We start from the raw sequence: 72,089 nt of genomic DNA on the forward strand, positions 1-72,089 counted from the left end.
CAGCTGGATGTAGGATTTGCTAGATTTGGGTGAGATATTATGCTTCCCTGTATCCCCAACACCTGATTGCATAACCGGAAAGTTTCGGGAGTTTATAAGTGGGAATTCAAGTAGCTCTTAGGATATCTTTTCGACAGATGTATGATATGAAATTGGGGTTCGACGTCTAGTGGTCCGCCTATCCACGGTTGGTTTTACAGTGGTCTCGTTGTGTCTTAAAGAGTCCTTGGCTATGCCGACTCGGGGACGCTTCGTATGTCATGTGCACTGCCTTGTACATGATGGTGTTGTACGATCGAGCCCGTGTAGGCCCCACCATGAAAACTTCAGACGAAATCTCTAATTCTCTATCATATGTTTGTTCTGGCTTATTCTGCAAGCCAATCCTTTGTTTTGCTTTTGAGTTGTGGTATTCGAGTTGCTTCGGAGTCAAGAGTTGATCCCATACCTTTCCTAAGCGGTGTTCTCATACTCTTATGCGAATACTAATCCTTCTTGATAATCAAGATTGTCATGTCAATCCTTTTTTTCAACCGGCGTGTTTTCTCTTCAAGTGGATCCGATCACGTCAACATTCGCAAGATCAATTAGCAGTTCTTCTCAACGTTGTTTGTTTCATTCGTCCCAAGCTGCCTTTGTTTTTCCCGCCCACCCACCCTTTTTCCTCAAGGACTCAGATGTCTTAATCAAGCATCCATCTTATGGATATGAAGTCTCCCCATTCTGTTCCATCAATATTCTTACCCGGTGGTTCTCATGAAGATGCTCTACATGTTCATCATTTTTTTCATTTTTTTCATCTCCGGTGGTTTCAAGTCAAGCTTTGTTGATCATATCATTTTTCCTTGTTTCAAATACCTCCTCATGCCGGTGCACCTCTTAATCTTCCACTTCTCAATATTCAATCGTTCTGGAGTGCTCAAGATATCTCGAAGATTCATGTTTCTACTCTACATTCGTTCAAGCTTTTTCGCGGATGTTATCTCATTCAAGTCATTTAATTCAACCGATGCAAACTCTCTTTTAAATCATCTCAATGGTGTTTCTTTGAGTGGGCCCTAACCCATAGGTCTTTTCCCAGGATCTTACCTGACTCTTTTCTTTTCCCGGGGCTATCTTCAAATTTTCTCAAAGTTTGACGCAAGTATGTGTTATCATCAGTCATATGTCTTTCTCCAAGATCTTTCAAATTCATTGTTGATTCAACTTTTATATCCTTCTTTATTCCGGAGTGCCTCAACAATTCATGGTGGTGTTTCTCGTCGTCATTCTCATATTGGAAGACCGAAGAAGATTTTTCTCTCAATCTTGGTCCATTCTCTTGGAGATTCGTGATTCTAGCTTGATGTCATCCTCTCATAATTGTTTTGAATGTGAGAATTCTTTTCACCCTTCCGGAGTAATTCAAGAGTCTTCTCAGTTTGATTATCCGGAGTCCAACAATTCAGGTTTATTCATTCTCAGCTTTCAGTTATCATTCTCCAATCTTGCCGGTGCATCGTTCAAGTGATCTCTAATCAGCTCGTGATCTCTTCGTTCTCTTGTTTCTAAACTCTCTCATGTATCGTCATTCATTTTCCAATTCTTTCCGGTAAATTGTGTCCTTGCCACTTTCATTTTTCAATTCTTACGGTGGTTCATTCAAGATTTCTTTTCCTTTGTTATCATATCAATTTATTCGTTGTTTCAATCCTTCCGGTGGATCATTGAAGACCTTCCCAAGTTTGCGCTATATCTCTCTTAATCCTTTCCAACGAGATTAAGTAGTATGCAGATTCTGTTGCTTGTCATCAATTTGAATTGGTGAAGGATAAACATAATGTAATTCTTATTCTTGTTTCATCGAGTTTATTCAATTACTGCTTTCCGGAGTGGTTCATCATATCACATTCTCGGTTCGAGATGCTTTATCTTTCCTTCCGGAGTTCCAAGTTTCCACTTTATCTCGTCACAAAGCTTCATCCAATCTTTGCAAGGATTCACCTTGTGCTTTCAACTTCTCTTTCCTTTCGTTTGATCATTCTTTTGTTTACCGGAGTTCTTCATGAAGGTTCTACATGTTGGTTCATAAAGGATTTAATTCCTTCTCGAATGTTCATCAACATTCTTTTCTAAGGATCTCAAGCATTTCTTCATCTCGCATTCCGGAGTGCAATTCTTTCTACCGTATCTTTGGAGGTGATATTATGTCATTCTTGATAATTTGAGTTCATGTTTCATGATTCACATGTTGTTAAGAATGAGTTATTTTAAATCCATCAATCTCGTCATTGGAGTTATCTTGGGTTATATTTCACCTAAAGCTTTCCCTAAGGATTGTTCTATTAATGGTGATAATATATGATCCAAGTTCTTCATCTATCCTCCCGGTGAGATAGCTTTCTCGTCTCCTTGTTGATATCAGTCCAATTCTTTTCCCGTAAGTGGCTGGTTGTCACCTCATAATTTGAGATGTATTCCATAAGACCATATCAAGGTTATTCTTTTCATTGTTGGTGTTCCAACAACTCCGCTCGACCCGTCTCCTAAGGATGCCTTATCAAGCTCTTTTGTGGCATAAGTTGGCATTTTCTTCACAATTCTCCTATTTCAATTATCTATCTGCTATTCTTTCATTCCGGGGGCTTTGTGATGTTGTTCTTTTCACCCATCATCTCGGTTTGTCAAGATCATGTTCAATTTCTTCCATTTACAGTCGAAGTGTCATCCAAATTATGTCAGTCTTATTCCTTCTCTATCTTATTTATCTGGAGTGTTGTGCCTTTTGCTCAAGTTCTTTTTCATCTTATCAAGTCTTGCATAACTTCTCAACCGGAGTGCTGCCCGAAGTTGTTCTTCCTTGTCCCTATTTTCTAACGGAGTGTTCCAACTTCGTTCATCTCCGTTGCATTCTTTCTTTCAATTTGTTCAAACTCTCAAGGTTCTTTAGCTTCACTCATTGGTCAGAGAAGCAACTTAGTTTTACCTCTTCTCTTTCTCTTCTGTTTTCCCTCCGGTGCCATTCTAGATCTCGGGACGAGATCCTCTCGTAGTGGTGGAGTGTTGTAACGCCCCGAGACCGATGTGCCAGGTGTCCTCCAGTTATTCGTTGTTGTTGCCTTTTCATGTGCTTGCGTGTCATGCATTGCATACCATGTCATCATGTGCATTTCATTTGCATACATGTTCGTCTCATGCATCCGAGCATTTTCCCCGTTGTCCGTTTTGCATTCCGGCGGTCCTATGTCTCCCGGTGTCCCTTTCTACCTCTTTTCGTGTGTGGGTGTTAAACATTTCCGGATTGGACCGAGACTTGCCTTGCGTCCTTGGTTTACTACCGGTAGACCGCCTGGCAAGTTTCGTACCATTTGGACTTCGTTTGATACTCCAACGGTTAACCGAGGGACCAAAAAGGCCTCGTGTGTGTTGCAGCCCAACACCCCTCCAAAATGGCCCAAAACCCACCTAAACCTGTTCCATCATCTAGATCGTTCGATCACGATCGCGTGGCCGCAAACCGCACCTCATTTGGAGCTTCCTAACTCCTTCTGCCTATATATATGTGATCCCCTCAAAAATTTCCGCAGATGAAACTCTAAAAGTTCCCTCCGCGCGCCGCCGGACATTTCTTCTCCGCGCCGGACAATGTCCACCGCCACCGCCACCTCACCCGGACCAATCCGCCGCCGCCGCGTGTCACCCCACGACTCCTCTCTCTCCTCCCCACTGCCAGGCCCGCCGGGGCCCGAGGCCGGCCCCCGCGGCCCGTCTCTGCGCCGCCGCTCGCCCGCGGGAGATCCCGCGCCCCGCGCCGCCCCGAGGCGCACGCGCCGCCACACTTCGCCCGACCGGTCGCCGCCCACCACCGCGTCGGATGCCATGACGCCTCACCGCCGGCGCCATCCTTCCCGTCGGTGCCGCCATTCGCCGCCTGCTGCCCGGTCGTCGCCGCCCCGTCCTCGCTGCCTCGCCGCCCGGCCTCGCCGCGCCGTCTCGAAGTCCGGCCACCGCCGCTTCCCCTTGTCGGCGAAGGCCTCCTCCAACTCTGGCCGGTCCAAGTCCGGCGAGTTACTCTACAGTGTTTCCCAGCGACCTTGGTTTCCGTGCACGATCTGGATCTCAGATCTGAAATTTCCCCCAGTTGACTTTTCCCTCCGAACCCTAATTTTCATGCATTTTTCAACGCGTCATAACTCTGCATCCGTAGCTCCGATTCATGCGTGTAGCATATCAAAATGTTCGTCTCGAAGAGTATATTGTTTCATCTCATTGCATTATTTTCATTTGAGCTCATCTTGATGCCCAAAATGCTGTTGGAAGAGGGCTATGTGATGAATATGTCAGATCTGTTTCAGCAAATGGCCTTTTGTCATTTTTGCCATGTTTAATTTGTGCATGCTATGATCCTGAGCTCTACATGTGTTTTGTTATATGCCATGCCATCTTTACAGGGGTGTATGCCATGTATTTTTGTGGTCTTTGTGGTGACTAGCACAAGCATGCAAAGTAGCGTAATCGTTGATGCTGATTTCAGGGACTTAGAATTTCACAGTCCTTGTCCTGTCTTTATTTTTATGCCTTATGTTCATGTTGTTTCCTAGTGATCCGTGCCTCTTTTGAGGATGATCAGTAAGGATGTTTTGTTAACATTGTGGTGCTCTATCCATCCATGTCTTTGTTTGCATTTATGGAGCACCCTAGCTTGAGTCAATCGAGCTCTACTTTTGCTATAAAATGTTCCTGGCAGATTGTTAGCATGTTTAGCGATTTTGCCGAGGTTGTTGTTATTGATCCGTGCATGCTATGTTGTTGTTCTTGCCATGTATAGCTTCTATGCCATGTCTTCTTGATGGGTGTATGCTTAGTTTGTCATGCCATGCTTTGTGGTGAGTGCATAGAGCTCGTAAACATGCCTACTCGTTAACTGTTTTGCATGCTCCAGTTTTTCACTAAGTCTGAATCTATTTATGTTTTTGCTATGTTCACATGCTTGCAGTTGTATTTTCTGATCCCTTTTGGCTCAAGGTCACTTAGGGACTTTTGTTAAGTGCTTTGAGTAGCTTCATGACATGCCTTGCTTTGCCATGTTAAGTTCCTGTAGCATGTAGTTTTCATGCTCTAAAGTGTGCTTCCTGATGATAAATTCCAGACTTGTGTTAATTTCACTAACTCTAAAACATGTTATCATTTGCACTTTTGCCATGCTTGTTTGAACCTGTTAATGAGTGATTTAGCCGTAGCTCAGTGTTCATCGTTTGTCAAGCATCTTGAGTGGATCCCTGCCATGTATTTTGTTTCCATGTTTGAGTATTGTAGCATATTTATCTTGATGCATTTAGATGGCTACTTGCTGTTAATCGCAGACCGGTGCCATATTTGTTTTGCTTGCCATTTCCAAATCGTGCATCCGATTCCGGTGATCTTTATATCGATTTCTACCGAAATCAACTCCTCTTTCTATTGGAACTCTTGGATTTCCAATTTGAGGTCAGGTTCAATCATTCCTTTCCAAATCATGCATATGCACCGCATACCGTATCCCGCATATCATGCCTTGTTCATGTGTTGGTTGTTTACTATGTTGTGTGCTTCTTTCCGGTGTTGCTTCTTCGGGTTGGTTCCGATAACGTCGCGTTTGTGAGGACCCGTTCGACTACGTCCATTTGTCTTCTTCATGGACTCGTTCTTCTTCCTTGCGTGATTTCAGGCAAGATGACCATACCCTCGAAATCACTTCTATCTTTGCTCGCTAGTTGCTCGCTCTTTTGCTATGCCTATGCTGCGATACCTACCACTTGCTTATCATGCCTCCTATATTGTTGAACCAAGGCTCTATCCCACCTTGTCCTAGCAAACAGTTGTTTGGCTATGTTACCGCTTTGCTTAGCCCGTCTTATAGCGTTGTTAGTTGCAGGGGAAGATTGGAGCTTGTTCCATGTTTGGAACATGGATATCTTGTTGGCATATCACAATATCTCTTATTTAATGAATGCATCTATATACTTGGTAAAGGGTGGAAGGCTCGGCCTTATGCCTGGTGTTTTGTTCCACTCTTGCCGCCCTAGTTTCCATCATATTGGTGTTATGTTCCCGGATTTTGCGTTCCTTACACGGTTGGGTTATAATGGGAACCCCTTGATAGTTCTCCTTGAATAAAACTCCTCCAACAATGCCCAACATTGGTTTTACCATTCGCCGCCTAGCCTTTTCTTTCCCTTGGGTTCTGCAGACTCAAGGGTCATCTTTATTTTAACCACACACACCCCCGGGCCAGTGCTCCTCTGAGTGTTGGTCCGAAATGGGCAGCCTGCAGGGCCACCTCAGGGCAACTCGAGGGTTGGTTTTACTCATAGCTTGACCTATCTGAGTGTGCCTTAAGAACGAGATATGTACAGCTCCTATCGGGATTTGTTGGCACATTCGGGCGGTGTTGCTGGACTTGTTTTACCATTGTCGAGGATGTCTTGTAACCGGGATGCCGAGTCTGATCGGATTGTCTTGGAGAAGGAATATCCTTCGTTGACCGTGAGAGCTTGTGATGGGCTAAGTTGGGACACCCCTGCAGGGATTTGAACTTTCGAAAGTCGTGCCCGCAGTTATGGGCAGATGAGAATTTGTTAATGTCCGGTTGTAGAAAACCTGAAGTTGACCTTAATTAAAATACATTAACCGCATGTGTAACCGTGATGGTCTCTTCTTGGCGGAGTCCGGGAAGTGAACACGGTGTTGGAGTTATGCTTGACGTAGGTTGTTCTAGGATCACTTCTTGATCATAGTTGTTCGACCGTGCTTTTGCCTTCTCTTCTCGCTCTCATTTGCGTATGTTAGCCACAATAAATGCTAGTCGCTTGCTGCAGCTCCACCTCATACCTTTTATCCTACCTATTAGCTTAAATATTCTTGATCGCGAGGGTGCGAGATTGTTGAGTCCCCGTGACTCACAGTTACTTCCAAAACCAGCTTGCAGGTGCCGAGGATACCGTGCATATGACGCAACCAAGCTCAAGGAGGAGCTCGATGAAGATCTTGTCCTTTGTGTTGTTTCGTTCTAGTTGATCAGTAGTGGAGCCCAGTTGGGACGATCGGGGATCTGTGTAGCATTGGGGTAGTCTTCTTTTATTTTGGTTCCGTAGTCGGACCTTGATTGTATCTGGTTGATGTAATGTTTTATTCATGTAATTGTGTGAAGTGGCGATTGTAAGCCAACTATGTATCTCTTTCCCTTATGTAGTACATGGGTTGTGTGAAGGTTACCTCACTTGCGACATTGCTTTCAATGCGGTTATGCCTCTAAGCCATGCTTCGACACGTGGGAGATATAGCCGCATCGAGGGCGTTACAGCATGCTACGGGAATCACAAACTTTAACACAAGTATCTCTCAAATTCACAACTACTCTACTAGCATGACTCTAATATCACCATCTTCATATCTCAAAACAATCATAAAGAATCAAACTTCTCATAGTATTCAATGCACTTTATATGAAAGTTTTTATTATACCCATCTTGGATGCCCATCATATTAGGACTAGTTTTATAGCCAAAGCAAATTACCATGTTGTTCTAAAAGACTCTCAAAATAATATAAGTGAAGCATGAGAGATCAATAATTTTTATAAAATAAAACACCACGAGGGGGAAGGCGCGCCCAGGGGGTAGGCGCGCCCCCCTGCCTCGTGGCCTCCTCGATGATTTCTTGACGTCCACTCCAAGTCCTGTGGATCTCATTTGTTCCAAAAATAACTCTCCCGAAGGTTTCGTTCCGTTTGGATTCCGTTTGATATTCCTTTTCTGTGAAACACTGGCAAAAAAACAGAAATTTGCACTTGGCCTTGGGTTAGTAGGTTATTCCCAAAAATAATATAAAAGTGTAAAATAAAGCCCATTAACATCCAAAAAAGATAATATAATAGCATGGAACAATCTAAACTTATAGATACGTTGGAGACATATCAAGCATCCCCAAGATTAATTCCTGCTCGTCCTCGAGTAGGTAAATGATAAAAACAAAATTTTTGATGTGGAATGCTACCTAGCATAATCTTCAAAGTAATTCTCCTTATTGTGGCATGAATATTCAGATCCGAAAGATTCAAGACAAAAGATTAATGTTGACATAAAAATAATAATACTTCAAGCATACTAACTAAGCAATTATGTCTTCTCAAAATAACATGGCCAAAGAAAGTTATCCCTACAAAATCATATAGTCTGGCTATGCTCTATCTTCACCACACAAAGTATTTAAATCATGCACAACCCCGATGACAAGCCAAGCAATTGTTTCATACTATTGATGTTCTCAAACTTTTTCAATCTTCATACAATACATGAGCGTGAGGCATGGACATAGCACTATATGTGGAATAGAATGGTGGTTGTGGAGAAGACAAAAAAGGAGAAAATGGTCTCACATCAACTGGGCCTATCAATGGGCTATGGAGATCCCATCAATAGATATCAATGTGAGTGAGTAGGGATTGCCATGCAACGGATGCACTAGAGCTATAAGTGTATGAAAGCTCAAAAAGAAACTAAGTGGGTGTGCATCCAACTTGCTCGCTCACGAAGACCTAGGGAATTTGAGGAAGCCCATCATTGGAATATACAAGCCAAGTTCTATAATGTAAAATTCCCACTAGTATATGAGAGTGATAACATATGAGACTCTCTATCATGAAGATCATGGTGCTACTTGGAAGCACAAGTGTGGAAAAAGGATAGTAACATTGTCCCTTCTCTCATTTTCTCTCATTTTTTTATTTGGGCCTTCTTTTCTACCTTTTTATGGCCTCTTTTTTCGTCCAAAGTCTCATCTCGCCTTGTGGGGGAATCATAGTCTCCATCATCCTTTCCTCACATGGGACAATGCTCTAATGATGATCATCACACTTTTCTTTATTTACAAATCAAGAATTACAACTCGATACTTATAACAAAATATGACTCTATGTGAATGCCTCCGGTGGTATATCGGGATTGCGATGAATCAAGGGTGACATGTATGAAAAATTAAGCATGGTGGCTTTGCCACAAATACAATGTCAACTACATGATCATGAAAGGCAATATGACAATGATGATGCGTGTCATAATAAATGGAATGGTGGAAAGTTGCATGGCAATATATCTCGGAATGGCTATGGAAATGCCATAATAGGTAGGTATGGTGGCTGTTTTGAGGAAGGTATATGGTGGGTTAATGGTACCGGCGCAAGTTGTGCGGTACTAGAGAGGCTAGCAATGGTGGAAAGGTGAGAGTGCGTACAATTGGACTCAACATTAGTCATAAAGAACTCATATACTTATTGCAAAAATTTATTAGTTATCGAAAAAAAAGTACTACGTGCATGCTCCTAGGGGGATAGATTGGCAGGAAAAGACCATCGCTCGTCCCCGACCGCCACTCATAAGGAAGACAATCAATCAATAAATCATGCTCCGACTCATCACATAACGGTTCACCATACATGCATGCTACGGGAATCACAAACTTTATAACAAGTATTTCTCAAATTCACAACTACTCAACTAGCATACTCTAATATTACCACCTTCATATCTCAAAACAATCATCAAGTATCAAACTTCTCATAGTATTCAATGCACTTTTTATGATAGTTTTTATTATACCGATCTTGGATGCCTATCATATTAGGACTAAATTCATAACCAAATCAAATTACCATGATGTTTTAAAGGATTCTCAAAATAATATAAGTGAAGCATGAGAGATCAATAATTTCTATAAAATAAAACCACCACCGTGCTCTAAAAGATATAAATGAAGCACTAGAGCAAAATTCATGTGTGTCTCTCCCAAAAGGTGTGTACAGCAAGGATGATTGTGTTAAACTAAAAAACAAAGACTCAAATCAAACAAGACGCTCCAAGAAAAACACATATCATGTGGTGAATAAAAATATAGCTCCAAGTAAAGTTACTGATGGACGAAGACGAAAGAGGGGATGACTTCCGGGGCATCCCCAATCTTAGGCTTTTGGTTGTCCTTGTATTTTACCTTGGGGTGCCTTGGGCATCCCCAATATTAGACTCTTGCCTCTTCTTGTTCCATAATCCATCAAATCTTTACCCAAAACTTGAAAACTTCACAACACAAAACTTAAAAGAAAATATCGTGAGCTCCATTAGTAAAAGAAAACAAACCAGCACTTCAAGGTACTGTAATGAACTCATTCTTCAATTATATTGGTGTTAAACCTACTTTATTACAACTTTTCTATGGTTCATAAACTCTATTACTAACCATAGATTCATCAAAATAAGCAAACAACACACGAAAAACAGAATCTGTCGAAAACATAACAGTCTGTAGTAATCTGTAGGTTTAGAATACTTTTGGAACCCCAAAAATCCTAAAATAAATTGATGGACGTGAGGAATTTACCTATTATTCATCTTCAAAAATAATTAACTAAATAGCACTCTCCAGTAAAAAATGGCAGCAAATCTCGTGAGCGCTAAAGTTTCTGTTTTTTACAGCAAGATCGCAAAGACTTTCCCCAAGTCTTCCCAAAGGTTCTACTTGGAACAAACACTAATTAAAAGCATAAAACCACATATAAACATAGGCTAGATGAATTATTTATTACTAAACAGAATCAAAAAGCTATAAAAAAAATTGGTTTGCCTCCCAACAAGCGCTATCGTTTAACGCCCCTAGCTAGGCATAAAAGCAAGGATAGATCTAGGTATTGTCATCTTTGGTATGCAATCCATAAGTGGACCTCATAATAGATTCATAAAGTAATTTAATTTTATTTCTAGAAAGTGTTACATGCCCCTTCCTTAATGGAAATTGGAATCTAATATTCCCTTCTTTCATATCAATAATTGCACCAATCGTTCTAAGGAAAGGTCTACCAAGAATAATAGGACATGAAGGATTGCAATCAATATCAAGAACAATGAAATCTATGGGCACATAATTCCTATTTGAAACAATAAGAACATCATTAATTCTTCCCATAGGTTTCTTAATGGTGGAATCCGCAAGATACAAGTTTAAAGAACAACCTCAAATTCACGGAAACCTAGCAAATCACACAAAGTTTTAGGAATTGTGGAAACACTAAGACCCAAATCACATAAAGCATAGCATTCATGATCTTTAATCTTAATTTTAATAGTAGGTTCCCACTTATCATGAAGTTTTCTAGGGATAGAAACTTCCAATTCAAGCTTTTCTTCATAAGAATGCATTAAAGCATCAATGATATGTTTAGTAAAAGCTTTGTTTTGACTATAAGCATGCAGACAATTTAGAACAGATTGCAACAAGGAAATACAATATATTAAAGAACAATTATCATAATTAAATTCCTTGAAATCCAAGATAGTGGATTCATTGCGATTTAAAGTTTTGACCTCTCCAATCCCACTTTTATCAATTTCTGCATCAAGATCTAAAAACTCTGAATCATTGGGACGCCTTCTAACTAAAGTTGACTCATCTTCAGTCCCATCATTATCAAGATTCATATTGAAAAACAAAGATTGAATAGGGGACACATCAATAACTTTTAGATCTTCATCATTATTATCATGGGAACTAGAAGAACATGCTTTCACAAAGCAATCTTTTTTAGCACGCATCCTAGCGGTTCTTTCTTTGCACTCAGCAATGGAAATTATCATAGCTTTGAGATACTCATTGATATCATGCTTAGGTGGAATAGATCTAAGTTTCAAAGAATCAACATCAAGAGAAATTATATCCACGTTCCCAGCCAACTCATCAATCTTAGACATTTTTTCTTCAATCAAAGCATTGAAACTCTTTTGCGAACTAATAAATTCTTTAATATTAGATTCAAAATCATAGGGCATCTTATTATAATTTCCATAAGAATTTTTGTAGGAATTACCATAATTATTAGAGGAATTACTAGGAAACAGCCTAGGATTAAAATTACCTCTATACGCGTTATTACCAAAATTGTTCCTACCAACAAAATTCACATCCATAGATTCATTATTATTATCAATCAAAGTAGACAAAGGCATATCATTAGGATCAAAAGAAACACTCTTATTAGAAAACAATTTCATAAGCTCATCCATCTTTCCACTCAAAACATTCATTTCTTCTATAGCATGCACCTTTTTATTAGTAGATCTTTCAGTATGCCATTGAGAATAATTAACCATAATATTATCTAGGAGTTTATTAGCTTCTCCTAAGGTTATTTCCATAAAAGTGCCTCCCGCGGCCGAATCTAAAAGATTTCCAGAAGCAAAGTTCAATCCGGCATACAATTTTTGTATAATCATCCAAAGATTCAAACCATGTGTAGGGAAATTATGTATCATTAACTTTATCCTCTCCCAAGCTTGTGCAACATGTTCATGATCAAGCTTCTTAAAATTCATAATATCGTTTCTAAGAGTGATGATCTTAGCGGGAGGAAAATACTTAGAGATAAAAGCATCTTTGCACTTATTCCATGAATTGATACTATTTTTAGGCAAAGACGAAAACCAAGTTTTAGCACGATCTCTAAGAGAAAACGGGAATAGCTTCAGTTTAACAATATAATTATCCACGTCTTTCTTCTTTTGCATATCACACAAATCAACAAAGTTGTTTAGATGGGTAGCGGCATCTTCACTAGGAAGGCCGGAAAACGGATCTTTCATGACAAGATTCAGCAAAGCAGCATTAATTTCACAAGATTCAGCATCGATAAGAGGAGCAATTGGAGTGCTAATAAATCATTATTGTTGGTATTGGAAAAATCACACAATTTAGTATTATCTTGAGCCATCGTGACAAGCAAGCAATCCAACACACAAGCAAACAAGAAAACAAGCAAAAAGAGACGAACTAGAAAAGAGAAGGGGAACGGAAAAAGAGGGCGAATAAAACAGCAAGGGTGAAGTGGGGGAGAGGCAAACGAGAGGCAAATGGCAAATAATGTAATGCGAGGGATAAGAGTTTGTGATGGGTACTTGGTATGTCTTGACTTGTGCGTAGACTCCCAGGCAACGGCGCTAGAAATCCTTCTTGCTACCACTTGAGCACTGCATTGGTTTTCCCTTGAAGAGGAAAGGGTGATGCAGCAAAGTAGCTTAAGTATTTCCCTCAGTTTTTGAGAACCAAGGTATCAATCCAGTAGGAGGCCACACGCAAATCCCTCGTACCTACATAAACAAATAAGAACCTCACAACCAACGCGATAAAGGGGTTGTCAATCCCTTCACGGTCACTTACGAGAGTGAGATCTGATAGATATGATAAGATAATATTGTTGGTATTTTTATGATAAAGATTAAAAGTAAAGATTGCAAAATAAAATAGATTGGAAACTTATATGATAAAAGATAGACCCGGGGGCCATAGGTTTCACTAGTGGATTCTCTCAAGATAGCATAAGTATTACGGTAGGTGAACAAAATACTTTCGAGCAAATGATAGAAAAGAGAATAATTATGAGAATATCTAGGCATGATCATGTATATAGGCATCACATCCATGACAAGTAGACCGACTCCTGCCTGCATCTACTACTATTACTCCACACATCGACCGCTATCCAGCATGCATCTAGAGTATTAAGTTCATAAGAATGGAGTAATGCATTAGGTAAAACGACATGATGTAGAGGGATAAACTCAAGCAATATGATATAAACCCCATCTTTTTATCCTCGATGGCAACAATACAATACGTGTCGTTTCCCTTTCTGTCACTAGGATCGAGCACTTCAAAATTGAACCCAAAGCTAAGCACTTCTCCCATTGCAAGAAAGATCAATCTAGTAGGCCAAACCAAACTGATAATTCAAAGAAACTTGCAAAGATAACCAATCATACATAAAAGATTCTAGAGAAGAATCAAATATTGTTCATAGATAGACTTGATCATAAACCCACAATTCATCAGATCTCGACAAACACACCGCAAAAAGAGTTACATCGAATAGATCTCCAAGAAGATCGAGGAGAACTTTGTATTGAGATTCAAAGAGAGATAAGAAGTCATCTAGCTAATAACTATGGACCCAAAGGGGACGTGATCTTTGCTTTGACAAGACATGTCAAAAAACTGCCTCGCGTTATGTGCGGGGCTAGTTAAAGGAAACTGTTCGAATAATCACCGGGCCATGGCATAATGTCGTGTTGCCAAAAACAAGTCAACAAATTAGATTTGTGAAAATATTATTCTCTCTATGGTGGTATGTGGAACTTATTTTGCAGGTTCGGACACTATCCATGTATTCAAATTCTTCTATGATGTATCCGGAGAAGGAACCCGCCTTACAATGTCGAAGACAATACTGCGTGCCGGACTCATCGTCATTGAAGCCTGGTTCTGGGGCTACTGAGGGAGTCCTGGATTAGGTGGTCTCCGGACAGCCGGATTATATCCTTTGGCCGGACTGTTGGACTATGAAGATACAAGATTGAAGACTTCGTCCCGTGTCCGGATGGGACTCTACTTGGCGTGGAAGGCAAGCTAGGCAATACGGATATGGATATCTCCTCCTTTGTAACCGACCTTGTGTAACCCTAACCCTCTCCGGTGTCTATATAAACCGGAGAGTTTTAGTCCGTAGGACACAACAACTACAACATACAATCATACCATAGGCTAGCTTCTAGGGTTTAGCCTCTCCGATCTCGTGGTAGATCTACTCTTGTACTACCCATATCATCAATATTAATCAAGTAAGGACGTAGAGATTTACCTCCATCAAGAGGGCCCGAACCTGGGTAAAACATTGTGTCCCCTGCCTCCTGTTACCATTCGCCTTAGACGCACAGTTCGGGACCCCCTACCCGAGATCCGCCGGTTTTGACACCGACATTGGTGCTTTCATTGAGAATTCCTCTGTGTCGTCGCCGTTAGGCTTGATGGCTCCTACTATCATCGATGGCGATGCAATCTAGGGTGAGACTTTTCTCCCCGGACAGATCTTCGTATTCGGCGGCTTTGCACTGCGGGCCAATTCGCTTGGCCATCTGGAGCAGATTGAAAGTTACGCCCCTGGCCACCAGGTCAGGTTTGGAAGCTTAACCTACACGGCCGATATCCGTGGAGACTTGATCTTCGACAGATTTGAGCCTCTGCCTTGTGCGTCACGCGGTCACGATGAGCACGGCTTAGCACTACGATCGGATAGTGTTCAAGAGATCGCACAGGCAGCCGCTCCGACCCTTAATTCGAAGCCAGGTGCGCCTTCCGTGGACGGGTGGATGGACCCCGCCACGGAAGCCTTACCCTTAGCGGCGATCGAGCCGAACATCGACCTTACCTTGCACGAGAGCTGTGTTGTTAAACTGCCGGATCTTTCTCCGGCCACGGACTCCGAACGGCCTGCGCCCGTTCCTATCGAATTCGATTGGGCGCCGATCATGGAGTTTACCTCCGCGGATATTTTTCAGCACTCGCCCTTTGGCGACATACTGAACTCATTAAGGTCTCTCTCCTTGTTAGGAGGATCCTGGCTGAACTATGTCCGGCAGGACTGGGATGTGGACGACGAAGGAATTCGCGACCCACCCACCACCCACTTAGTAGCCACTGTCGATGACTTAACCGACATGCTCGACTTCGACTCCGAAGACATCGACGGTATGGACGACGATGCGGGAGACGCAGAGGAACCACTACCCACAGGGCACTGGACGCCCACTTCACCACATGACGTATACATGGTGAACACACCAAAAGAAAACGACGACGAGGAACGGAAGGATGCAACGAAGGATTGTCCCCTCGAGAAGCAGTCAAAGCGGCGGCGTAAACGCTGCTCAAAATCCCGCCTCGACAGAAACAACAATCATACAGACCCAGCATTAGAGCAGGGGGAACCATTGCCGGACTACGGCAACACGAAGGATCAAGCTGAACAACTTGACTCTGTCAAAGATAATAGTCTGGACGACTTCACACCGGACAGACACCCGGAGCAACAGAATGCTCGTCAAAGGCTTGTTGCCACCGCGAGGATTCTAAAAAAGCAGAAGCAAAGACTCAAGGCTGCACAAGACACACTCAGAATCAGATGGAGCAAAGTACTCAATGCAGCAGCAAAGTACGGCGGTAATCGCCCCGCCAAGAGCTACCCGAAGCGGAAGTTGCTACCCGAATTCGATGAGGAGGCCTTAGATCCCCCACAACCAAAAATTAAAATGGCCACCTGGCCGGATAGACGACCTCACGGCCAACATAGAGCGGCAAGTAATGCCGCACATAAGCCAATACGCGATCCACGCGAGGGCTCACATCAAAAGGACGGCGCAACCAGATCCATCTATGGATCACGCAGGCGTGCTACAGCATACGATGCAACACAACAAACATCCGAACACTACGGTACACCCAGATACAGGGGTGCCGCACACCCCCTATGTTTCATCGACGAGGTACTGGACCATGAATTTCCAGAGGGATTCAAACCCGTAAACATAGAGGCATACGACGGAACAACAGACCCTGGGGTCTGGATTGAGGACTATATCCTCCATATCAATATGGCTCAAGGAGATGATCTCCACGCCATTAAGTATTTACCCCTCAAACTCAAAGGGCCAGCTCGGCACTGGCTTAAAAGCCTCCCCGAAAACTCCATTGGAAGCTGGGAAGAGCTCGAAGACGCTTTTCGGGCAAATTTTCAAGGGACTTATGTCCGACCTTCGGGCGCGAACGATTTGAGTCATATAACTCAACAGCCCGGAGAGTCAGCCCGAAAGCTTTGGAGCAGGTTCCTTACTAAAAAGAACCAAATAGTCGACTGTCCGGACGCCGAAGCCTTGGCAGCTTTTAAGCATAGCGTCCGTGACAAATGGCTTGCCAGACACCTCGGCCAAGAAAAGCCAAGAACAATGGCAGCATTAACACGCCTCATGACCCGCTTTTGCGCGGGTGAGGATAGCTGGCTAGCCAGATGCAGCACCAGCGACACCAGTACATCCGAATTTAGAGATGGAAACGGGAAATCACGGCACAACAACAATAATAAACGCCGGAATAAAGAAGACAGCACGAAGAGCACGGTAGTAAACGCCGGATTCAAAAGCTCTCGGCCAAGTCAGCAAAAGCCGCCCTCTAAAGGCGCCAGAGACGAACTGTCCAGCCTAAACAAAATTCTGGACCAAGTATGTCAGATACATAGTACCCCTGGTAAACCTGCTAATCATACCCACAGAGAATGTTGGGTCTTCAAGTAGTCCGGAAAGCTCAACGCCGTACACAAGGGGGAAGATACACCAAGCGAAGACGAGGATGAGCCTCTCAAGCAAGACGCTGGGAAACAAAGAAAATTCCCACCAGATGTCAAAACAGTAAACGTGTTACACGTGATAAAGGGGAGAAACAAAGCAGCACTCCCAGACAAATATGCCCAAGGGCCTATCACCGCGGAGTCCTGCCATTGGTCGTTTCAACCGATCACTTTTGACCATCGGGATTACTCAGCAAGTATCCGGCATGCAGGATGGGCTGCCCTAGTATTAGACCCAATAATTGACGGATACCACTTCACACGAGTCCTGATGGACGGTGGTAGCAGTTTAAACCTGATATACCAGGATACAATCTGCAAAATGGGGATAGACCCAACAAAAATTTGCCTAAGCAATACTACCCTTAAAGGAGTAACGCCAGGCCCAGGGGCTCATTGCACGGGCTCCCTGCTACTAGAGGTTATATTCGGCTTCCCCGCATAGCGAACATTTAACATTCCACATTGCTCCGTTCCAAAGTGGCTATCAAGCACTACTTGGACGTGAAGCTTTCGCTTGCTTTAATGCAATACCACACTACGCTTCCCTTACGCTTAAGATGCCCGGTCCACGTGGCATCATTACAGTAAATGGAAATATTAAGCGATCCCTGCACGCCGAAGAGAGTGCGACTGCCTTGGCAGCCGCACACTAAAAAGGGCCTCACCAGCTAAAGCATTTGATAGGTCGTCAAGACCACGGACACGGTTAGACGAGTCTGGCGCAGCCATATGTAACTCACACAGGTTTGATAAGCCACACCCCTATTACACATACAAGGGGCATAACACGCGCAGACAAGTGGCAATTTTTACTCATCTTGAATTACACATGGTTTCTTCAAACCTACCTTTTTGCACGACAACTTTTCACCTAAGTTTCTCTCTTTTACAGATGACCATCGTGCTACACCCGTCCAGGATACGGCACAACGGACACACAGGCGCATACGTGCAGCAGGGACCCGCCCCAAGGATTCTTTTTAGATTAAGACCCTGCGTCAACCTTTTTTACTGTCTCTTGTTGATACACATCCCTCGGATTCTCAGTACAATTGAGAAGGATGCTGGCGTCTTGGCATGTGGCCACGTCAGAATAATGCACGTACCTGGACACCAGGGGCTTCTTACAAAGGGCACTATTTAGGCCCGGTTTATACCATAAAGACCGAATACCTTAGGGAGTGTTCGGCGTCGCGAGTTTGGCCTTATATGCATCAGCTCCGAATCATGTCTTTGGTCAAATGTTGGGTTTGCCCGGCTCCTATGTTTTGGTACCTTACGTTCCGCTCTATCGGCTAAGGTAGCACTAGGAGAACTACTGCGATTGTGCCCCGGGTCATCCGGACGAGCACCTCAGTAGAGAAAGCCGAAAACTGACTGTCATGATATAGCGTGAGACTGGTCAACCACTCGATGACCTATCGGAATGTTAGAATTCCTCCGCCTTAACGAAGGGCCGTTTCCCGGCCAGGCATGTACGCACCCCGAATTCGGGCGAGTGCGGAGCCAACAGGGGCTATATAGTAGCCCCACCGTCAAACTCCTATGGCTAAGTGAAAGTGTTAAAGCATTATAGTCCGGTTGCCTCGTTCGCTGCGCTATCACCTCCTTAATAGGACCAAGACGTTGGGTTAAGTGTGAACACGCGTCTTCTGCGAACACCTCCGCATTATATGCGTGGGGGCTAAAGCCGACGACTGCAATCTTTCAGGTTATACACATGTATACATAAATGGCCACACAGGAGGCATCATATTACTTTCGGGCAAAAGTATAAACACAGCCTTAATAAATTTCATAAAAACATTGTGTTTATAATGGGAATACATGTCACTCAAACATAATATTCTTCGAGCACTGGGCTTCTATCAAACGAGCACCCTCGAGAACCTCTTCGAAATAGTGCTCGGCAGCCACTCGGCCTATGGCCGAACCCTGCACCGCAACAGTGGTAGCATCCATCTCCGCCCAGTATGCTTTAACACGGGCAAGGGCCATCCGCGAGCCTTCTATGCACGCCAACCTCTTCATCGCATTGATGCGTGGCACCGCACCAAGGAACTGCTGCACTAAGCTGAAATAGATGTTCAGTTTCGGCTTTTCCGGCCACAGCTGATCCACGATAGACCTCATGGCGAGTCCGAACAACCTATTTAGTTCGGCCATTCGGCTAGCTGATCAGTCAATGGAAGCGGACGCTCTGGAACGTTGAATTGCGACCAGAACAGCTTGTCCACTTCACGATCTGTTTGACCTTGGAAGTATTTGGCTGCATCGGCAGCGCTCGCCGCCAAGTCCATATATGCGTCTACCAAACTCCACAGCCGATCCAGAGGGGCATACCATGGATCGCCGAACTTTCTCTGTAGCATGAACGGCTTCCCAGCCGCAATATCCCCGGCTTCACGCAGCTCCTCCTTCTTCGCTCTCATAGCAGAGCGGGTGTCTTTGTTCGCCATCGTGGCCTTTTCAAGGTCCGCTGCCTTCAATCGGTTCTCTTTTTCAAGGACCTGGCAACGGTCGGCAGTGTCTTTTAATTCTACGTCCATCTTGGCCATCTTCTCTTTGCTCTTGCAATGTGCGGCCTTCTCGGCTTTCAACTCTTCGGCCGCCTTCAAAGTAGCCGCATTACTAATCCTTGCTTGTTCTTTGGCTCGGGCAAGTTCCGCCCGCAAGGTTTCCACAGTGGCAGCTCCATCTGCAGTCACAACATATTAAAGATACTGGCATCATGCTGCTCTTACTATGTGGCATTCACCAGAAAATAACACTTACCCTGTGCCTCGTCAAGCCTCTTGTTAACAAGCTCGATGTCGGCATCCGCCACATCCAGTTGCCGCTTCAGTTCGGCAAATTCTTGAGTCCGGCTAACCACCAGAGCTCCCACTACCTGCACATTAAAGCGGTATGGTTATTGCCTGGGACTATGATCCTCTATCTGCCGCCATTCTCGGCGACAACCAGAGTCTCAGGGGCTACTATCTACACAGGGCACACCTAAAAATGTGCGGTACCATCACAAATGTACATCATTTTACGTACCTCAAAGCCCGTCAGTAGACTCATAAAGGCATCATGCAACCCGCTTCGGCGGATGAGATCCTTTCCATCACCGTACCCATCAATGTACGGTGTTCTTCTGAGATGGCCGCTCACTCCAACAGCTCTCTCAGTACGTCCGACCGCATACCAGACGGTGCCGAACTCTTCTGTTTGCTCTCTTCGAGAGCCGGACGCTGGGGACTTCGGGTGACTATAGGATTATCTTCTGGCCTCACCGGATCCGGAGAGGCCCTCCGTGACGACACTTCAAGGTCGCCTGCTTCTTGAACGGAGGAGTCCGGGGGAGGCGTTTCGCTCTCCATCATCTCCAGAAGAAGATCCCCCGAAGATGAGCTCTGCTGAGAAGGGCTAAGATCCGAACTGCAATAAATACTTCGGTTATTTTCCTCAGAGGCAAGGTAGTATGTCTCCACTATTAAAGTACTTTCTGATTACTTATAGCTCGTTGGAGGGATGATCCCCGCGCGGACTTTGTGCGGCAAGAACATCCTCCAAGGCAGGACCCTCTGGCGGAGATTTCTTCTCCCACTTGGAAACCTTGGTTTCCGGATCTTCAGAGGTAGTTCTCTTCCTTCCCCGGGGTGAGAGAATGTCCGGTTCCTCCCCTCGGTTATCCTCCCTCACGGAGGCGCTCGTTCCCTCGGTCGGAATAGGCAGCGATGGAGGTCCGCTTTCGCCCTCATTATTCCCCCCTTTGTCTTCCTTTGAGGGCTCCGGGCAAGGTGCTAGCTCGAGCATCTTTTCCAGTACCGGATTTTCCAAACCCTCTGGAAGGGGGCCGAACACTGAATCATCTTCGCCTTTGTTATCCAGTCCTGGTCAAAGAGCGATTTCTCAGAATGACGTCGTGGTAAACAAAAGACGGTGTGTTCGGTTGAAGGATTACTTACTTGGTCGGCGGTACGGTTGCTTCTCAGGCCCACGTCCTCGGTGGTATCCGGACACTCTATTTGGGGTCCGAAGAATGATTTGTACATCTCCTCATGCGTCAGGCCGAGGAAATTCTGAATAGTATGTGGCCCTTCTGGGTTGAACTCCCACATGCGGATGGGTCGGCGTTTGCAAGGTTGGACTCGACGAACCAGCATGACTTGCGCCACCATAATCAAACTGAAATCTCCTTCAAAGAGATTTTGGATGCGGCTTTGCGGTACAGGCACGTCCTTGGCAGGACCCCAGCTCAGCCCTCTGCTAATCCATGACATCAGTTGTGGTGGAGGGCCTGAGTGGAAAGCAGGGGCAGCCACCCACTTGGCACTTCTGGGAGCTGTGATATAAAACCACCCCTATTGCCATAATCCAGACACCTCTGGAAAGGAACCTTTGGGCCACGGAGCTCCTGCTATCTTGCTTATTAATGCGCCTCCGCACGCTGCATACTGCCCCTCGACCATCTTCGGCTTCACGTCAAAGGTCTTGAGCCATAGGCCGAAGTGAGGGGTAATGCAGAGGAAGGCCTCACACACGACAATGAATGTCGAGATGTGGAGAAAGGAGTCCGTGGCTAGATCGTGGAAATCTAGCCCGTAATAAAACATCAACCCCCTAACGAAGGGATCCATAGTGAGGCCTAGTCCTCGGAGGAAGTGGGAGATGAACACGGCGTCTTCGTTGGGTTCAGGAGTAGGGACGACCTGCCCTCGGGCAGGCAGCCGATGCGAAACCTCGGCGGTCAGGTATCTGGCCTCCCTCAACTTCTTGATGTCTTCTTCCGTAACGGAGGAGGGCATCCACCGGCCTTGAAGGCTAGATCCGGACATGATTGAAGATCCGGAGCACCTGACCTGGGCTTTGGGTGTTAGAACTCGAGGCGGGGGAAGGATTCGATTGAGCACGGGAGGGAAAAAAGTAAAAGCCTTGTCCCTTTATAAAGAGGGTGAATATCAAGCGTCCTCTCCGTAGCCGTTTGGGACTTGCCTATAATCTAGGAGTCCTAGACACGGTTGGGTTACCCACGCCCGTATTGATGAGAATCCCGTAATAAGGGGACACGATCTTTGCTTTGACAAGACGTGTCAAAAAACTGCCTCGCGTTATGTGCGGGGCTAGTTAAAGGAAACGGTTCGAATAATCACCGGGCCATGGCATAATGTCGTGTTGCCAAAACAAGTCAGCAAATTAGATTTGTGAAAATATTATTCTCTCTACGGTGGTACGTGGAACTTATTTTGCAGGGTCGGACACTATCCTTGTATTCAAATTCTTCTGTGATGTACTGGAGAAGGAACCCGCCTTGCAATGTCGAAGACAATACTGCACGCCGGACTCATCGTCATTGAAGTCTGGTTCAGGGGCTACTGAGGGAGTCCTGGATTAGGGGGTCTCCGGACAGCCGGATTATATCCTTTGGCCGGACTGTTGGACTATGAAGATACAAGATTGAAGACTTCGTCCCGTGTCCGGATGGGACTCTACTTGGCGTGGAAGGCAAGCTAGGCAATACGGATATGGATATCTCCTTCTTTGTAACCAACCTTGTGTAACCCTAACCCTCTCCGGTGTCTATATAAACCGGATAGGTTTAGTCCGTAGGACACAACAACTACAACATACAATCATACCATAGGCTAGCTTCTAGGGTTTAGCCTCTCCGATCTCGTGGTAGATCTACTCTTGTACTACCCATATCATCAATATTAATCAAGCAGGACGTAGGGTTTTACCTCCATCAAGAGGGCCCGAACCTGGGTAAAACATTGTGTCCCCTGCCTCATGTTACCATCCGCCTTAGACGCACAGTTCGGGACCCCATACACGAGATCCGCCGGTTTTGACACCGACACTATGTGTTAGCGATAGTTGTAGAAGGTATAGTTGACGAGACGACCACGACGCTACGATGGATATCAAGGTGTCAATCCGGTGACGATGGAGATCATGACGGTGCTTTGGAGATGGAGATCAAAGGCACAAGATGATGATGGCCATATCATGTCACATATTTTGATTCCATGTGATGTTTATCTTTTATGCATTTTATTTTTCTTAGTACGGCAGTAGAATTATAAGATGATCCCTCACTAAAGTTTCAAGGTATAAGTGTTCTTCCTGAGTATGCACCGTTGCGACAGTTTGTCTTGTCGAGACACCACGTGATGATCGGGTGTGATAAGCTCTACGTTCACATACAACGGGTGCAAGATAGTTTTGCACATGCGGAATACTCGGGTTAAACTTGACGAGCCTAGCATGTATAGACATGGCCTCGGAACACTGGAGACCGAAAGGTTGAACGTGAAACATATAGTAGATATGATCAACCATAGAGATGTTCACCATTGAAAACTACTCCATCTCACGTGATGATCGGACATGGTTTAGTTTATATGGATCACGTGATCATTTAGATGACTTGAGGGATGTCAATCTAAGTGGGAGATCTTAAGTAATATGATTAATTGAACTTAATTTATCATGAACTTAGTCCTGATAGTATTTGCATATCTATGTTATAGATCAATAGCTCACGTATAGCTCCCCTGTTTTATTTTTGATATGTTCCTAGAGAAAAATAAGTTGAAATATGATAGTAGCAATGATGCATACTGGGTCTGTAATCTGAGGATTATCCTCATTGCTGCATAGAAGAATTATGTCCTTGATGCACCGCTAGGTGACAGACCTATTGCAGGAGCGGATGCAGACGTTATGAATGTTTGAAAAGTTCGGTATGATGACTACTTGATAGTTTAGTTCACCATGCTTTACGGCTTAGAACCAGGACTTCAAAATGTTTTGAATGCCATGGAGCATACGAGATGTTCCAAGAGCTGAAAATGATATTTCAGACTCATGCCCGTGTTAAGAGGTATGAGACCTCTGACAAGTACTTTGCCTACAAGATGGAGGAGAATGTCTCAGCTAGTGAGCATGTACTCAGAATGTCTGGGTAGTACAATCGCTTGAATCAAGTGGGAGTTAATATTCCAGATAAAGATAGTGATTGACAGAGTTCTCTAGTCACTATCACCAAGCTACTAGAACTTCGTGATAAACTATAATATGCAAGGGATGATGAAAATGATTCCCGAGCTCTTCGCAATGCTGAAATAAGCGAAGGTACAAATCAAGAAAAAGCATCAAGTGTTGATGGTTGACAAGACCACTAGTTTCAAGAAAAAGGGCAAACAAAAAGAAGGGAACTTCAAGAAGAATGACAACCAAGTTGCCACTCCCGTGAAGAAGCCCAAAGCTAGACCTAAGCCTGAAACTGAGTGCTTCTAATGCAAAGGGAATGGTCATTGGAAGCGGAACTACCCCAAATACTTGGCGGATAAGAAGGATGGCATAGTGAACAAAGGTATATTTGATATGCATGTTATTGATGTGTATTTTACTAGTGTTCATAGTAACCCCAGGGTATTTTATACCGGTTCAGTTTCTAAGATTAGTAACTCGAAACAGGAGTTACAGAATGAACGGAGTCTAGTTAAGGGCGAGGTGATGATGTGTGTTGGAAGTGATTCCAAGGTTGACAAGATCACCATCGCACACTCCCTCTACCTTCGAGATTAGTGTTGGACCTAAATAAATGTTATTTGGTGTTTGCGTTGAGCATGAATATGATTGGATCATGTTTATTGCAATATGGTATTCATTTAAGTCAGAAAATAATTGTTGTTCTATTTACATGAATAAAACCTTCTATGGTCATACACCCAATATAAATGGTTTGTTGAATCTCGGTCGTGGTTATACACATATTCATAATATTGATGCCAAAAGATGCAAAGTTGATAATGATAGTGCAACATATTTGTGGCACTGCCATTTAGGTCATATTGGTGTAGAGCGCATGAAGAAACTCCATGCGGATGGACTTTTGGAATCACTTGATTATTAATCATTTGATGCTTGTGAACCATGCCTCATGGGAAAGATGACTAAGACTCTGTTCTCCAGAACAATGGAGCGAGCCACTGACTTATTAGAAATAATACACACCAATGTATGTGGTCCGATGAGTGTTGAGGCTCGCGGCGGGTATCATTATTTTCTAACCTTCACATTTTATTTGAGCAGATATGGGTATATCTATTTAATGAAACACAAGTCTGAAACATTTTGAAAAGTTCAAACAATTTCAGAGTGAAGTGGAGAATCAATGTAACAAGAAAATAAAGTTTTTGGGATTTGATCGCAAAGGCGAATATTTGACTTATGAGTTTTGGCCTTCATTTAAAACAATGTGGAATAGTTTCACAACTCATGCCACCTGGAACACCACAGCGTAATGGTGTGTCTGAACATTGTAACCATACTTTATTAGATATGGTGTGATCTATGATGTCTCTTACCGATTTACCACTATCGTTTTGGGGTTATACATTAGATACAGTTGCATTCACGTTAAATAGGGCACCCTATAAATCTGTTGAGACGACACCATATGAACTATGGTTTGGCAAGAAACCAAAGCTGTCGTTTCTTAAAGTTTGGGGTTGCGATGATTATGTGAAAAAAATTCAAACTGATAAGCTCGAACCCAGATCGGAGAAGTGCGTCTTCATAGGATACCCAAAAGAAAAAGTTGGGTACACCTTCTATCACATATCCGAAGGCAAGATGTTTGTTGCTAAGAATGGATCCTTTCTAGAGAAGGAGTTTCTCTTGAAAGAAGTGAGTGGGAGGAAAGTAGAACTTGATGAGGTAATTGTACCTTCTCTCAAATTGGAAAGTAATTCATCACAAAAATCAGCTCCAGTGATGCATACACCAACTAGAGAGGATGCTAATGATAATGATCATGAAACTTCAAATCAAGTTACTACCGAACCTCGTAGGTCAACCAGAGCACGTTCTGCACCAGAGTGGTACGGTAATCTTGTTTTGGAAGTCATGTTACTAGACCATGACGAACCTACAAACTATGATGAAACGATGATGAGCCTAGATTCTGATAAATGGCTTGAGGCCATGAAATCTAAGATAGGATCCATGTATGAGAACAAAGTGTGGACTTTGGTTGACTTGCCCGATGATCGGCGAGCCATAGAGAATAAATGGATCTTCAAGAAGAAGACTGACATTGATGGTAATGTTACTGTCTACAAAGCTCGACTTGTTGCGAAAGGTTTTCGACAAGTTCAAGGAGTTGACCACAATGAGACCTTCTCACCCGTAGCGATGCTTAAGTCTGTCTAAATCATGTTAGCAATTGCCGCATTTTATAATCTGGCAAGTGGACGTCAAAACTGCATTCCTTAATGGATTTCTGAAAGAAGAGTTGTATATGATGCAACCAGAAGGTTCTGTCAATCCTAAAGGTGCGAACAAAGTGTGCAAGCTTCAGCAATCCATTTATGGACTGGTGCAAGCATCTTGGAGTTGGAATATACGCTTTGATAATGTGATCAATGCATATGGTTTTATACAGACTTTCAGAGAAGCCTGTATTTACAAGAAAGTGAGCGGGAGCTCTGTAGCATTTCTAATATTATATGTGGATGACATATTGTTGATTGGAAATGATATAGAATTTCTGGAAAGCATAAAAGGATACTTGAACAAAAGTTTTTCAATGAAAGACCTTGGTGAAGCTGCTTATATATTAGGCATCAAGATCCATAAAGATAGATCAAGACGCTTAATTGGACTTTCACAAAACACATAACTTGGTAAAGTTTTGAAGAAGTTCAAAATGGACCAGTCAAAGAAAGGGTTCTTGATGTATTACAAGGTGTGAAGTTGAGTAAGACTCAAAGCCTGACCACGGCAGAAGATAGAGAGAGAATGAAAGTCATTCTCTATGCCTCAGCCATAGATTCTATACGATATGACATGCTGTGTACCAGACCTATTGTGTACCTTGCCATGAGTTTGGTAAGGGGGTACAACAGTGATCCAGGAGTAGATCACTGCACAGCGGTCAAAATTATCCTTAGAGGACTAAGGAAATATTTCTCGGTTATGGAGGTGATAAAGTGTTCATCGTAAAGAGTTACCTCAATGCAAGCATTTACAACGATCCAGATGAATCTGAGTCTCGATCTGGATACATATTGAAAGTGGGAACAATTAGCTAGAGTAGCTCCATGCAGAGCATTGTAGACATAGAAATTTGCAAAATACATACGGGTCTGAATGTGACAGGCCCGTTGACTAAACCTCTCTCACAAGCAAAACATGATCACACCTTAGTACTATTTGGGTGTTAATCACATAGCAATGTGAACTAGATTATTGACTCTATTAAACCCTTTGGGTGTTGGTCACATGGCGATGTGAACTATTGGTGTTAAATCACATGGCGATGTGAACTAGATTATTGACTCTAGTGCAAGTGGGAGACTGGAGGAAATATGCCCTAGAGGCAATAATAAAGTTATTATTTTATATTTCCCTATATCATGATAAATGTTTATTATTCATGCTAGAATTGTGTTAACCGAAAACTTGATACATGTGTGGATACATAGACAAAACACTGTGTCCCTAGTAAGCCTCTACTAGACTAGCTCGTTAATCAAAGATGGTTAAGTTTCCTAACAATAGACAATGTTGTCATTTGATGAACGGGATCACATCATTAGGAGAATGGTGTGATGGACAAGACCCATCCGTTAGCTTAGCATAATGATCGTTAAGTTTTATTGCTATTGCTTTCTTCATTACTTATACATATTCCTTTGACTATGAGATTATGCAACTCCCGGATACTGGAGGAATACCTTGTGTGCTATCAAATGTCACAACGTAACTAGGTGATTATAAAGATGCTCTACAGGTATCTCCGAAGGTGTTTGTTGGGTTGGCATAGATCGAGATTAGGATTTGTCACTCCGAGTATCGGAGAGGTATCTTTGGGCCCTCTCGGTAATGCACATCATAATAAGCCTTGCAAGCAATGTGACTAATGAATTAGTTGCAGGATGATGCATTACGGAACGAGTAAAGAGACTTGCCGGTAACGAGATTGAACTAGGTATGAAGATACCAATGATCAAATCTCGGGCAAGTAACATACCGATGACAAAGGGAATAACGTATGTTTTCATTACGGTTTGACCGATAAAGATCATTGTAGAATATGTAGGAACCAATATGAGCATCCAGGTTCCGCTGTTGGTTTTGACCGGAGAGGTGTCTCGGTCATGTCTACATAGTTCTCGAACCTATAGGGTCTGCACGCTTAACGTTCGATGATGATTTTGTATTATATGAGTTATGTGATTTGGTGACTGAATGTTGTTCGGAGTCCCGGATGAGATCACGGACATGACGAGGAGTCTCGAAATGGTTGAGAGGTAAAAATTCATTTATATAGGATGATAGTATTCGGACACCGGAAGTGTTCTGGGGGTACCGGGTGCATATCGGGTCACGGGAAGGGGTTCCGGGCAACCCCCGGCAAGCTATATGAGCTTAATGGGCCGGAAACACACCAGCCACAAAGGGGCCGGTGCGCCCCCCCCCCCCCCCATATGGGCTGGCCAAATTGGAGAAAGAAAGGGGAAGAAGGAAAGGAAAAGGGCAATATGATTCCCCCTTCCCCTTCTTTCCTTCCTACTCAGAATAGGAATAGGAAAGGGGGGAGGCCGAATTGGGAGGACCCCAAGTAGGAGGCCCCCTTGGCTGCCTTCCCCTCCCCTCCAACCTATATATATGTGGGGAGGGGGCACCACTAGAACACACAACAAACATTGTTAGCCGTGTGTGACGCCCCCCTCCACAGTTTACGCCTCCGGTCATATTCATGTAGTGCTTAGGAGAAGCCCTCCGTGGATCACTTCACCATCACCGTCACCACGCCGTCGTGCTGACGGAACTCTCCCTCGACACTTTGCTGGATCAAGAGTTCGAGGGACGTCACCGAGCTGAACGTGTGCAGAACTGGGAGGTGACGTACGTTCGGTGCTTGATCGGTTGGAACGAGAAGAAGTTCGACTACATCAACCGCGTTGTCAAACGCTTCCGCTTTCGGTCTACGAGGGTACGTGGACACACTCTCCCCCTCTCGTTGCTATGCATCTCCTAGATAGATCTTGCGTGAGCGTAGGAAATTTTTGAAATTGCATGCTACGTTCCCCAACAATGATAAATGTTTATTATTCATGCTAGAACTGTATTAACTAGAAACTTGATACATGTGTGGATACATAGACAAAACACCGTGTCCCTAGTAAGCCTCTACTAGACTAGCTTGTTGATCAAAGATGGTTAAGTTTCCTAACCATAGACATGTGTTGTCATTTGATTAACGGGATCACATCATTTGGAGAATGATGTGATGGACAAGACCCATCCGTTAGTTTAGCATAATGATCGTTAAGTTTTATTGCTATTGCTTTCTTCATGACTTATACATATTCCTTTGACTATGATATTATGCAACTCCCGGATACTGGAGGAATACCTTGTGTGCTATCAAACGTCGCAACGTAACTGGGTGATTATAAAGATGCTCTATAGGTATCTCCGAAGGTGTTTGTTGGGTTGGCATAGATCGAGATTAGGATTTGTCACTCCGAGTATCGGAGAGGTATCTCGGGGCCCTCTCAGTAATGCACATCATGATAAACCTTGCAAGCAATGTGACTAATGAGTTAGTTGTGGGATGATGCATTACGGAATGAGTAAAGAGACTTGCCGGTAACGAGATTGAACTAGGTATGAGGATACCGACGATCGAATCTCGGACAAGTAACCACTATTGACGAAATCGTTAACTCGTAGCTGCTCGGTTGGCTCACGAGTAAGAGATTAATCGGCTAATCAACAAGTTAATCGGCCATTTAATTAATTAATCAGATGATTTTTCAGTTTATCGGCTACTCGGTGACCCTACGAGTAGGGATTAATCAGCAAGTTAACTGGTTAATAGGATGAATTCTTGAACAAGGCAAGTAACATATCGATGACAAAGGGAATGACATATGTTGTCATTGCGGTTTGACCGATAAAGATCTTCATAGAATATGTAGGAACCAATATGAGCATCCAGGTTCCGCTATTGGTTATTGATCGGAGATGTGTCTCGGTCATGTCTACATAGTTCTCAAACCCATAGGGTCCGCACGCTTAACGTTCGACGACGATTTGTATTATGAGTTATGTGTTTTTGTGACCGAAGATTGTTCCAAGTCCCTAATGAGATCACGGACATGACAAGGAGTCTCGGAATGGTCGAGAGGTAAAGATTGATATATTGGAAGGTGATATTCGGACATCGAAAGGGTTCCGGAGTGTATCGGGTACATACCGGAGTACCGGAGGTGTTACAGGAACCCCCCGAGGAAAGATATGGGCCATATGGGCCATAGGAGGGAGGCTAACCATCCCACAAAGGGCTGGTGCACCCCCCACAAGGGAGGAGGCCGAATTGATTTAGGGAAGAGGGCGCCACCCTCCTTTCCTTCTCCTACTCCCTCTCCTTCCCCCTTTCCACCTCCATGAGAAGGAAAAGAGAGGGGGGCCGAATCCTACTAGGACTAGGAGTCCTAGTAGGACTCCCCCCTCATGGTGCGCCCCTAGGTGGCCGGCCTCCTCCTCCCCTCCTTTATATACGGGGGCAGGGGGCACCCCATTAGTACACCAATTGTTCTCTTAGCCGTGTGCAGTGCCCCCTCCACAGTTTACTCCTCTGGTCATAGCGTCATAGTGCTTAGGCGAAGCCCTGCGCGGATCACATCACCATCACCGTCAGCACGCCGTCATGCTGACGGAACTCTCCCTCGACCCTCTGCTGGAAGAGTTCGAGGGACGTCATCGAGCTGAATGCGTGCTGAACACGGAGGTGTCGTACGTTCGGTACTAAGATCAGTTGGATCGCGAAGACGTTCGAATACATCAACCGCGTTAACCTAGCGCTTCCGCTTGCGGTCTATGAGGGTACGTGGACACACTCTTCCCCTCTCGTTGCTATGCATCTCAAGATAGATCTTGCGTGATCGTAGGAAATTTTTTGAAATTGCATGCTACGTTCCCCAACACACATTTGCGTGTATGATTAGTGTATGATTGAATCGGGGGCGTCACACCATGGAACATGTTTTCATTCCAAACAGTTAAGAGTCTACCAGAGGCACCATTAGAGGGCAAGTGTTCAAACTTATTCAACCTTCTTGGGGAAACTTTCTTAATATAAGCAACATCAAAAGTTTCGTTCTTTGTCTTTTGCAGGCAGAGGATTGAGCACCCAACTTGTTCAATCTTATTGGAGATAGCAAGTCACTTATCTAGAGAGTTAATTCTCCTCACATTTCAATTTGTATGTCCATGGTTCATGAATAATATAGCAAAATTCTGAGAGACCAAGCAAGAAACTAAAGAAAGGCAACGGTCTTTAATATAGATAAGGTCTTTGGACACTTCTCATGAGTCATAGCAGTACATTCAAGGGGTAACTTAACAAGTTTCATCCTGATTACAAACATATTCCAAAATATTACAAACTTTTCTTTAGCACTAGCTTTCCGGAGGTTGCAGCACTTGCTTTCCTCAGGCATTGGTGTTGCTGTTGCCCTTGGAGCTCTCCTCATTGTCCTTTGCTCCTTTCTTCCTCTCCATCCCACAAACCAAGTCATCCTCAACTGAGATACCGTCTAAGGGTGAACATGCCTCTACTACAAGTGCTCTCCTGAGCAAAAAGAAGAGGAAGGAAAGAATACCTCTGATGGAAACAAAGGTAAGAAGGAGCATAAGGCTCCAAGATATCAATAAAGGTTTCAAAAAGAAAACCTGTGTAAACAAGAATAGCATGGCTTGTAATTGTGATCCTTCTCCTATTGCTGGCAAAATAGTTAAATCTCTCCACATCCTTTTGCAAGGTGGATGCCAAAATTGGTTACAGACACTGTGAAATGAAAACATGGATTGCTCGCCGCTTTAGTGTACTACTCCTTTCATATTCTCAAAAGTCTTTTAACATGTCTAGCCAGTTCAAGTAAGCCGCGGCCTGAAAACAAATACGGCCTTTTGTGACGCTCCAAATCAAACGGCTGGGCGCATACGGCCTTTCGTCCAGTGAGACGAGACAAGAAAAACGCGGGCCAATCTATCTCCACGGGCAGGGCTCTCTTACACTCAGGGCCATCAAACCGTTCCGTCATCTCCTCCAGTACGCGCCCAGTTTCGATATTGACCAGATATGACGAGCTCCAGTTTTGATCGGCGAGGAGCACCGTGCCACTCTTCTCCCCAAAGCAAATGCAATCTACTACTCCGTCAGCCTTGGGTGGTTCTATCTCGATCAAGTGCGTGCAGAGCCAGGAGGAGGCCGTGCCGCTGTCTTGACGTGTCCATATTTCCATCCACAGACCTTGAACATGCAGGCGAAGAAACAAGAGCGATCCGTCGGCGCCAACGCGGAGTTGACGTGCGTGGTAGGGGGCCAAGAAGAAGCGTGTTGCAACGGGGAAGGGGAGCTTGGCTAGAGAGGCCTCACCGATCTCGGCATCCACCGCAAAGTCGTAGACGTCCGAAAAGTCCCAGCAGAGCCAGTGCGCTGCGCCCCTTTGCACGGCGGCGTCGTTCTGCATCAGCAGGTAAGCCGTGCGCCTCTCCGGCAAACAACGGTCCAGGCAAGCGGTGGGCGCGCTCCAGCTCGGTTCGTCAGACGAGAAGGTGTAGAGATGGTAGTGCCGTCCATCCGGGCTGGCGCCGATGAGCAGCACTCGGAATAAGACGGAAAAGCCCGGCAATGGCGGCCGGGTGGAGCAAAAGTCGGCCCCTGTTAGGACGCCAAAGCCGTCCAGCCTATCGTTGTTGTCGCATGACTTGTACTCCAGTGGGGGAAGCGCCTCACACGTGCCGGCCAGCAGGTTACACATGGCAAGGTGGACGACGGTCGGGCGCGAGGCGTGATGAGTCGGGACGAAGCGCACGAGGAGGAGACCGCCGTGCGAGGCAAGCGGTGTCACACGGTCGAAGAGGGTGCCGGCTTGGGGGAGCAAGGAGCCGAGGGATCGACGGCCACGGCCGAACACCGGTTGCGGTCCTGGAACTGGAACGAAGGTTTGGGCGGCGGCTGGTCCCATGGGGAGCCCCATGATTCCCTGATGGATGTGGCATTTGTTGGCGAGGAACCCGACGAGGGAGGACGGATGGCGTGAGTTGGCCGGCCATCGGCGGCGGAGGAAGGAGGAGTCGGCTATGAGGCACCTCCACAGCTTGCACGTCGCCGCGCAACGGAAGAGTGAAGCCTCCTCAGCCAGGCGTACAAGGATCTCCAGGATGACATCGTCTGGGAGCGTGGCCGCTGGCGCTTCCATATTCTTCACCAGGTTCACGTGATCTACGGCGATTGGAGTCTCCATTCCTAGGGGCACAGCCCCGCCGCCGCCGCCGATCTGGTCGAAGTGCTTCTCTCCGAAGGAAGCTCACGCACGCACACACACGCTATTTATTTTAGATCAGGACGTGGAATACTTGCAACCGATAGCCTCTCTATGCAGATTACTACTAGTAGTAGATTTTACGGTACTGCTAAAAATCAGTCGAGCCGTCCGATCTTAAGCATCTCGTAGATTCGCGCTGGGGGCGTTTTTGTTCCTATTTCGGCCTGTCTAAGGCGTGGACTGGCCCACTTTGTTTTTTCCCGTCGAACCGATGATCCCATATGCGCGAGCACTGCTGATGGGCTGGGGCTGGGCTGTGTTTTCAATGCGGGTTGTTGTTTTTTTTTGTTTTTTTCTCTGTCTTGTTGTTTGGGCCGCATTAAAGTGAAGAAGGGGAAGCGGCCACCCGTGATAATTAAGAAGAGGGTAACGAGCAGTCAGGTTTCATTCCACTTTGTCTCTCTCTATTCCCTCAGTCTCAAATCGGAAGAACTCATTTAAAAAAAATCGGAAGAACTCCGCAGGGGGAGAAGAGAGGCCGAGCTCGAAGATTGGCGTGCTACTGCACGCCCAAAGAGAGAGGGATGGCCGGCGTTGCTGATGGAGCGAGTTTCCCCCCTACCATTCTTGTCCATCTTTTTCTTGTTTGTCTTGTTCTTGTTCGTGGTACACCGTAGATCTGAAGAGATTAGGTTTGTTTTTTGTGTGGGTCAAGCGAAGATAAATAGCTTCAACTCTATAATCGACTCCAGGATTTTTTTAGTTATTTTTTTGTGTCATTATTGTTCAAGCAATCAATAGATTGGAGGTGTTTTTTCTGTGGTTCATGCGGATGTAAGGTTTGGGATAGTTTTTCTAGTGCATCAAGGGTGGCCAGAGTGAGCGGCTGCTTTTGTTTTTTTGTTAGGTGATGTAGATGTAACGCCAAGTAAACTGCACTCTTTACTGTTTAATTTCAGTTGGTTCAGTTAGTTTAGTTCTTTTTGATTCTTTTTCTGAAATTCATGTCTGCTACGCTGTAGGAGTTCGTCACTGTGCCCATGTATCCAGTAGAGTAGATGGCATCTTGTATGTCCATATTCCCCCCTAATGCCTGTTCTTTTTTTGTTTTGTATCAAATATGTGATTAGTAGTTTCAAGCAGAGAATCACCCCATAGTTTAGACCTTATTTTCTTAGGTTTGATTCTTTTGTGCATTGATGCACAATAGTCTCTCGCTCTCGCGTGTCTATCGACAATATCGGTGAGGTGGATTTTTGATGATGAAACCGGATTCTTTGCTTGTAGCTAGATTCACTTACCTCGATAAATAAAGCCCTGTTTTTATGTGTCATCTTTTTTGTCATTCGGATATTTTGCTGCGTCTTTTGAGGTTCTTTCCAGTAAAGATTATTTTACAACCAGTAGCACTAAATTTCTTAGTAGGCCAATAGACTGAGATGAAGTGTGTTTCTCTGCTGGATTGTACTGGAAGTAGTTTTTTATCAACATGTTTTTTCTATGCTTGTAGGTGCATATAGAGAAATTTTTACACCGCTCCGTACATCCTCTGTACAGAGAGTATAGTGCACTTTTTTTACACCCTCTGTTCATGAGTAGGTGACAAGAGAGATGTGTGTTTAGGATTTTTTGCGAAGTTGAACATTCCTTTTTGTTTTTTAGTATATAAACCTCTGCTAGTTATCCTTTTCTTTGGACACTTTTTTTCTTCTTGTTTTTTATCTGGTGAGTGCTATCACTTATACTGTTCTTAACTGGGATATTTTTGGTGTCTCAAGAAGTGCTTCTCTCATATCCCCTCATACACATTACTGAAACCATTAGTAGGAGTGATTCAATCGCTTGTTTTGTTTTATTCTAGTCGAGAGGAGTAGGTCGAAGAATATGACTATTGCTGAAACATTACTTTCGCGAAATCAGTTCCATGTTTTTTGAGGATTATCTCTGAACTCAAATCCCCTCATATGTATTACTGGACCATCACTAGGAGTTGTATAGCCTTTCTCTTTGTTTTACTTAGGTTTTTCGCTGAAATCTTTTCTCTCGAAACAAGAGAGATCTTTTATTACTGCATGTATTAGCAGTAGTGTGGTATGTTTTTTTTTATTTCTCATAATCCCTATCTAATCTGCAGCATGTTTTTTTCTGAAATCTTTTCTTTTTGTAAACAGGAGATATTACTGCTGAAATCTATCACTAGGGAGTGGGTTGTTTATTTTTTATTTATTTTTTTGCTTTGACACTTTTTTTAATTCAGAAGCATGTTCAAATCTATCTTTTTTTGCGTAATCAAAAAGAGAATGATTTAATGAAAGTAAGTTTCTAGCAGCAGCATGTTTTATTTTTTTCGCCCTAAAAACCATATGAAATTAGTGCATTGTTAATTTTTTTCTTTTGTATATGAATTAATATGTTCTTTTGATAGATTCATCGTCTTTTTTATCTCCACATCGCAAATGTATATATGTTTCTTTTTTTCATCAGCGGCGACGCAATGATATATTATCGTTATGTCGAAATCCTTTTTCTTCGGAAGCATACAAGTTTTTTTTGCACTAAAAATAATTTAGCTGAATATGTATGCGTATCAGTAGCACATATTTATGTTTTTGGCCTTATTTTTATGTGCATAGGAGATGGTTTTCAGAGTTTGTCTGAGCCCTTGCTACCGTGAGAGCAACAAGCGGCATCAACATGTATGTCTAGAAGGAGTTCAAAAATACAGGAGTAACTCCACAGCCTTTATATTTTTTTGTTTTTTTCATTGTCTGATCCTTATTTTTATAGGTTATACTTATTATCAAATAATATATTTATTGAAGGTTTATTTTTCATTGTCTGATCCTGGAGTTTTCGAAATAGAGGGGAGCCCATAGTTTAACGAGTTGTTTACACTGAATCATTGTTTTTTTATCAAGCGTGCCAAGCTCTTATGATATGGTTGGTTCATTTTTTAGGAGTTCAGTGTATCTTTTTTGTAGCCATTTTTTTCCTTACCCATGTATAATGTACAATGTGAGGGCATAGACTTTTTGTAGAATTTTTTTGGTATGATGTTTGTGTTCAACTTGTTGATGCCGCCTGTTAATGTACAATGTTTGTTTTTTAAGAGTTCAGTTGTATGTCCCATACTAGGTATGCAACCACACGTCTTCTACAATGGTCGCAACTTGGGGGACCTTTGTTTTGTTGGAGGTGGCGGTGTCGAGAGAGAGGGGCCCAGTTGCATGCCCCCACACTAGACATGCAACTGCATGTCTTCGAGCACGGTCGCAACTGCATGTCTTATAACTTGGTTGCAACTCTGACTTTGCCAGTTTCATGTCCCACAATGGGCACGCGGCTGCATGTCTGCTTACTTGGTCGCAACTAGGGACCTTTGTTTTGTTGGAGGGAGCGGGGTTGAGAGAGATGGCCCCAGTTGCATGTCCCATACTAGGCATGCAACTGCATGTCTTTTAACTTGGTCGCAACTAGGGGGCCTTTGTTTTGTCGTATGGGGCCGCATCGAGAGAGATGGGTCCAGTTGCATGTCCCGCACTAGGCGTATAACTCCATGTCTTCTAACTTGGTCACAACTTGGGGGAACCTTTTCTTTGTCGAAGGGGCCTACGTCGAGAGAGAGGAGCCCAGTTGCATGCCCCACACTAGACACGCAACTGCATGTCTTCGAGCATGGTCGCAACTTCATGTCTTATAACTTGGTTGCAACACGACTTTTGCCAGTTCTCATGTCCCACAATGGGCACGCAATTGCATGTCTTCTAACTTCATCACAACTGGGGGGGGGGGCCTTTTGTTCTGTTGGAGGGGGCGGAGTCGAGAGAGATTCGGCCGAGTTGCATGTCCCACACTAGGCACACAACTGCATGTCTTCTTACATGGTCGCAATTGGGGGGACCTTTGTTTTGTCGGAGGGGGGGCGCGTCGAGAGAGATGGGGCCAGTTGAATGTCCCACACTAGGCACGTAATTGCATGTCTTCTAACTTGGTGGCAGCTTGGGGGACCTTTGTTTTGTCGGAGGTGGCGGCATCGAGAGAGAGGGGCCCAGTTGCATGCCCCCACACTAGACACGCAACTGCATGTCTTATAACTTGGTTACAACTCCGACTTTGCCAGTTTCATGTCCCACAATGGGCACACAACTGCATGTATTCTTACTTGGTCGCAATTGGGGACTTTTCTTTTGTCCGAGGGAGCGGCGTCGAGAGAGATGGGCCCTAGTTGCATGTCCCACACTAGGCACGCAACTGCATGTCTTTTAACTTGGTCGCAACTCGGGGGAGGCAGTTGCATGCCCCACACTAGGCACGTAACTACATGTCTTCGAGCATGGTCGCAACTTCATGTCTTATAACTTGGTTGCGACTTCGACTTTGCCAGTTTCATGTCCCACATTGGGCACGCAACTGCATGTCTTTTTACTACGGTCGCAACTGGGGACCTTTGTTTTGTCAGAGGGGGCGGCGTCTAGAGACATGGTGTCAGGACCCCGGCTCAATGCCACATCGATCTAGCATGTAACACCTCATATCACTTTGCGGCCTCACACACGGTATTCCCACGGGTGTCGCCTTACCTTTGCCCGGGACCGTTTGCGCCTTTTGGCACACGTATATGACAGTGTCGCTAGCATCCATATGATAAGGAGCCCGGGCTGACATGGCTAGTCGTAAACCCAAAGCGGCACAGACTTACAGGGACAGGCATCCATGACCCAGCATCGAACGTGTCGGTCATCAGCGAGTGAATCCAGGCTGTAGCACTGGGCTAGCAGGACTCCGGTGAACCGGGCTGTAGCGGGCTAACAGGACTCCGGTATTCACCGCGTGACATTTCCCCGAAGGGACAGACACAGGAACGAAGAAGGACACATGCCGGCCAGCCTAAGTGTTCCGGAGCAGTAGCAAGCTACCATGGCTCAGTGGAAACACTAGGAGACATTTCCCGGTAAGAGAGGCTACTAAAGATAAACAACTAGATGGTCAGATCCCACACATACCAAGCATTTCAATAACATACACACAATATGCTCGATATGTGCAATACAACATGGCATCACAAAATGACTCTACGACTCAAGTAGTTTATTCAATAGGCTCCGAGGAGCGAGATATTACAAACAGGGGTCTCACGACCCAACACTCAGAGCATACAAGTCAAAGCACAAGCGGAAGCTATCATGTCTGAGTACAGACAACTATAAATGAAAAAGGCTGAGAAGCCTGACTATCTATCAGATCCTGTCGAGGGCACAAGATCGTAGCTGAGGTAACCAAGCTAAACGTCGAAGACCACGCGGAAATACTAGTGAGACTGAAGTCTCTCTGCAAAAACATAAAATGGGCAAACGTGAGTACAAATGTACCCAGCAAGACTTACATCAGAACTATCTACATATGCATCATTATCAACAAAGGGGATGGTGGAGTTTGACTGCAGCAAGCCAGCTTTGACTCGGTGGCTATCCTGAACTACGACTGCAATGTAACTTTTGAGGTGGCGCACACGAGTCCACATATTCACCATATCAATACACCACTATGGATCCGCTCCCGTCTCCCTACGAGAACGCCATCCATAGCACTCACGCTTATCTTGCGTATTTTAGGGTATCCACTTTCACTTGTCTATGAACTGATATAAGCAACCCAGAAGTCCTTTTCCGCGGACACGGCTATTCGAATAGATGATGATAACCCTGCAGGGGTGTACTTCTTCATACATGTTTCCACCACTTAGCGTCTGCACACGACATGTGCTCGGCAGACTTCAAGCGAAAGCCGACGTGGGTGTAGACCACGACCTACCTAAACACTCAAGTCTCTAGTCCAGGTTTATCGCCTATTCGGGTTCCATCCATGAGGAGATCCGGCCGGAGTTTCGCTCACAGCCCCAAACGATGTGAACAGGGTTCCGTGACACCAAACGGGCGCCCGGTTTACCCGGCCACGTGCCTACCGCATCACAGCCCACCCCTACGGTCAGCGCTGTCCACGGCCTCCAGCATACTACAAACACCAGAAACTACTTGCAACTCCTGGACAGAGGACAAGGGTGAATAAGAAGTCGAGCGGGGTCATATTTCAGGGCCCAATGTATGGTAGTAGCTGAATCATGGATCACAAACACAGAACTCAGTTCCTGAGGACGGCTACAATGAGACAACCCACCATGTACTCCTACATGGCCTCTCACCGCTACCTTTACCAAATCGTGTTCACACACTTAGCTCACACACAGTAGGACATGTTCACACGCCTCTGATTCATCCCCGATGAATCAGACCTGACTCAACTCTAAGCAGTAGCAGGCATGACAAACAAACATGAATGAGTAGGCACAACAGGGCTCAAACAACTCCTACTCATGCTAGTGGGTTTCATCTATTTACTGTGGCAATGACAGGTCATGCAGAGGATGAAGGGGTTCAGCTACCGCAGCAAGTAACAGATGAATCGGTGTTGTCCTAATGCATTAAAAGAGAGCAGGAGCGAGAGAGTAGGATTGTATCGGAATGAACAAGGGGGTTTTGCTTGCCTGGCACTTCTGAAGATAACATTGAGTCTTCATCAGTGTCAACGATCACATCATCGGTATCACGTCTATCGAGAGGGGACAAATACCGGCAACACAGAAAGGAACACAATCAATGCAATGCACAATATGATGCATGATCATGACATGGCAAAATGAATGTGTTTTGGGCTAATGCAACTAGCAACAGATTAAATGAAGTTGGTTTGAATACAAGATTCAAATTCAAACTCCATATGTGATTATTTAAATGCCCTTTAATTGATTTGCCCTAAACAGTAGTGATAAGTTGTTCTAACATGCATGAAAATGGTACAGATGGATTCCTTGAATTTTTCTGATAATTTTTCATATATAAAATATTTAATTTGGAGTTACGGTTAATTTTCTATGATTTTTAGAAGTTTTAGACATTTTCTGGAATTTTCTGATTATTTAGAATTAAAACAATTCCAGAAAATTAATTATGACATCAGCACTGCGTCATGCTTGCGTCAGCAAGTCAACAGGGCTGCCCCGGGTCAAACCTGACCTATGGGACCCACATGTCAGCTGCACAGTGATTTAACAGAGTTTAAATAACTTAACTAAATGGTTAGCCGGGTTAATTAAAGGGTAGGGCCCACCTGTCAGTGTCCGCAGGGGGGGTTGTTTAATTAAATTAAACTAACTAATTAACAGGGGGCTGGCCCCACCTGTCATCGACCCAGGGGGGTCAAACCTCGGTCAAATGACCCAAACAGGCCGGCGGCTCAACGCCGGCGGCAACAGGCACGGCGGAGGGCTTCGGGATCGCTCCTCCGGCGTCCAAATGGACGGAGGAGAGCGGCTACGGGGAGCTGGAGCTCACCCGCACCCGTTTCAGCAAGCGGCAGCAGCTAGGGCGGCCGGGGACGATGGCCCCGAGCTCGGCAGCGGCGGCCGGAGCTCGGGCGTGCTCGGGTTCGGCGTTACACGGCACGGCGAGGTCAGCTGATGGGCTCTACGGGATGCTGGGGTCACCAGGAACACCCGGAGACAACGAGCGCAGGCGGAGGAGCTCGGGAGCACGGAGCTCACCGGCCATGGCGGACGGCAGCTTCGGGTGCTCGTGGGGCGGCGGCTACAGGGTGCACGCGAGGGAGAGAGATGAGGGGAAACGATGGCAAGCTCACAGGGGTTGCGACGGTGGCCTCGGGGAGCTCGGGGAGGCACCGGAGCCGACGAATTTGACGAAGATGGCCGGCGGGTCCGAGGTGGAAGACGACGGCGATGGCGGTGATGCAGGGGCTCCCGCGGTGTGCTTCTCGGCGAGGAGGAAGAGGGGGTCGGGGCGGATCTCCTGGGTACTTCGGGTGGCAGTGGGGAGCACGGTGGCTACGGCGAACGGCGTCGGCGACGACGAGCTCCGCTCGGGCGCGTGCAGGGAGAGAGCAGAGGAGGGAACGGGGTCCAGGGGAAGAGAGGGGAGGTGCAGGGGCGAGGGGGAGTGCGTGGCGCCCTCGGGTGCCTCCAGTGGCGAGCGGGTAAGCAGGAGGTGGCCGGAGCGTGCGCGCGCGCGTCGGGCACACGCCCTCCTGCCTACTGGCAGGAGGTTGAAGACGGTGGCGACCGCGGTGGGCTGGGCCGCACAGTGCTGGACCAGCACAGGAGCTGGGCCGGCTCTGGTGGGCTGCACAGGTAAGCTTTGCTCCTTTTATTTTTTTCTGTTCTGTTTCCCTTTTTATTTTATTTTGCCACTGTTTTCAAATTCAAAATAATTTCATACAGTGCCAAAACATTCTGAAATATTTTATGTTACCTCTCTGGACTATTCCAAAAGTACATAAAATATTTCAAAGCATTTGAAAATATATTCATTATATATTATGAATATATCCCCAAATTCAAATAGATTATTGATTTAAATTCAGAGACCAAATAATTCCTTAAAAATATTCCAGAATTTTGGTTTGATATATAACTCTTGCCAAAATTCACAAAACTATTTTTAGGGCATTTTGGATTCACAGAATGCAATTTAAGGGTTGCTTGCCCTTCTTTTAATTAGGGTTTTGAGGCTTCTGAATTCCTCAGTTCAAATTTCATTTGAATTTAAACATGATGCAGCAACCAAGCTAGTACAAGGCCAAGGTAGAGCTAGGGATGTGACAACTCACCCCCACTAAACAAGAATCTCGTCTCGAGATTCAAGCGTAGGGTAAGGTGAAGGAAAACGCAACTAGTATAATCTTCACGATCCAGGGTGCACTTCAATTGAACGTTGATTCATTCACCATCTTTGCCTTGTCGTCTTGCTCTGAGAAATCCTGCCACATGACATGGAGGGAAGAAGGAGACTCTAGAAGGGTCGATCTTCTCGAAGATCGAACAACTCACGGAATGAGACATAGCAACATCTCTTGAGCTGGGAGACGAAGCACAGATTTGAAGAAATGGAGTGGAACAGATGACGAAGGTTCACTAGGTGGACAACGATTCCACGCTTAAGAAGGTGGTAAACGATTGCCAACGTAGCGAAGAGTTGAATTGCCATGATACCATAACGATACACCTTAGGGAAAGGTGACTCGAAGATACATCCCCTTAAGTGGCAAAAAGAATTACTTTTGATTCAGAGATCATTGAAACTCTTTAAACCAGCCTAAGACAATTCTCGAGCGATCGTTTGGAGGGGGTCGGTAGAATGACATACTCGGACTTGGATGATGTGGATTACCTTGTTGAAGACAACGCAATGGATGAATTTACTTATCACCGGAAATGGAAGAGATCCATGGTAGAATGGCACATTGGTGGTGCAAGCTGGGAACAAAATGCAAATGCTGGGAATGATTCTGGTAACTGGGGAAGAACCCAACAATAGGGAGTGAATTCACTGTTGGAGTGGTTATAGCATAACCGAAGAATCTGGGGCAATCCCAGCTAGAGCCGATGATAAGACGTAGCGCTTGTGCGTGCTCTCAAGAACTTGAGCATTTCCATATTCATCAAGGTTTTACCAACATCCGTGTCAAGGGTCCGGTAACACAACTTGCTGCCATGATGAATGATGACGGATGATGCAGATGCAAAGGAAGATAACACCTTCTCAGATTTCACCCTTGGAGGGGCCAAGGAGATAGAATCTGGATGATCGACCGAGAGACATTTAGCACTCTGCTTCTAATGTTCTCCTTGATGCGCTAGTGTATCCCATTCATTGAAATGGTTTGGTATCTAGAACATCAAGTAAAGGTCGGACTTCGGGAACAATAGAATCCATAAGGAACAGTTACGGAGGTAAATCCTACGAAATCCTTATGGGGAGGTGGCCAATTTCCTCAAACAAGATATTACAATAATAGGTCTTCCGGCTGGGTGTTTTGGCCACGACATCCATTTTACCGATTATCGAGGGACCAATATTATAATTCTTGGAAAATGTTCCAAACCATCATATCTGCCTGAGATTCAGATCTGGTTGGTGTCAGGATATTCCAGACTTATCGAGTCTAGGAAGAAAAATGAAAGTTTGCAACACAAGTCGACGAGATGACGTTGCGAGATTCTCGGGAGATGAACTACGATAGCAAGCTCCAAAACATGAGCTGGTTCTGCTACAAACATGTGAACACGCTGTCCAAGACAAGCATGATCACAAGGTAGTCTTATAATAAAACACTACCGAGTTCAGGTGGGGGAACCATCATTAATGACATCGAAGTCTCCACGCGTGGAAGTCCAAAGAGTTCACCTTGGACAGACTCCTTTATCTTTGAACAACTCAATCAGTGGCTTGGTGTGCTAGGATATACATATAGAATGAAGGTTGCAAGTCTTCAAACCACAGAATTCTTCGCACGTGTGCATGACTGATTTGGAATGATTCCAAGAAAACAACATTGACTTTCTCGAATCCACGGTGGCAACTTGCATCAGATGCACATGAATTAACGGAAGTCACTACCTTCATCCAAACATATGCTTCATGAGCTAGCATGAACAAATGCTTTCAAAAATTTCCAACACTAACTTAATGTTCAACAAAATTATGGAGAAGACAAGGATGTTGTCAATGGGCTCAACAACAATTCATCTGGGTTCCCTGTTAAAAGGAATTCCATAGTTAAGTGAACACGGTGATAGCATTGGTCAGACCAAAGATGTAATGGTGTATGCTCGAGGAATCAACCACGAATAAGACAACATTACAAGCATCGTTAGTACTGATTTGATTTGACGATAGCCCACACTCAAATCAAAGGATTGATAAGACAATAGGTCCAGCAACTGATCACAAGGACCAATCGATGAAGATATCATCTTTCTTCAACACACACTACACAAGAATATCCCTCTGGAACGAACTAAGTCAGACAAGCTTTTATCTTCCAACTCTCCAAGTTGTTGTCTAGCTTAACCAACTAGCTCAGGGATATCCATCACAGATTCTTGGAGAAAGGGTGGTTCACAAGAACCCGACTTGATCACGAGCTCAACATAGCAGTCAGGTGACAACCTGGTAATACTTCCGAGAAGATATTCGGAAAATCACGAACCACCGGTATGTTACTAAGCTTGAGAACAATCTCGCTTTTGAGGGCAAGACGATATGATCAAATGAGTGAGGACTTTGGCAAGATCCTAATTCATCAATCGAAGGGTGCACCGAAATAAGGACTAGGTAGCACGATCAGTCTTAGAAGGATGATTCAAAAACCAACATACTAAGAATGAAATTATTATCCTTTAACTACCAAGCAACGAGGTTGCTGGGAGTATTGATTTCACACATCACAATTCATTTGTCGGTATTCCGGTTGCATCAACACGAGGGCCGAGGAATGAACAGTGATGGCAAGAAGTATCACTGTACCAAGAGTTCATGGGATGGTGTGCAATTCCTATAACAATCTCGATATAAAATATGTAATACTCCAAGGTAGAACAGAACCAAAAGCTGGATTAGCAATTAGATCTGTGGAGCACAACTTCTTTGACCCAATCCTGGATATGGAAGAGGTACTGGAGTTTGTTTCTCCAAGTCATTCAGGACAGAATGGCTTGACGGACCACAAGAGTAATAGGCATCGATAAACGAACGCACGCATACTCTTGACTATCAATTGATAGACGAGGGTCAGAATGCAACTACGGAGAACAACTCAAAGGAACATATAATTTTCTGAGTTGTGGATGCATAGATTAGTATGTCGAACCAAGTTCAACATATTTCTTCCGGATAACCCATGCAGAAAGGTAGAACTGGCAGAGTCACGATTTATGAATGGAGAACTCCTCAAGAGTACTCTAATTGTGATCTTTTAATCCAATAAACATCTGCCATAAGCGGTTCATAGTATTTGGAAGAAGGAAATACCACGGACCTTGAGGACTATCGCAAAGTTACTAATATCCTGAAGGAACTAGCAAACACTATCAACATGAAGTAAGTAGAGTGAATCTCGGGTTCAAAGCCCAAGGAATAGAATGCCTACTAACTAAGTGGCATCACGGGATGCTTTCGAGAATAAAAGCCAGAATCATCACACTGGGGATCACAAAACATTGCTAGATTACTAGGTGACTCCCTAAACACCTAGGGCCATAATAGTATCTCCAACATATATGTCAAGGTAACGGAGTACCTCAACTCACTGATTAGTGTGGTTAATCTGGCCCATGGGAACATTGAAACAGGAAGAAAGGATTTGCATTTGCATCAGACTACTTAGAAACCTGGGATGACTCGGACAGCATAACGGCTGTAAATGCTCAGAAAAGATTTGAGACATTCACAGAAATGGTGGCATAACCACTTAGAAGCACAATATCAAGGTTCCGAGATCAGCAATTATCATACGGAAGTAGTAGGAACTAAACTGAGACTTAAATCCAACAATCTTATAAGTCTATGGATTAGTAACACGTGATCCTGATAGAAAGAAGAGATAGCCTAGTTCTTAATCCCCGCAGGAAAGAAAAGATGACTCAGATCAGAAGGCATAAGGTATAAGGAGTAAAAGAGCCTTACGTTCCATCCCACAATCAATTCCCTTATATAACTAAAGAATTTCTAGACTCAACTTCGACCAGTTTGGCTTGGTAATCCTACAGGCAGTCAAGCTCTGATACCAACGCTGTCAGGACCCCGGCTCAATGCCACATCGATCTAGCATGTAACACCTCATATCACTTTGCGGCCTCACGCACGGTATTCCCACGGGTGTCGCCTTACCTTTGCCCGGGACCGTTTGCGCCTTTTGGCACACGTATATGACAGTGTCGCTAGCATCCATATGATAAGGAGCCCGGGCTGACATGGCTAGTCGTAAACCCAAAGCGGCACAGACTTACAGGGACAGGCATCCATGACCCAGCATCGAACGTGTCGGTCATCAGCGAGTGAATCCAGGCTGTAGCACTGGGCTAGCAGGACTCCGGTGAACCGGGCTGTAGCGGGCTAACAGGACTCCGGTATTCACCGCGTGACATTTCCCCGAAGGGACAGACACAGGAACGAAGAAGGACACATGCCGGCCAGCCTAAGTGTTTCGGAGCAGTAGCAAGCTACCATGGCTCGGTGGAAACACTAGGAGACATTTCCCCGTAAGAGAGGCTACTAAAGATAAACAACTAGATGGTCAGATCCCACACATACCAAGCATTTCAATAACATACACACAATATGCTCGATATGTGCAAATACAACATGGCATCACAACATGACTCTACGACTCAAGTAATTTATTCAATAGGCTCCAAGGAGCGAGATATTACAAACATGGGTCTCATGACCCAACAATCAGAGCATACAAATCAAAGCACAAGCGGAAGCTATCATGTCTGGGTACAGACATCTATAACTGAAAAAGGCTGAGAAGCCTGACTATCTACCAGATCCTGCCGGGGCACAAGATCGTAGCTGAGGTAACAAGCTAAACGTCGAAGTCCACGCGAAACTACTAGTGAGACCGAAGTCTCTCTGCAAAAACATAAAATAGGCAAACGTGAGTACAAATGTACCCAGCAAGACTTACATCAGAACTAACTACATATGCATCATTATCAACAAAGGGGATGGTGGGGTTTAACTGCAGCAAGCCAGCTTTGACTCGGTGGCTATCCTAAACTACGACTGCAAGCGACTCTTTTGAGGTGGCGCACACGAGTCCACATATTCACCATATCAATACACCACTATGGATCCGCTCCCGTCTCCCTACGAGAACGCCATCCATAGCACTCACGCTTATCTTGCGTATTTTAGGGTATCCACTTTCACTTGTCTATGAACTGATATAAGCAACCCAGAAGTCCTTTTCCGCGGACACGGCTATTCGAATAGATGATGATAACCCTGCAGGGGTGTACTTCTTCATACATGTTTCCACCACTTAGCGTCTGCACACGACATGTGCTCGGCAGACTTCAAGCGAAAGCCGACGTGGGTGTAGACCACGACCTACCTAAACACTCAAGTCTCTAGTCCAGGTTTATCGCCTATTCGGATTCCATCCATGAGGAGATCCGGCCGGAGTTTCGCTCACAGCCCCAAACGATGTGAACAGGGTTCTGTGACACCAGACGGGCGCCCGGTTTACCCGGCCACGTGCCTACCGCATCACAGCCCACCCCTACGGTCAGCGCTGTCCACGGCCTCCAGCATACTACAAACACCAGAAACTACTTGCAACTCCTGGACAGAGGACAAGGGTGAATAAGAAGTCGAGCGGGGTCATATTTCAGGGCCCAATGTATGGTAGTAGCTGAATCATGGATCACAAACACAGAACTCAGTTCCTGAGGACGGCTACAATGAGACAACCCACCATGTACTCCTACATGGCCTCTCACCGCTACCTTTACCAAATCGTGTTCACACACTTAGCTCACACATAGTAGGACATGTTCACACGCCTCTGATTCATCCCCGATGAATCAGACCTGACTCAACTCTAAGCAGTAGCAGGCATGACAAACAAACATGAATGAGTAGGCACAACAGGGCTCAAACAACTCCTACTCATGCTAGTGGGTTTCATCTATTTACTGTGGCAATGACAGGTCATGCAGAGGATGAAGGGGTTCAGCTACCGCAGCAAGTAACAGATGAATCGGTGTTGTCCTAATGCATTAAAAGAGAGCAGGAGCGAGAGAGTAGGATTGTATCGGAATGAACAAGGGGGTTTTGCTTGCCTGGCACTTCTGAAGATAACATTGAGTCTTCATCAGTGTCAACGATCACATCATCGGTATCACGTCTATCGAGAGGGGACAAATACCGGCAACACAGAAAGGAACACAATCAATGCAATGCACAATATGATGCATGATCATGACATGGCAAAATGAATGTGTTTTGGGCTAATGCAACTAGCAACAGATTAAATGAAGTTGGTTTGAATACAAGATTCAAATTCAAACTCCATATGTGATTATTTAAATGCCCTTTAATTGATTTGCCCTAAACAGTAGTGATAAGTTGTTCTAACATGCATGAAAATGGTACAGATGGATTCCTTGAATTTTTCTGATAATTTTTCATATATAAAATATTTAATTTGGAGTTACGGTTAATTTTCTATGATTTTTAGAAGTTTTAGACATTTTCTGGAATTTTCTGATTATTTAGAATTAAAACAATTCCAGAAAATTAATTATGACATCAGCACTGCGTCATGCTTGCGTCAGCAAGTCAACAGGGCTGCCCCGGGTCAAACCTGACCTATGGGACCCACATGTCAGCTGCATAGTGATTTAACAGAGTTTAAATAACTTAACTAAATGGTTAGCCGGGTTAATTAAAGGGTAGGGCCCACCTGTCAGTGTCCGCAGGGGGGGTTGTTTAATTAAATTAAACTAACTAATTAACAGGGGCTGGCCCCACCTGTCATCGACCCAGGGGGGTCAAACCTCGGTCAAATGACCCAAACAGGCCGGCGGCTCAACGCCGGCGGCAACAGGCACGGCGGAGGGCTTCGGGATCGCTCCTCCGGCGTCCAAATGGACGGAGGAGAGCGGCTACGGGGAGCTGGAGCTCACCCGCACCCGTTTCAGCAAGCAGCAGCAGCTAGGGCGGCCGGGGACGATGGCCCCGAGCTCGGCAGCGGCGGCCGGAGCTCGGGCGTGCTCGGGTTCGGCGTTACACGGCACGGCGAGGTCAGCTGATGGGCTCTACGGGATGCTGGGGTCACCAGGAACACCCGGAGACAACGAGCGCAGGCGGAGGAGCTCGGGAGCACGGAGCTCACCGGCCATGGCGGACGGCAGCTTCGGGTGCTCGTGGGGCGGCGGCTACAGGGTGCACGCGAGGGAGAGAGATGAGGGGAAACGACAGCAAGCTCACAGGGGTTGCGACGGTGGCCTCGGGGAGCTCGGGGAGGCACCGGAGCCGACGAATTTGACGAAGATGGCCGGCGGGTCCGAGGTGGAAGACGACGGCGATGGCGGTGATGCAGGGGCTCCCGCGGTGTGCTTCTCGGCGAGGAGGAAGAGGGGGTCGGGGCGGATCTCCTGGGTACTTCGGGTGGCAGTGGGGAGCACGGTGGCTACGGCGAACGGCGTCGGTGACGACGAGCTCCGCTCGGGCGCGTGCAGGGAGAGAGCAGAGGAGGGAACGGGGTCCAGGGGAAGAGAGGGGAGGTGCAGGGGCGAGGGGGAGTGCGTGGCGCCCTCGGGTGCCTCCAGCGGCGAGCGGGTAAGCAGGAGGTGGCCGGAGCGTGCGCGCGCGCGTCGGGCACACGCCCTCCTGCCTACTGGCAGGAGGTTGAAGACGGTGGCGACCGCGGTGGGCTGGGCCGCACAGTGCTGGACCAGCACAGGAGCTGGGCTGGCTCTGGTGGGCTGCACAGGTAAGCTTTGCTCCTTTTATTTTTTTCTGTTCTGTTTCCCTTTTTATTTTATTTTGCCACTGTTTTCAAATTCAAAATAATTTCATACAGTGCCAAAACATTCTGAAATATTTTATGTTACCTCTCTGGACTATTCCAAAAGTACATAAAATATTTCAAAGCATTTGAAAATATATTCATTATATATTATGAATATATCCCCAAATTCAAATAGATTATTGATTTAAATTCAGAGACCAAATAATTCCTTAAAAATATTCCAGAATTTTGGTTTGATATATAACTCTTGCCAAAATTCACAAAACTATTTTTAGGGCATTTTGGATTCACAGAATGCAATTTAAGGGTTGCTTGCCCTTCTTTTAATTAGGGTTTTGAGGCTTCTGAATTCCTCAGTTCAAATTTCATTTGAATTTAAACATGATGCAGCAACCAAGCTAGTACAAGGCCAAGGTAGAGCTAGGGATGTGACACATGGGGCCAATTGCATGTCCCTCAGTAGGCATGCAACTGCATATCTTTTAACTTGGTTGCAATTGGGGGACCTTTGTTTTGTCGGAGGGGGCAACAATGATAGAGAGGTGACCAGCTGCATGTCCAACTATACTCATGCAACCACGTGTCTTTCTAGCATGGTCATACTTAGTGTCTTCTAACTTAGTTTCAACTAGGGGCCTTTGTTTTGTCGGAGGGGTGGCGGTAAGAGAGAGGGGGCAACTATTCATGCAACTAGATGATGCCCCGCACGTTGTTGTGGGAATGTTTGCAATATTTCAACGAGATTTTGATTATATGGAACATGAATTCTTGAAACAATAGTTTTTGAAAGTATATAAGAATTAAATGTAAATAGCATAATAAAATGAAATTACATGCATGCATGTTGTAGTGGGTTTTTAATATGAATAGTTGCATGTTGAGGTGGGCCTTTCCTTATGCATGTTGAATGATGAGGTGGCATGCTTGCATGTTGAGAGAAATATGTTAGTGGGGGCTAGCTATTTAGATATAAAAGATAAAAGATTTGCAAGGGCGGTCCCCCGGACTATAACTATGTCTCTTTACATACATTTTCGCAACTAGATTTTTTTTGCTTGGTCGGAAGGTGGCAGCTCCCCCGCGAATCCTCTACCCTCGCTATGTGTCACACGAGCACCATAACACCGCCGTTTTTTGCCATGCCTGCAAACACAAATCAAGCACCCGATCTCACAACTAGTTTGTGTGTTTTTATCTTTTTTTTAATCATATACATTTTTGCATTTTTTGTTTTTCCCAAGGATTTAATAAAAAAATCAAATTTGTTTTTTGCATTTGATTCTGACAGCGCAGCTCATTTTCAAAAAAGGGGAGCATATTAAAGGAGAGAAGAGTTACTTGTCCAGATTCTCGGGCACAGCAGCTGCGCCGGTGGTGCTGCCCGACGAAAAGGGGGCAGGGGAAGCGCGGCCGTCTTCTCCATCGTCCTCCGGCGCCGCCCCGGTCAGCGAGATGGGGAACTTGGTAGGACTACATCTGAATTTTCTGTGCTTTATGAGAGCATTAGTCTAATTCTGTTCACTGTCAGTAGACATTTTGTGGTTGTGAATTTACAAGTATCCAAGTTCACTGTCAGTAGACATGTCTGAATTACTTAAGCAACATGCTTGTAAGTGTTCAATACTCCTGTAGTACTACCGTGTAAGTGATCTGCACCTGTTAGTTTTTTACCACTATAGTTGATGGATGTAGCTACCTTATGTGTCTCTCAAGGTAGGAGATTTGTTGCTGATAATCTTGACTAATTAAGGCATCTCTTAATCTTTTCGACATCAATTTTTCCACATTTATTCAAAAGTTATTCTGCTTTTAGCTTTCTCTCTCCAACTCATGGAATGTTGGATTTGTAGTGCCTGTTTTGGTTTTGTTTGTCTGAACTACCAAAACAGACACTTGATGTTTTACATTTCCATAAGAAAATCTAGGAGTGTTTCCTTTTACTAGTTACAATTAGCAATATGTGAACGGATTAACCATCCTCACTTACTCTCTACCACAGTTTTATGACAAGCTTTTATTATCTCAGATTTGTTTGTTTGCCCACTAGGGGATATATGGTGCGAATCTAGATTCTGGGATGGAGTTTGCAAATGGAGATGACGATTTTTGGGTATATTTTTCTAATGCTTTTTTGAGTGTGAATCACGAATCTGAGGGAGTGAATTAGTGTTTTGTTAGGCTTGACCTCATACTTTTCTGAGTGCGAAATGAAGAGAACAAATTCCATGGCTGACGTTGAAATAGAGGTAGGTAGCTGAGATTTTTTTCAAAGGTAACTATTGAATTCTTATGTGATGTACTTGTACTTGGTTTTTACTGATGTCCCTTCAATTGCTTGCTTGCACTGAGCATTGCCAATTGTTGTTTGAATTTTCTAAGGCATTCAACATACTGAGATTATTATTATTTATTCACTGAGGCACTCGCATTTGGAATGACCCTGCATTTTTTTACTTTTCTTGCATGTTACAATTTGATGCATGTGCAACAGAGTACCAGATTATATTCATCAAGGTAGATAACTTAAAGAGTTTATTCTTGTTGTTCATGAAAGCACATACATGTTGTGCAAATGCACTTGAAGATGGTTGGGATGCCAGATTCATCACAATTTGTTGATGCTGCACATGTTGGACACCAAGGTATGGCTGCTGCACATGGAGAGTGATGTTCTAAGTTCCTTTTTTTTGTACACCCTTGTGAAACAACCTTTTTTCCAAAAATATCAATCTTACATGAACCGGTGTCAGCAGATTAACTGGGACTGGTCCGCAGCTGTTTGGAGTTCTTTTGCCATAGTTCCATCCAGCACCTACAAAATGAAGAGAAAACATTGTTGCTGAGGTATATTTGACCATCCACAAGAAAGGTTCATTTTTTCTATGCCTCTGTTTCTTTTTTCTTAGTTCACACTATACATTCTTGATCTTCTGTAGTCACCGAACTAGATGTTAACCATGCTACTTTTTTCTCATATTTTTCTGTACACTAGGCAGGGTCATGTATATGCTTGTAATACAACCCCACTGTGGCAAATCTTGAAAAAAGTTCAGTCTTTCTCCTTAGTGTCTTGTGCAGGGGAGAGGGCAGCACCCTACTGATTTCTGTTTTAATTACCAAGCCATATTCTGTCCTAAAACATGAACCAATCAATCCATATACAACTTTTGTGGGGAGGAGTCCAACATCATTTTTTCATGGACATACAGTTAAAAATAAAATTATTTTCTGCTGTCAGAATTGCTACAACACACATGCCAGTCAAATACTACTTGATTCAGTTTTGCCTCTTCTCTAATTTTCCTACAAATTATAACTCTAACCTATGTCCCATCAGGAATCTTCCTTACTGCTGCAGGATTGCTGTTACAAACATGAGAAGGGAGAAAAGAAAATCAGATCTAGAACAAATCAGAGAAGATAAGGTGGGGGGAAAGGTGGGAGGGGGTGAAAATCAGAGAAGAGATCAGACGCCCTTACACTAGTGAGTTTCTCCATGCTTGTGGGCATGGGGTTTTGCCTGGGTTCAGTCAAAAAATACAGTTCATAAAGCAGAGCAGGAAATAAGTTTTTTTGTCTTTTTTCTATGTCGTCCGGGCCCACAAGCAAACAATGTCATGACCCAGCCCAACAAACAAACAAACAAGAAAAGAGAAACCAGCCCAGGTGTTAAGCCGGTTCAACCCAGCAGATGAAAAGCTACTTAACATGCCTAATCTACATATGATGACGTCAGCCGACTGAGTCTCAGTCTCAGTCTGACTGAGACCTAGACAGTCCCTAGATTTTATTAGGAGCCAAATTAAGGGCGGGCCTATGTATGTAGGAGTATGTAGGAGTACTTATTATGCACGTCAACACGCGCACACCCAACCTAACTCGGTGCTGGACTTAGGCCGGCTCGGATACAAGATCCGACACTCGACCGAGACGCGCGCACGTACGCACGCACACAAACAATATACTCAAAATTTGCACACAAATTACACAAAACTTGCATTATTTTGTACCCTGAAAGAATAACTGTAAACTAGTGCAACTTCTAGAAAAATGAATTCCATACTAGACAAAAAATTATAATTTTACACCATTGAGGTCAAACTGCTGCTGCACGCACAAATATAAAGAAAAGCAACAGCCAGACAATGTCATTTTTTTTACCAGTAAAAAAAAGACATACAAAAACAAAAAAAACAGGTTATTATGCGTACTAGCATATACATCTGGACAGCGCGGGGACTTGTTGTGCGTCAAGACATACTTTTTCAGCAAACTGAAGACAAACTAGGGGGGCTTTGCGAGCGTCCAGACCGCCGCCACGTCGATGTCTGACCACCTTGGCCCACCAAAAAAAGACCACCTTCCTCTCCCTTGCTTTCCATCGAACGCCCACACCGCTTGCCATGCCAGAGCATGCAGCGACCGGCATTGATGCCGTGATTTGACAGGATGGAAGGGCGGCGCTCACGGGCGTCGCCGCTTTAATGAATAGTATCACCACCTTCTGAGCTAGTAATGATCTTCCTTCTGTTCCGACATCAAAAAGTGGGATATGATGTCGGTAATGATCTTTATCTCATCTTCTCAAGTGGAATTTCTGAGCCTCCTTGCCACTTTTCTGGTTCTGTATACACGGTTTACATAATGGAGGAAGCTCCAAGACAAAGCAGCCAGGTGCAGGGAGTCCTCCTAGGACTGAATTAAGGGGGATAAGCAACAGGAAGACCAACCAAATCTACAAGATACCAGCAAGTATCTAACTGAAAATTTAGTACCCGTAAAACCACAGAGACCCACCTCCGGAAGGATGCAGATAGTACTGCTACATGACAGACGATTGACAATTTCATACCGCAAACAGAATGCAGTTAGGTAAATGCTCCAGGATGCCTAAAACTTTCACTGAGTGACTTGTCTAATTAATTCCTCTGCAAATAAAATTGGTGACATTAGTATCAAGACCAGTTGCCAGTTAAATTATGAGTAACCTAGATAACGGAAACTACCTTTTTCTCTTCTCCATGGAGACTTCAGTGAGAGCAGAAAGGATTCTTGATATCTCCACAGTGTTGTCTGCGGTCTTTTCCATTATTTTTCTTGCAGTATCTAGCATTTTCCCAGCAAGATCCACATCAGAAACATCTCCAGCGCCTGCCATCTCATTGTCACCCTTCCTATCCTCCTGATCTTCGCCATTTGAGTTTTCCCCTGCTCAATGAGTATATCAGTATAAAGTTAAACCATGGCAGGAAGAAAAGCACATTGATAGAAGATCAATTATACTAGTGGTGGACTGTTTGTGAAACAAAAAACAGCAATAGAAAACAATGAGATGCATTCATATGCTTAAATCATCCAACTTAATAACCAGTATAACATACCATTGACCAATACAGTGGTCCGTCTAAATAAGTATTCTGATAGAAATGTGAGACAAGAAATACTCACATTACATTACTGCATACTCATGTACCATATATAATTGCAAAAAGGTGAAACTTCTATGTTGTATAAGTTAGCACACGCAAGTACACTGGTTAGACAGCTAAATACAAGAACAATGAATGAAGCCAGTGATTCAAGTATCCATATCTGTTTAATCTGGCATTTCCATTTGGCCATTCAGGCACAAAAATAAAATAAAAATAGCTGCCACATGGCACCATACACAAGTCCAAAATATGGACAGCCCATAAACAAGCTCTTTTAGCATTAAAAGTATTTTCTGCTTTCTGTGAGATCATCAACTATTTATAGCATAACCTTGACTTGCACCATATGTAACAACAATGAGCAGAACAATTTGACAAAATGGCCTCCTACCAAACGATGACAATTCAAGAGATAAGCCCAAACGGTAAACAGGTCCAGGTTCCATACGAGACCATTTAGTTTGCAAACACATGGGTACATTATTGATTAGCAATTTATTATGTAAAATATTTAGCAGGAAAGAAAAGCTTGTGATCAGGAGATTGTAATTAACTATACAGATACAAAGAGTAATATATCTTATATGTGACTGTCTAGGGGTAAAGGCATAAAGATATACATTCTTCACTGTGAGCTTTGCTGATTGTACCCTTCTTGGGAAGGTTTCCCAGAGGATTAGTTGCCTTCTGAGCTTTCCATAGCAAGGCACATCCATATTTGTAATACACACTAGCACATTCCGGAGCAAGTTCACCATAATGTGCAACCCTAGGTGACAACAAAGGAGTAGATTTGTTATTGTTGAGGTTATAAGATACTTCCATAGAACGGAATGTAATCTGAGATAGAGTGGGATAATCATAACTAAACACCCCGATTGCTCCACTGGTCATTCAGATGACAGAATGTACTAACTAGTACTCCCTCCGTTCACAAATATAAGATGTTTTAGATATTTCAACATGGACTACATACGAACTGAAATGAGTGAAAATAAAACACTAAAATGTGTTTATCTACATTCGATTCAGAAAAAAGTTAGAACATCTTATATTTATGAACGGAGGGAGTAATTATTTTCACTGTTTATTGCCTTTTATAGCGTTGATAAGTGCTTGCACAGATTATGGAGTAAAATTTGTAAGAAAGCATATAGATAAACCTCACTGCTATGAAACATTTGCAACTAGTCAGTACTCCAGAGACATAGACAGATTTACCGAATAGGATAACTCTTATCTAAGCAATTGCATTTTGAATTGATGCTCTTTCGCAGTTCAGAAATCATAAAAAATGATAGCCAGCTCCAAATTTCCAAATATTGCTATCAAATTAAAACTAGGCACTCACTACTCCCTAACACTCCAACAAACTCCATCAAGGTAGCTGTTGACACAGTAAGCCTAAACGACCGCTTGGGAACAACCTTTCCACGTGTATAACATCTGAAACCTATCAAGATCATCTCTCAAACTACAAAACATAAGGACACACGTAAACAATAACAAATCCATAACAGGAGTGAACTAACTGGATGCTTTTCCCTACAATCCTTCTCATGCCTTCGGCGTGATTGGGAGCAGAATCCTAACCTGATCGCCAGGACGCGGCTGAGGCAATCAACAGCGGCAACAAAGTCCCCCTCCTTGATGGCCATGGACCCACTGTAAAACAGCGACTCTGCCTGCCTTAGTGCTTCCCACTCCCACTCCTCATCATCTGACTCACCATTGAAGTCCGGAGAGCCCAGGCTGTCGTGCTCAACTTGAGGTACCCGGAGTATAGAGTAGGAGCTGACAACTGGAACCAAAGGGTAGGCCCTGCATCGGTCCTTGCACATCTTCCTCCCCCGCTTGGACTGGAGCTCGATTGAAAAGAAGCCATCAACCGTGCTCACCAAAATGGTATTTGCTCCCTCGACAAAGCCCATCAGAAACACTGTTATTCTTGAGGACGACGACCTAGCAGCAAATGGAAGCGAATCGCCGAGGTACATGAACGGGCACTCCACCCATTCTGCATCACCTCCTTCACTGACCTTCCTTGACCAGAGGTACAGATGATTCCACCCACCGTCATCAGCTTTAGCAATTCCCAGCCCACCATCCTCCGCCTGAACCAGCATAACTCTCTGCGAGAATGCAGCATCATTGTCCGGTTCCGGTGGGTTGATCACATTGAGGACATGCTCAGCCAAGTTGTACTCGAGGATGTGCCCATCAAGGTACAGGAAGTACAGCAGAGAATTCCCCACGAGCAGGCCAGGATTCTCACAGAGCAAGGAAAAGCCATCGCGCCAGGGCAAGGCCAAGGCCACCTCACCCCAGGCGCCGGTCTCCGACGAGTATACGGCCGCCGACGTGAGCCACTCCGTTTCCTCCTCGAAGGGGCTGGTGAACACCAAGACAACGCGGAAGGGCCCCCCGTGGCAGTTGAGATGGTCGCACCCCTCCGCCGTACAGAGCACGGTGGCGTTGGAGTGCCCGATCTTGAGTTCCGCGGGTACCGGCACGTTCCACCGGTTGCCCGTGAACGGCTCCCAGACGAGGAGCTCCCGGTCGGTAGTATCGGAGACGAATACGGCGCGGCCGTGCCGGTAGCCGAGGACGTGCCAGGCGCGGGGGTCGGGGACGGGGAAGGAGAAGGGGGAGGTGGGCACGTATACGGGGAGATTCTCATCACCTTCCGAGTGCTGGAGGAACCCTAGCATCTTGGGTGCCCGGCGGTGCGCGTGGAGGTGGCGGAGGAAGCTGGGGGCGGAGATGATGTCGCGCCAGTGCTTGCAGACGAGGCAGGCGCGGAGGAGGCATGAGGGTTCGCTGGGAGGGAGGCGGGAGAAGATTTCCTCGAGGAGGTGGTCTGGAAGCGCCGGCGGCGAGCGGCGGAGGCGTGGCAGCTCCATGTTTCCAGACGAGCCGGGTGCCTGGGTTGGGAAGACGGAACAGGAGACCGAACTGGTGACTTGGTTCGGCTCAACCAGAAGCCATTTCCTCTCTTCTTTTTTCTGAGAACGGTTAAGCCATTTCCTAATTCTACGAGATTTTCTTGAGGGACTAATTCTACGAGTATTATTGTAGAAGTACCCATTTCCTTTCATAATTCTAGAACGGTCTATGTCCATAACTGTTGAGTCCAATATTTTTCTGTTTCGAGGAATGCATATTTGAACAATCTTATTTAAATTATAAACCAGATCAAGGATGAATAATCGATGGGTACATCTTCGAGTACAACTGCAGAGGAAAAGCCTGCACACCAGGCCAGACGACACGGCCGCAGGGAAGTTCTTTGCTCCGTCTCTAGGGTGACAGAGCAAGGAACAGCTGAGTTCGTTCCTAGGGTGACCGTTTCGTAACTTGCGTTGGGCGATCTGGGTCTCGCCTTGGCCCTTATTGTCATCCATCGTCGCCGCAGTTTCCCACCTGCCGACGTCGAGTTCTCGGGCGCTTGCATAGTCATGTCGCCAATATCAGGAGATGCTTGTTTCTTGTGCAATTCCATAGCCGAGTCAGGAAGCACTTGTTTGTGGAATGCACGAAAGTCAAGCTCGTGTGAAGAGAGATGAAGCTTGAGCATATTTGTACGAGACTTGCAAACTGTGATAGCAAAGAGCAAATGATAGATGTGATATGATAGCATAGAGCAAACGATGAATAATAGTACATAAATTTAATGTTTCATATGTATGTGCTTTCTCTTATTTTTCTTTTTGTCAGGTCAAATGTATTCAAGGTAGTTTTCCTAGTTTTTGTAGTTGATTTTTGTTGGTATTCGTTTTTAGAGTCGGTAAAGCAACTGACTCTTCACCCAACGCTGAGGGCACCAGCTCTCTAAAGAAACATTGTAGACACCGGCCAACACCGTCTTTCCTAAGCAGACACAAAGATACTAGCCAAATATGGTTTTTTTTCGAGCAAACTGTGAGAGGGTTTCCGTAATACTATCAAGAGAGTGAAATATGAATATTTTGCAAGATAAATACAATGACACTATGACACTATTATTACGAGCTAACCATCGACTTCCAAATATTAGTAGGCATAGCTTTCAAAATGATGATGACATGTAAACTTGTGTCTCTTGTATTCTGGTAAGCAGAAGTAGCGGAAAGACAAACCATTGCATATTAAAGCTACCTTGTATATGACATCTACCCCTCGTGGTCCATATTTGTGAAGACAATCTAGACCATTGAGGCAAGAAGAAAGCTCACTTTGACGCGGCTCACGAATCCATAAGAAACTATATCGAGAGAGCTTCTCGTTGTGTTACAAGCTTGCTTTCACATTATTCATGGAACACACTGTGTGGTCTTGCACAACATGATCATATAGAACGAAAGAGGTCTCTCTCAACTGATGAACTTGGATTTTGAGGCCTTTGAAGAACTTGTCACTCCTCAAAGCAATAACAATACAATCCATAGGTTCTTTTGAAGTGCATTGGCAGCCCATGTGCAACTATACAATCAATACCTCAGCGAGCACCAATGGCAGCCTTCTGGGGAATAACTCTTTGATCATAATTTGTTGTTTTTTAGACTACTTGTTTCATTTGGTCTATCTATTGTGCTTGGTACGTATTTTCTAAAAAAATTAAATAGAAGTATTAAATAGTATTAAATGTTTTCATCGTTGACGGCAAACGTTTGAACTTTAATGTCAAAAAATAGTTTAAAAGGAGTTTAAGTTCGCAAAAGGAAATGAGGATCTACAACCAGTTAATGAAGAAAAGTAGTTAAATTTTAGGGATCAAGTTAGAATGCGAGCTTATTCTTAATGAGTGTATCTAGACGTGTTTCAGTGTGTAGATACACTCATTTTAGCAACAGTTAATATCAGACGGAGGGAGTAGCAAAACATTTTTAGGGAGTTAAGCCTCAAGGAAAATTTTAAACTTCAAAACTCGCACCAGTCGTTCCATATACAGAGAGATTATAAGCGGGTGAGACCATCGAAATCCACTCCATTCGTTTTCGTTTTGTTCTCCGAATTAATCCGAAGCATTCTGTTCGCATGATAGCTCTGGCTTTGCATCCTCATGGTAATCATGTTATGGAGAAGAGGCGGTCTATGAGCACGTCGAACACACCGTCCCTGTCCAGCATGTTGACCCTGACGCACCTGGCGTCTCCCCCGAACTGCTCCCCTCCCCGCGCCACGATGCCGTGGCCGCGGAGGAACTCGGCGCAGTCCTCCACGCCATCCTTCTCGCAGCGCAGCCACGCGAACGCTGCATCCGATTGCGAGCCGGGTGAGAAGAACTAAACAAACTGGAGTAATGGCGGAATTCGTGTTCATGGATTAAGAATGTTCAGTATATGTTTAATGTACAGTACCGGGGTAAGCTGCCACGGTTTGCCTGCTGAAGTTGCAGTGGCCGGCGGTCTCCTCCGGGAGGCTGAAGGCGCCGGTGGCCGCCACGGCGGCGCGCAGGGCCCGCCAGCGCTCCTCCATGCGACGGCGCGCGAAGTCGAAGAGCCGGAGCCGCGTGTCGTCCTCCTCGTCGGGTCCGTAGGCGTCGGAGACGACGGCGAGGATCTTGGCGCCGCGGAGCTGCGAGTCCTTGGACACGCCGATGGTGCTCCGGTCCACGAAGTAGACCATCTTCTTGGCCACGTCGCGGTCCTTGACGAGCGCCCACCCGAGCCTGGCGCCGGCGTGGCCAGTGACCTTGGACATGGTGAAGAGCATGATGTCGTGGGCGGCGGCGCCGGTGATGGGCGTGTACTGAGGTCAGTAGTATACCAGGTCGTGGATCGCCTTGCCGGACTCGGAGCTCAGGACGGCCTCGCGGATGGCGCCGTCCGGGTTGTTGGGCGAGCAGACCAGCTCGATGTGGCCGTCGCCGTCGAACGCGTTGGCGTCGCCGGCCCACCGGTAGAACCCCGAGAGCAGCAGGTCCGTCTGCGGCGGGTACGACTGGCACGCCACGACGTACGTCCAAGATGACACCATGTCAGGCAATCACCCCACACCACACCACGAATGTAATTGAATTTGCACTTGGATCGTTTGATCTTGATTAAATACCGAGTAGTAGGGCGCCGGCGAGACGACGCCGACGGGCCATTGGGCGCCGGCGGGAGACAGGGCGTACATGGCCGCCTGGAAGAGCTGGGTGGCGCCGGTGCCGACCACGAGGTGGTAGCCGTCGTCGACGGCGGCGTTGCCGACGAGGCGGTGGACGCGGCGGACCTCGCGCTCGAACTCCGGGTCGAGGAACCAGCAGAGGCTCTGGGCATTGGAGAAGTAGCTCATCCCCGACCACCCCGGGATCGCCACCGCCGCCCGCTCCCCGACCTCCCTCCAGAACGCCTCGTACATGGTCGGGTCGCCGCTGCACGCACGCAGAACCAAAACCGGCAGTGCGGCGAAGCACGTTGTCAGATAGAGAACACCTTACCCAATCGCGCACGAAATACGTTACGGGAACACGCACAGCTCGAGGTTGATGACGGCGTCCGGCGCGATGGCCGGCTCAGGCGGCGGCGCCGACGTACCTCCGTCCATTCCGGCCCTGGCAGCAGACACCTTGCTTCTCACGCCACGCGTCACCCTTATCTTGGGCTGCGGGCGACCGTGGCCGGTGGTTTTATGTCCGGCGGGGGCGGGGGCAGCGCATGCGACAGCCGGCACGAGCAGGCATGTCATGCGTGCGAGCAGAGCACGCACACGCGCGGACGGCGGGATGAGAAGAGGTGTTTTCTGTTGGCTGATCCTCGGTGGGTGGCAGCAGACTTTGGAGCGATGCCGCCAGCAGCTCACGCAGACAGACCAGCGGCCGGTAGCGAGGCGCCAAGCCATGTGAGTGAGTGACTAGCACAGTGGCCTCGTTGCCTGCGAACTGCAACCGTATAGGTGTGGTCCTGGTGAGCCGAGAGCTAAGCACTTCGGATGAAAGTGCACGGCTCATTGCCAGCGATCTAACGATTTGTCTCTGTCGCCAAAACTCCGTGACAAATGTGATCACACGTCGCCAGCCACACGAAGAGGTTAGAGAGGTCACCGTCGTATAGATGCGTGAAAGATAAGGCAGCCATGAGCTAGTTTCACAGGTCATCAACAATAGTACTTGACGACAATAACACTTGCAGACACACTAGTCAAACTGACAATGGATAGCAATCACTAGGGCACTAGTTAACAAAAGAGCTAACACTAACTGTACGGTAGCAGCAAACGAGAAACCTGACAAATAAGAAATCCCTCGTGAATGCACGAATTGGTTACATAGGTGTTCGCTCATCGATCATATACACATGCTGCTCCACGACTAGCAGCTGGGCTTTTATCGCCCGAACCAGCCTCTCTGGGCAGGCTGCGCATCACTGTCGTTCATCAGCTTGTCGAGCACCACGTTCAGGTCCACATTCTGACCGTTCTCTGTCAGCCTGCGCACAGTCGCCCTCACTTGCTCCTTTGAGAACCCCATCGTTGAAACCTTGTCCACCACGTCGTCGACCGCCACCCTGTTGCCGGACGAGGCACTCGGAGCAGAGCTCACTGGCGCTGCTTGGGGCAGTATTTGAGCTGTAGGGAGCTTGCCGTAGTTGCCACTTCCAGCCGAGGAGGGGCCAGTGGGGGCAAAGGGTGAAGGCGAGTTCATTCCAGCATTACCACGGTGAGACGGAGACCCGCTGTATCCATACTGCTCAGGAAAACCGCCTCCTCCCTGCTGCTTGTATCCAGCGCTGTAGGGCGGTGGTGGACCAGAGTTAGGCCTGACTGCTGGAGGCTCGTACATGCCAGGGTTTGGCCCATAGAAAGGAGGAACAGGTCCACTGGGTGGTGGCATGTAAGGGGACGGCGGGCGGACATTCAGTGGGTAGCTCTGAGCAGGAGGCCCATAAGGTGCTGCTTCTTCTGGCTGATGGGGCAAGGGTGCGGCTGGAGTTTGGGGGTTAACACTTCCAGGCAGCGGAGGTTGAGAATATGGAGCATACTGAGGCGGGTGCTGATAATGTTGTGGTGCTGCTGGAGGTGCTTGTGGCTGCGAAGCTGGTGGTGCTTGATATTGCTGGTGTGCAGCCTCTGTTGTCTGTGTGGATGGGGGATAGTAGGATTCCTGCGATATGGTCGGCACAGATGGAGCAGGTGCGACTGATTGCATTTGAGGATGCGGTAAATGACCTTGGAATTGCGGCGGAGGTTGGTTGTTAACCATTGGTGGAGGGGGCGCATTTGGAGCAGGAAGGGCAGGCAGTACCGTTGGTTGGGAAGGAGGATAGGCCTGATGTTGTGGTTGAACAGTTGGCTGGGGCGCAGGCGGCTGCTGCCTTGAGTCCACCTGCCCAGCACTGGCATTTTCTGACTTAACATCCTCTGCTTTAGACACTTGAAGCTTCGTAAGTTGAACCTGGGCCTCAACAATTTCCTGCTTGTCACGCAAAATCTGCACACCTGCTTGAACCTGCGAGTAGTGCATACATAATTAATCTAGCTGCTGAAGAAACACTGGCGATAGTACAAAATAAATTAATACAAACATGTGTCCAGGTAGCAAATTAGTACGATAAGCACCAAAAGAAATCTTCCTACAATGTCTCAGAAAATCACATCACAATATGAAGGTACGAAACATTCTTCATGATTAACTACCAACACACTAGGTGAAGGCATGTAAAAACACTAGATGAAGAAGGCAGAAGAAAGACATGAAGCGCACTAGCATGCACAAGATGCAACAGGGGCCACAAACATATTAATAATTCCACTTGTCACCATGCCATTGTGCCCTTGAATGGAGCTGAAGGAAACTCAAAAGTGAAAACTAATGATGAAACTTATGTATTATAGGCAATTATGAAATATAGTCCTTAAATAGACAAATAAACTGCAAACTATCAACAAGATGTGAGCTAGCTGGACAAATGACCAGTAATAATAAAATCCACTATGACATGATGGGAGTATATAATCAATAGATTTCAGAGCTGTACATTCCTATTTGTATACAAAATACAAAATCAGCCAACAAGCTTCAGTCAAAAAATAGGATCAAATATTAAATAAGACAAACATCATACATTGATGAGCTAAAGAAAAAACAAAGACTATTGTTACTCAATAATAAACCAAGTTCTTTTCCATCTTGATTATCCCAACCAGTAAGCAAGTTATTGCGATAAGGTAAGCATGATCCTTTCTCTACCAATAAAAGAAAGAACAAGGAGAGGAGGGAATCAAGGGAAGATATTCACTTGCAGAGAGGAGTTGGAATAAAGCTTACCTCCCGCAGTGTGTTCTCAAATTGCCTCAGTTTTCCATCAGTGCTGCCGTTGTAGTTACCAACTGTTAACTTCAACTCGCCAACAGAGTCCTCAAGATGGTGTGTTCTGCCCTCCAGCTGTGCAAGTCTGGAGCTTACACCTTCCATTGCATGTAGCAAGTTATCAGCATATTTCTTCATGGTGCGATCAATATCTGCTATAGTGACTGCATTGAAGTTGCTCCTTTCTTCTTCATGACTAACTTTCTTCAGCACACGAGGCTCCATCATAGCAGCACTCTTTGCATGGTAAAAGAAATTAAGCATATTAATTACATATATATCACAAGGAAAGAGAAAAAAGTGAGGTGATATGAAGTGATAACAATCATGCATCACAACAACTAAAGAATTTAAAAAACCTCTTGGATTGGTTATTAATATCACATACAGCTACAGAAGTATACGGTGAATGGGTACATAAGATCCCTGTGTGCCTGTGTTAATTCTTATACTCAATCAGTTGCCAATTATATTGCACACCCTACCACTGTGCGCATAAGAAAAATGTTGAAAAACATAGTAATAACTTTGCATGCACAAATATAACATGGAACATGCTGGAGCTGGACTGCCCACTAAGATTGGTGGAATAATTAAGGACATGGCCAAATGGTCCATCCCTGCAGTTCTGGAGATAACTGTTTGCTGCTGCCTAACTATCTCTCTAACCCATGATTAAAACTATCACACACATGCACACTTCTGTCATAGTTACCATAAATGCAGCTCATGGAATTGCGCCAAAGGACATGGATTCATGATGTGCCACTACCATTTTTCTTCCAAAGTGCACGGGGAACATCTTAAGCACGCACGCAAATGCAAAGTTGCGTAACTTGATTAGGTGGCAGACCATATTTAGTTAGCTATATACACCCCCACTAAAGTGATGCCGTATTCGTTGAACATCAGACGATTTAGGTACATCAATATGAGGCATATAAGACTATGAGAAGGAGTAAGCAGCCGACCATAAAGAGCATCAATCAGCAACAAGTTGCAAACGTAGAGCCATTGCAAGAGCAGCATCTGCAATCATCCTAAAAGTACGTACAAAAACCTATGACATACTGTCATGGATATGCGTCAGCTTCCACAAGCACCGGAACCACAACTACTAGGGCTACTTTTCCCTTTTCTATCTGAATCATATATAGTGCCAAAAGGGCAACCACATCGATTCGATTTATGGGCGCAACGGAATTCTACAACCGAGCAGACCAGCACTAGCTAGCAAATACTAGTGTCGACGAACAGATCTATGAACAGCAGTGCCGGACTGAAGGTGGCCAGGTAGTATTACCTTAAGTTTGGGGGACGCGGCATTGGCGTCGAGCGACCCCCAAGCGTTCGCCGCGGCCGGGGCAGGGGCCGCTGGGGCTACGGCGGCGGCGGGGGTGCGGATGGGTTGGAAGTCGTAGCTGGGCACCATCACCTCCTCCGTGGCACTGGCGCCGCGGCGCGCGTGGAGGTCGTGGCTCTCCACCACGTCGTCCTCTTGCGGGTTGGGGCCCATCAGATCGAACAGCTGGCCGCCGCCGCCGCTGCCACCGGAGGGAGGCGAGGATGCCGCGCCCGCCGCCGCGAGCCCGAGGATCTGCTTGTCCATGAACTGCGACGCGTTCATCGCGATCGGGATTTGGCCGGAGCTGGCTGGCTGGTGGCGGAAGGTGGGGAAGGGGAGGGGTAGGAGGCAATCTATCGAGGTCGGTGGGATTTGTTTCCCGGATGGAGAAGACTGCGACTCCTGCGAGTAAACGACGAAGTCCTGGTTGGGCCCGAGCAGGCGAGCCCCGCGTTCTCTTTTTGGTGGGCTGCAGTATTACTAAGGTGGGCCGTAGTTCCGTTCTCGGCCCAGATTAATTGCGGGCGAGAAGGAATCGGCATAAGTGTGTGGAGGCCCGAAGCCTGGCCCAGCCTAACGGAGAGAGATGGTGAAACGGCTCGACGCCGAGGAGCACGGTGGCCGGCGGTTTGGTGACGTCGGCCAACGACGGCGGGGATCGTCGGAGCTGCGTCGCGCGCCTGCCAGCGCCACCGATCCTCCTCCCGTCGCTCTGCTCGTCATTCGCGACGGCTGCTACCTGTCGTCTCCTGAGGTCATGAAGTCATGATCGCAGCAGCGGACTCGTAATTCTCACGAGTAGTATCATTTCCATATGAAGTAATTGTTTTTCACTTCTCTATTTCTTTCTTCTCATTTTGATTTCATGAGTACTTCATATTTTCCTCCGTATTACGTTACTAATCTTTTTTAGAACATTTTTTGCATTGTTTATAACGTGGTAAGGCGATCTAAGACGAGCACTAACCACTCTATGCCTAAGCGACGCCTAAACACCTAAAGCGGCATAATTGCAAGCCACTGCCAGGCCGCCTTGCCGTCTAACCATCCAACATGGGACAACTTATAAATAATGATTTAATGTATATTTTCATTGTACCACTTCTCATTGATTTTTTGTAACAGTTATCATAATCCTATCACCTGGTGGTACCAGATTGATATGTAAGGATGGCTAGTACCAAGGCCTATGTTTCATTGTACCACTTCTCATTGATTTTTTTTAACGGTTACCATGATCCTGTCACCGGATGGTACCAGATTGATATGTAAGGATGGCTAGTAACAAGGCATATGTTTCTTTCCCCCTCCTTCAACCAAGTCAAACGAGAGCAGTTTGGCAGGCTCGAAGGAATTATATTCAACGACTGAAGAAAGACGATGGAGTTTGGTGTTCTATCCCCTCTGATATGGACGTGTGGCCGCCTCCTATTTAAGGAGGTACTATATACAAAGGACCCTACACTATAACCTGCGGTGGTTCTGGACTACATTATACCCAAGGTAACTGATGATATAAATAGTAAACTTGAGGCCTTTTTCTGAGAATGAAATTTTTGATGCTCTATTCCAGATAGAGCCGTTGAAAGCACAGGGCCCTGATGGGTTCTCGACGCGGTTTTTTCAGCGGGACTGGCTAGTCCTAAAAGAGGATGTTATTCCTGTTGTGCATTATTTTTTTTGAAACAGGGTCTATGCCGTCAAGTGTAAATGACACGGCGATTGTGTTGATCCAGAAGGTGCCACACCCAGCTTGCTTGAAGGACTTTCAACCAATCAGCCCGTGTAATGTGATCTACAAGGTGGCATCAAAGTGTTTGGTTAATAAGCTCCTGCCTTTTTTGGGTGACCTCATTTCTGAAAATCAATGTGCATTCATTCCAAGGCGACTTATTTCTAATAATTCAGTATTAGCCTTCGAGTGCATTAATTATATCAGGAAGGTGCTCCGGATTTCTGTGATTATAAGTTGGATCTTTCCAGCTTATGACCGTGTTGATTGGGACTTTTGGAGAAGGCCCTCCTTAAGTGGGGTTTCTCTCAACTTTGGGTTTCTCATGTAATGGCTTGCGTCCACTCTATTAAGTTCAATGGGAAGCTGTTGAAATCTTTTTCTCCATCCAGAGGCCTCAGGCAAGATGATCCATTATCCCCGTTTCTATTCTTATTTGTTGTTGCTGCCTTGTCTGCTTTGGTTAATAAGGCAATAGTGCAGGAGGGTTTAGTACCTGTAAAAATTTGCCGGAGGGCACCACCTATACCCCATCTGCTATTTGCGGATGATTCATTTCTGTTCTTTCGAGTTTCCACTCAGCAGGCTTCAGTGGTGAAAGGTTTCTTGAACATTTATGCAACATCGACGGGGCAAGTTATTAACCCTTCAAAGTGTTCAATTCTTTTCTTTGAAAAATGTCCAACCGTTGTTATTAATGAAGTGAAGTCTATCTTGCACTACTAGGAAAAGGGCTATAAATAAGATTGATACTAATGGCGCACCAGGGAAGTAGTGCACCACTACTATATACTAATGGCGCACCTGTTGGTGATGCGCCATTAGTGTGGAAGACACTAATGGCGCACCAGAAACAGGGTGCGCCACTAGTATTAATTTTTTTCCATTTTTCCATACATACTAACGGCGTATCAGGTCGACAATGCGCCATTACTAGTTCTAACTAGTAATGGCGCACCAGGCAGAGAGTGCGCCATTACTGTAATTTTTTCTTATTCTTTTTTTGCAAAACTACTAATGGTGCACCGTTTCACAGTGCGCCATTACTAGTTTACTAGTTTAAACTAGTAATGGCGCACTATTACACGGTGCGCCATTAGTGTATATATTTATATTTTTTACTTTTTTGCAAAACTTCTAATGGCGCATCACCTGCAGGTGCGCCATTAGTAACCAGGGTTACTAATGGCGCATTTCCTTATGGTGCGCCATTAGTAACCTGGGACCCCAACAAGATATTTTGGACATCCCCACACATACCCACTCATTTTCCCCACTTCATTCTCTCCACCTCCTTCTCCAAGCTTTCGGCTGCATCCTCCTCCTCACCTCATTTCCACCATAGATTCATCAAAATTAAGTGGTGAAATTACCTTTTTTGATAGGTAAGTAAGGGGAAAGCTATCTTCATGATGTAGATCTACCTTTTTTCTCCCTACCTCGTTCCAACAACGTGCACATGCACTTTTTGTGGCCTAACTAGATCTATGTATGTTTGTGGTGTTGCATGTGTTTGTGGTGTTGCATATATGTTTGTGTTTGAAGGTACCGGTATTTGAAATGTGATAGTTGCCAATATTTTGCCGGAATGTTTTGATTCATTTCCGTTTCGGCGAAAATTTTGGCACTATGCATTCTTTTTGGTCCTATTTTTAGGGAAGGTCATGCCAAATTTTTTCTTGGTTCTAAAATATCGTTTTGCTCTACCCCGCAGGCGACCATGGTCCGCACGATGACTGAAGGCATCGTGAATAGGTTTTTGAGCTCCGCGAAGGCCGAGATGCTTCAAAAGAACGAGACGGAGATAAGATGTCCGTGTCGAAGATGCAAGCTGAAGAGCCTTATTGCGGACCCGGATTCCAGGCAGGTGCGGGACCACCTGCTCTTGCGTGGTTTCATGGATGGCTATCGGTGGCAAGGTGATGAAGATGACTATGAAGTCGTCCATGGCCGGGGCCGGGCAAGAAATGAGGAAGGGCAACAAGACAAGTACCACCGTGGCGAGGGCGGGCGAGAAGACGAAGAATCTCCAGGACATGATCACGACGGTGATGCTGTACACAGTCATCATGTAGAAGATGTCGTACATGATGATGAGGAAGATCAAGACGAAGGGCATGATCATGAAGATGAAGATGCCGGAGCAGACGACGATGGAGGCTGGGTGCAGGACCCTCATATTCAAGAGCTGCTTCTCAAGCAGACGGATAACGCAAGAGCTGCTGCCCGAGAGAAAGCCAAGCTGGATCAACTGGAGATAGACGCGGTTACTCCATTGTATGAAGGATGCAGGCCCGAGGATACCCGCCTGAAAGTAACGCTCATGGCTCTGGAGATGAAGGTAAAACACAAAATGACCGACGCATGCTTCGACGAGAACATGTCATTCTGGCACAAACGTCTTCCCAAGGGGAACAAGTGCCCGACCAGTTTCGAGGAGGCGAAGAAAATCGTGTGTCCTCTGGATTTAACGCACGTGAAATACCATGTGTGCATGAACAATTGTATCATTTATCGGGACGAGCACGCGGAGTCTACCATATGTTCGGTGTGCGGCGTCACTCGATACAAGAAGAGGAAGAAAGCTCCTCGAAAATCGGTGTGGTACTTTCTGATCACTCCTCGTCTGCAACGGTATTTCTCGGACCCTAAGGTAGCAAAGCTCCTGCGTTGGCACGCGGATAGAGAGGAGAAGAAGCGGGAAGATGACGGAAATGATCCGGAGATAAATAAAAAAGACAAGATGCTGAGTCACCCTAAGGATGCGAGCCAGTGGCAAGCGTTGAACTTCGAATACCTAGAATTTGGGAAGGATCCAAGGAACATCGTGCTGGGTGCGAGCACCGATGGAGTCAATCCGTTTGGTAGCCAGAGAAGCACACATAGCACCTGGCCTGTGTTTGTGTGGATGTACAACCTTCCCCCCTGGTTGTGGATGAAGAGGAAGTACATTCACATGAGTATGCTAATTGAAGGGCCGAAACAACCAGGGAACGACATCAATCTGTATCTGGGGCTGTTGAAGGAGGAGCTAGACACGCTGTGGAAAACGCCAGCCAATATGTGGGACGCCGCAGAGAAAGAATATTTCCCTATGAGAGCCGCACTGCTCACGACGGTGCATGACTATCTCGGTTACGGATATCTCGTGGGGCAGGTAGTCCATGGATTTTCTGGATGCGTAAGGTGCATGGATGACACAACGTATCGCCAGCTAGATAGAGATCCCGGGTTTTCGAAAACCGTGTTCATGGGACATCGAAGGTGGCTTCGCGACGATGACCCATGGAGGAAACGCAAGGATCTGTTCGATGGTGAAACCGAACCCCGAAAACGCCCGTGTACGAGGAGCGGCGAGGAAATAGACGAGCTGTTGAAAAATTGGAAAGACTGCCCACTGCCGAGAAAGAAGCAAAAGGCACCAGAGCCGGGAAAGAAGCGAAAGGCGCCAGAGCCGCTGCTGAAGGTATGGAAAACGAGGTCTATTTTCTGGAACTTGTCGTACTGGAAGATCCACCGTGTGCCTCACAGCCTGATGTTATGCATATCATGAAGAAAGTGTGCGGGAGTCTGCTTGGTACCCTGCTCAACATGCCAGAGAGGACCAAAGATGGGCCGAAAGCAAGGGCAGACTTGAAATCAATGGGCATCAGGAAGGAGCTTCACGCTAATGATGATGATGATGATGATGATGATAAGGCGAAGCAGGACACAGAAAGTCGTCGCAAAGGAAAAAAGGCCAAGAAGACCGGAAATGACTACCCTCCCGCGTGCTTCACTCTAAGTCAGGAGGAGATCGAGCAGTTTTTCACCTGCCTCCTAGGAGTAAAACTTCCTTACGGTTACGCGGGGAAGATAAGCAGATACCTAGGCCCAGCAAAGCAGAAGTTCAGCGGGATGAAGTCTCACGACTGTCACGTGCTGATGACGCAGATACTTCCAGTTGCAATCCGTGGGATCATGGACGCGCACGTCCGTGAAACGCTATTTGGCCTATGCAACTTTTTCGACGTCATCTCTCGGAAGTCGATTGGCGTGAGGCAACTCAGAAGGCTACAGGAAGAGATCGTGGTGATACTATGCGAGCTTGAGATGTACTTCCCGCCCACATTCTTCGATGTTATGGTGCATCTGCTGGTCCATATCATGGAGGATATCATCCAACTCGGGCCGATGTTCCTGCACAGCATGATGCCGTTCGAAAGGATGAATGGTGTCATCAAAGGATACGTTCGCAACATGTCATGTCCAGAGGGAAGTATAGCCAGGGGCTTTCTGACCGAAGAGTGCATCTCCTACTGCACGAATTATCTAGGCATCGAGAACCCCGTTGGTCTGCCC

General features: G+C 45.5%; 1 protein-coding gene, 1 long non-coding RNA gene and 1 pseudogene across 3 annotated transcripts; 1 reads left to right on the forward strand and 2 right to left on the reverse strand.

Annotated features, from left to right (window-relative positions):
* Window positions 1–50,407: 50,407 nt before the first annotated feature.
* Window positions 50,408–53,216, forward strand: LOC123040035 (uncharacterized). Its single transcript, XR_006418039.1, has 3 exons — window positions 50,408–51,429; window positions 52,520–52,607; window positions 52,719–53,216. It is a non-coding gene; the product is annotated as an uncharacterized lncRNA (long non-coding RNA).
* A 745-nt stretch (window positions 53,217–53,961) lies between these two features.
* On the reverse strand, window positions 53,962–58,587 carry LOC123040021 (uncharacterized). Of its 2 annotated transcripts, XR_006418038.1 has the most exons (5): window positions 56,991–58,586; window positions 56,018–56,166; window positions 54,972–55,173; window positions 54,763–54,893; window positions 53,963–54,660 (listed from the first exon to the last, which is right to left on the reverse strand). XR_006418038.1 is itself a non-coding variant. In XM_044462984.1 (4 exons), exons 1-4 carry the CDS (start codon window positions 58,517–58,519, stop codon window positions 54,881–54,883), a joined length of 1,893 nt encoding a protein of 630 aa, XP_044318919.1. In that variant the 5' UTR covers window positions 58,520–58,587; the 3' UTR covers window positions 53,962–54,880. The 2 variants fall into 2 exon arrangements, 1 of the variants encoding a protein (XP_044318919.1); XM_044462984.1 differs by having other exon boundaries at window positions 53,962–54,893; window positions 56,991–58,587.
* Window positions 58,588–60,270: 1,683 nt separating this feature from the next.
* LOC123040042 (uncharacterized) lies at window positions 60,271–66,419 on the reverse strand (annotated as a pseudogene).
* Window positions 66,420–72,089: the final 5,670 nt, after the last annotated feature.

This window comes from Triticum aestivum, chromosome 1A (assembly GCF_018294505.1).
Source record: "Triticum aestivum cultivar Chinese Spring chromosome 1A, IWGSC CS RefSeq v2.1, whole genome shotgun sequence".
NCBI lineage: Eukaryota > Viridiplantae > Streptophyta > Magnoliopsida > Poales > Poaceae > Triticum > Triticum aestivum.

Bases quoted from the DNA above. Each gene is read 5' to 3' on its own strand.
- LOC123040021 (XM_044462984.1), bottom strand. From the start codon at position 58,519: ATGGACATAGACCGTTCTAGAATTATGAAAGGAAATGGGTACTTCTAC. The intron at 56,167-56,990 runs GTTAGGATTCTG...GTTGTCACCTAG, and splicing joins AGCCGCGTCCTGGCGATCAG to GGTTGCACATTATGGTGAAC. The intron at 55,174-56,017 runs GTATATCTTTAT...CTCATTGAGCAG, and splicing joins CAAAGCTCACAGTGAAGAAT to GGGAAAACTCAAATGGCGAA.